Source organism: Puma concolor, chromosome B1 (assembly GCF_028749965.1).
Source record: "Puma concolor isolate L17-30 chromosome B1, mPumCon1.1.hap2, whole genome shotgun sequence".
NCBI lineage: Eukaryota > Metazoa > Chordata > Mammalia > Carnivora > Felidae > Puma > Puma concolor.
Window position 1 is genome coordinate 181,096,320 of NC_141670.1, and position 72,089 is coordinate 181,168,408.

Sequence of the window (72,089 nt, forward strand, 5' to 3'; positions counted from 1 at the left end):
ATGATTTTTCCCATCCTCCTAAAATACTGAGGATAAGAGAATTGGAAAAAATAATAATTAAATATAATTTTTTAATAAATGCCTTTTCAATAAAGATAGTTTAATACAGTAGGTAGTTAACAAAATACAATGTTCATATGTCTGTTTTTATACTTTATAGCTCATAATAACTTGATTTATAATTATTTTATGGAAAAGAAAGCCTAGGTTGATGAACATTTAAGCAAATGCTTAGTTTGTAAAGCAGTTGATAGTTGTACCCTCAAATCTCTCTCCCGGGCCTTATATACCTCTAGCTACCCTTTGCGATTTATTTATTCAACTTGGGATGAGTGAAAAAACAATTGTTTTTCTTATAAAAATGAATGATGATTTCTATAGTTTTCCAAGTGTGTTTTTCACATGTGTTGTAGATAATGTATCAGAAATATCTTTAAAACTTTATTGGTTCGGGGAAGTTGTGTAATACCAAATTTATCCTGGCACCTGTAATGAATTTTTGATGTACCAAATGTTCTTTTGAAGACTCATCTTATGTTTTGCATGCAGCATTTCCATTTTTCCTCTGCGAGTTTGAAGGAAAGGAAGTGAAATCACTAAACAGCTTTTCAGAGGTTAAATTTGCTCACTTATAAAAATAAGCCTAATTACTGCTTAAACACAAAATGTACAGAGTTAACAAGAAACTTCATATAAGTACGCCAATTTGTGAAATACAAAACATTGAAAGTTTTATTGGGAAGATTATATAATTAGGGATGTGTACTCTGAATAATCACTCTGTATAAAAAATAGAATTATTCTAGTATGTAAGATTTTACCCATGTTTTAAATAGCCATAGAGCACACAATTATCTTTAGATTAGTAAATAAAGTTTTACATTAACTGTGACAAAAGATAAGAATAAAGCATGAGGGTGGCAATCTTAAAAGTCGATTGAAAAAAATATCTTTACCTGCTGTTTTTCTTGTTAAGGTTTTCTGATAAAAGTTGGCAAAGTAAATTAACCTCATACATATTATATGTGCATGTAATAAGCATATATAATGTAGATAATACCATGAGCTATTAAGCTTTTATTTTTCCACTCCTGCAGCAGATAAATCAGATCCCTCTAAAGCCATTGAAGCGTTATATTCAGCTTAGCTCATGATCCCATGGTTCATGAGATGGAGCCCTGCATCAGGACCTGAGCAGAGTCTGCTTAGGATTCTCTCTCTGTCTCCCTCTCTCTTTCTACCCCTCCCAGGACCAAGCGTGCTCTCTCTCTCTCTCTCTCTCCATCAAAAATAAATAAATAAATATTCAAAAAAAAAAAAAAAACAAAAGGAAAACACTTTATAGATAGGCAGCTCCAGAACACAGAAAGAGAAGGGAATAAAGAGGTCAGACATGAATGTTCTAGTTCACTGTACTTCCCTGTACACACACACACACACACACACACACACACACACACAGGAACACAGGATTGGGAACTTATAAAAGAAAAAGGAAGTGAAAAAAGTTCAAGGTAGACCCAATTGCATTTTGGTGCTCTTGAAAAAGAGCCATAGACCATCCCTTTCTAAAACCAGCATGAAGTGATGAGGGTAGAAGCAACACAACCGTTGCTCACCATCCCCCTTCAGCTATTACACTGTATAGTTAAAGTCTAGAAACTGCAAATGTGTTGTGGGAGACAGAGAAAGTGCTCATCTGAGAGTCATTGTCTGGCAGCCTCCTTCAGGTTGGCTTCTTTTTTTGCTCCTGCTGCTTTCCGCCTTTGAGCAGAGCAGCCGGGAGAGGGGCATGAAGGAAGGGCTCAGGAATGAGCGAGCCCAGAGTGGATGGCTGTCATGCTCTTTTCATAGTCTAGATTCCAATTTTTTGAACGTCACAGTTAAACTTGGAATAACCCTAAAGGAAAGCATTTGACAATATTTAGTGTAATATAATTTGATATAAAAATACTTAATTTTCTCTGGATAACCAAACCTCCCAGATGTCAACCCTGAGGAAGGCTACCAGGTAGAGAAAAGCTACTCTACATAGCATTCAAGGAGCCCAAGGCTTTACCCAGGACTTTCTGGGCTCTGTACCCCAGGAGGCCTTTAAAGTGTCTTCTCTACCCCTTCACACCACCCCCAAGTCCTGGGAGAAACGCAGGCAGCACTGAGATGGTAAAAACCCACATACGCTTGACAGGATGGCTGGGAGTGGTGTTGAGGCCCAGTTCACTTTCAAAAATTGTAACTTTAGCAAAATTGCGACGTTGGTGTTTAGAAATTTAAAAAGAAAAAAAAAACATTAAAAAAACAAAAACAAAAAAAACTTGACTTGGGAAGGAGCCAACAAGATTACCAGTAACCTGAACAGCTTAAGTGAAGGACCAGTTGGAGAATGAAGGTGGGAATCAGAAGAGTGTGCAGTGCCATGCAGAGCCAAGGATTCACTGAGCCAACAAATCTACTTGGCTTTAATGAAGAGTTATGCCTCCACCCTTCAAGAGTGAACTGAGGCAGAGCAATCCATAGTCAGTTAGATTGGAGGCATCTCCCAGAGAGAAGGCTTGCAATACATAGCCACTCTCACCCTTGATGACAGAAAGATGGTCTATCTCTCCATGCCTGCAAACATAAAGGCTCACCTCTCCTTGGGCATGACATCTCATATGTACTTCTACGTATTGTTCATCTGTCTGTGTTCATGTAATACTACAGTAGTGAGTTATCTGGACTAATGAGGAAGATTTATTCTAGAAGGTGATTCAGGAGTCCTGTTGTCTTGTGGCTCTTCTTTCCCCTGAGCACTAGGGTACTTCTATCATCTATATATTTGAAACTAGGTCCAAACCATTTTTAGCTCAAAGGAAGAGAAAATGAGGATTTTGAGATCAAACAATGTCCTTTAAAGACAGTGATTCAGAGAGTGATACCCATCAGTTTATGCACGACAAACTGGGAAACCCAGACTTCAAGGAGGCTATGAAATCTTGTCTTACCCTTAGTTTTCATGTCCCCACTAAAACTCTATTACATGGAAGAAGAAAAAAATGAGGAGATTTGCTCATTTGCAGCACATTTTTCAAAAACACATTGAGTTTGAAGGAAATTAACTTGGACCACCCCCCCCCCCCCCACATCCTACAATTCTTCGCTGTCTAGCAAGATGGGGATAATACAGTAGATAGGCTTATCTATACAGAATTAAAAAAAAAAAAAGATAAATTTTATTTTCTGATTTAATTGGAATAGTGAAAATATGTGGGTCTATTATGTATATATTCTGTTGACTTACACGTTTAATTATAACTGGGAATCTTGGTGCATAATACTTCTTTTGTGACTCTAATACCACCTCCAAATCATAGTCTGAGATTTCTGAGTGATTATGGTTCTGTAAGTTTCTCCAGTATCATCTCAGTCACTCTCCACATTGCTCACTGTGGTCCAGGCTCATTGAACTCCCCCTCTAGTTCCAGAACATGCTAATCTCTTTTCTTCCTCAGAAGTTCTGCATTCTTTCCCTCCTCTAGCTTTATCATACTGCCAGTTCCTGACCTGCCTGGTTCTTTCTTCTCCTTTAGATATTTCCATAGCTTCTCCCGAAAGAGTTGCATCTACCATGACCATTTTGTCTAAATCCTTTCCTTCCCTATTACCCAGTTATATCAACCTATGTTTTCATTTCCTTGACGGGAATTTTCACAATCTGTGATCATCTTGTTTATTGATTTATTCAATAATGCACTGTTTTTATGCCATACACAAATGTAAGTCCCATGTGTGTAAGGATCTTCTTTCCATGTCTGTCACCCCACTATCTCTTCTGCCTATTGAAGTAAGTGGCACAAAATGGGACTTAAAAATGTTTGTTGACTGGGACGCCTGGGTAGCTCAGTTGCTTAAGCATCTGACTTCGGCTCAGGTCATGATCTCGCGGTCCGTGGGTTCGAGCCCTGCGTCAGGCTCTGTGCTGACAGGTCAGAGCCTGGAGCCTGCTTCAGATACTGTGTCTCTCTCTCTGCTCCTTCTCCGTTCACACTCTGTCTCTGTCTCTCTCTCTCAAAAATAAATAAACATTAAAAAAATGTTTGTTGACTGAGTGAATAATCAGGAAAAACTCTTTGAAAAAGAAATATATAGATGTGCATATACATGTGCATGTGTATGTGTACTCTGAGCTAAATCTTGCTATTCCTCAAAGGATGGGCTAAGAGAATCTTGTTTACAGAAATCTCAGACAAGTTTTTCATAACACGTACTGATAATATATGGCTACAAAACACAATGTTGTTACCCTCAAGGCATTATGAAATCCATCCAAGAAATGGTTGTTGATAACTAAACCAACACGGTTTCACATTCTGCTCCATACTAAGAATAGAACATATGCCTCTGTAGCCCCTGCTTTATGCAAATTTGTGTTGCTTTATATTAGTTTTTTGATTTTATTTTTATGTTTGGGTAAAGGGGTTTTAAGAAGAAAATTTCCATAAAGATGGGGCTTAAATTACTCTAACATCAGTAATTACTCTTTAGAACACGTGATCAACAGCGTGATGGAGTAGAATTTTATCATACTGTTGTATGGAATATATAGTATAGGTTGTTCTAATGACCCCTAGAGTCAGACTTTGTGCACGTTTAATGATCTCGGGCAAGTGATGAAAACTCTTCAAACTTCCATTTCTTCATCTACAATAATGGAGATAATATCCACTCCAATATCTTAACACCGCTGTGAAGAACAAAGATGTATTTGTAGATATTACATACCAGGGGGACTGCCCCAGAGAAAGGACTCAATGGATCTTAGCGTGTTACTCATGCCTGCCTAGGTATTCTCTGCTAAACTTTGCCACTATTAATGTTGCCTTGCTTAAACCTACCAAAAGCTATGCAAGTTAGAAATTATGCTCTCTATCCTACAGATGAGAAAATTGTAGCTGAGAAATATACATTCCCTACTGTCACACAGGTTGTGGGCAGCAAAGCCAATTTATTTTCAATTTACTTGCATTATCTTGTTCTTAGTTAATAACCTACCTTCAGAGTCCTTTCATTTCAGATAACCTGGCAACCAGCACCAGAAAATAAATCTTAAAATTATTGTTTCTCTTTTTTGAAACTGTTGGTGTGTCGATAGTCAAGGAAGAGATGATGAAGATAAGAGAAAGTAAGAAAGCAAAGGAAGAAAATAGGAAAGAAGCCAGAAAAGAACATCTAAAGTGCTAATGATAGTATATGCTTTAACAAAAATAGACAAGTAAGTCATCTGTCTCTCTCTCTCTCTCTCTCTCCTCCTCTCTTTTTCCATAAAAAGGCCCCAGTAATATAATCTAATTATTTGATAAATATTTTTAATATAGGAAGAACTCAGGGAATTATGTGAGAGAATATGTGCCTTATTATATTTATTCTCTTTTAAAAGTTTAAATTGGTTTTTAATTCCAAAGTTGGGGGAGGGGCAAATATTTGACTATTCCATTTTCACTTCAGAAAATGTATTCTGGAGCACAATTTAAAAAGTTATATGCTGACCTTTCTATGTATCTCTCTATAGCAGCTTTTCTCTCTTTCTATCTCACTCAAAGGCAAAAGTAGTTGGTAGGAGAGGGTGTGAAGTTTCGAGGGCATCGAAGGAGGAACAAATTCCAATTATTGTGCTGCTCTGACATACTTTCAATTATGAATCAGTCTGTAAGTTCATATTGTTATTTAAAATCTACTATTTCAGAAAAACAATCAACATATTTTAGAAATTGTGAACCCAAGATACACTAGACATTTGAAACAAATGGAAATTTGATCAATGAAAGAAAAAAAAAGTTGAGATTTTCCTCTGTATTAGTACTCTCTCCTTTGGCAATACAACAGCGCTCTGTTTTGCTTCTATATCATCCTTTAAGATTTAATAGTAACCATCCTTTCTTGGTCTCTGATCTCTCACATTAGTATGGAGATGAATTACTCATGTCTTGTCCTGAAATCTTGGTAGTCTAGGCTCTTTGACATTATTGTACTGTACACATTTCCTTCTTCCAACTTTGGCTGCTTCTGCTTTGTCTGCCTCTCACCTCCAAAAGGGCATCTGCAGCAAAAGGCATCTTGAATTATCAAAGATAAATAATTTATTTTTCAAATAGTTCTCTGTGGGCGCAGAGCAGTCTGCCTCTCACATTCATTTGACAGGCTTAAGGCTGTGTGACTCTTTCAACACTCCCCACAGAGCAGCCCTGAGCACCAGCAGACCCTTCAGGCCCTTCCCAGCAGCACGCGGGCAAAGGGATCCGAAAGAAAACTACTCACATCCTGTTAGGTTTCTTTATGTCATGAGAACATGGTCCTTGCTTACATTAGTTGACCTTTTTCTTGAATAATTTTTCTAAGTTCTTTACCATGTTTTGTCTTTTCTTGTACTCTCAAAATTAAATGAAGATTGTTGACTCCTGTTTATCATATATACTGTAAATCAAAGCTTTTAAGGAATTGGTGGATGTGTTTTAAAAAAATAATAATTGGGGTGCCTGGGTGGCTCAGTTGGTTAAGCCTCTGGCTTCAGCTCAGGTCATGATCTCTCAGCTCATGTGCTGGAGCCCCGCGTCAGGCTCTGTGCTGACAGCTCAGAGCCTGGAGCCTGTTTCAGATTCTGTGTCTCCCTCTCTCTTCCCTTCCCCTAGTCATTCTCTCCCTGTCTCTCTCTCAAAAATAAATAAAAAAAAACATTAAAAATTTTAAATAAAAAAATAAAAAAATTAAATAAATGCAAGTAATGCAACAGAGAAATATATATTTTTGAAAACTGAAGATCTTAAGAAAACAACAATGATGCTACAAAATCCAATCTCTGTTCTATTCCTGTTGTCTGCATGTGACCTAGTTACAGAAAAATAATTCTGGGTATCATTTTTGTAAACGAGAAAGGAGCCATGGGAAAGATTTACTTCAGTGTGTTGCCATAGAACACAGGCATAACCATCTACAAAGAAACTTCAGCAGTTAAGATTCCCCATACAACAATAAGTTGCAATGTGATTGTACAACTCACCAAAGATGTCCAAACAACAGCACTAATAGCTGCTCTAGGCAATCAACTGGAGAGAGGAATAGTCAGTTATGTTTGTGTTTTTGCAGGATGCATCCTTAAGGCTACACTCATGAAAACTTTTCTATCATACTCTGCCTATCAGAAATATGGTAGAACATGTGTCAATGAGAAGCCAAGAGTTTGCTGTGATGTTGGAGGTACTGGGGTTGGATATCCCTGATTAGCTTGCCTCCTTGGGCTAGTTATCTAATCTTCCTAAGTCTTAATTTTCACACTTATAACTTAAAAAATGGATTTACCTTATGAAATTGGCATATTCTAGTGAAATTAAATAATGTCTCCACGTAGAAAATGCTAAATAATTTATAACTATTATTATGAAGTGAGTTTCAAATTCTGAACCATTGTTCTTGTTTTCTTGAATCTTATTCATGGGAAATGTGTTGAATTCTCTTTTTTAATTTGGATATATCAGATTTATCAATTAAGATTAGGTTAAATTGAGAGAAAGAAAAAAATAAATTCAACTATGAGTGGCTGGGAATAGTTGTTTTGTTTTTTTTTTTTTAATTGAAGTATTTTTTTCTCTCATTCATAGAAATTAAGTACAGGAGAAGAAACTCTAGGGCTAATATCACGGCTTACTCTCCCAGCTTAAAGATGTAATTTCAATAATAGTAATAATGAATATGCTTTTAGCGCTTCCTAAGCAACAGGCACATAGCGAACAGTTCTATTTGTATCTCATTTAATACCAATGACAATCATAACATCATCCCAATATTACACATGAAGTAATGGAGGCACAGAGATAATACATATGTTGTCCAAGATTTCACAATTCCAAAGTTTGTTGTGGCTAAAGCCACTACATCTGCCTTCAAACAAACAAGAAAGAGGAAGGAAACAAAGAAAGGCATGGTTTTCAGGAAATTTCTTGGGTATTACACATGCAGGTCCACCTTTATCTTACTGACCTCAACTTAGTAACAAATATCTACTTGCAAAGGATGCTGGGAAAGGAAGTCTTTATTTTTAGAGACAACCTACTTAAATACTTGGAAGTGCATCTGTGAGAGAAGAGTGGATACTGAGGGACTGACCACAGGCTGTTTCTCTTACAAGGATGCCTGCAATTCTGTTGGATTTTGAACTCATGGTTTAGACCTTTGGCTTTAGAACAAAGACACACTTTATTCAAATCTATTGTTTTGTTTTGTTTTGTTTCTCCTGGAAGTATCTTTTTTAAAATTTTTACATTTATTTATTTTTGAGAGACAGGGTGAGACAAAGTGAGAGTGGGGGAGAGGCAGAGAGCGAGGAAGACACAGAACCCCAGGCAGGCTCCAGGCTCTGAGCTGTCAGCACAGAGCCGGAAGCGGGGCTCGAACCCACAAACCGTGAGATCATGACCTGAGCCAAAGTCGGATGCCTAACCGACTGAGCCACCCAGGCGTCCCTCTCCTGGAAATATCTTACTGCTAACAACTGATCTTAGATCTAGATCTTAGATCACGCACCCCCAGAAAGTGAAACCATTGTGTATTCCATGCCAGACAGGTTAACCCTCAAATCAAGTCTCCTTCAAAACCTTTGCTACAGATGATCTCATATACATTTTTTAAAATGTTGTATGATAAAATTTGTCTTTTACAGACAAGTTCAGAAATTCGGAATTCATGATCATTCATTAATTATGTATACTTACAGCATATACTGTTTTCCAGGTACTTTTTTAGCACAGGCTTGAAGAGATAAGTGAGTCTCTATTTTCACAGGGTTATACTCAGGTGAGGGGAAATAAATGAGACACTAAGATAATTTAAATTCCTATATTATTTACTGGATGATTGATATATAAGCTACATTTTGTAATTTGGGGTAAATTTTTTGAAATCATGTGATAGGTAAGTATAACCATAGAATTACAAACATAATCCTTTGTTCTCACTAGTGGCATAAGTGATACTGATTACAGATAACATCAAGAACTGAGAAGGGTCTAGAGTTTTACCCAACTTGCAAACCCATAAGTCAGCCTGCTGTGATTTCATAAATGCTGGTTGAAGACATAAGGCTTGGTTCCATAGTGTAATGGTGAGCAGTTTGGACTCTGAAGACATAAGGCTCCTGTGTCGGAGATGAAGACCACTACCGTTCAGAGCACAACACACACAACATGAGGTGTATCTTCACATCAATCTTCCTTGTTTTCCAAGTCCCGTGGGGGTGATGTAGACTGGCCCAGGTCATTGCTGCGTGTATAGCCGATCTGCGTCACATTGAGTAACCCTGAGCTTAGCAAGCCCCAATTCTTTAACAAGGGCCTGCTAGCAAAGCTGGTTGGCCCTTTCCTTGAAAGAGGACATTATGTTTGTTATACCAGTTAGGAAACAGATTTTCCTTCTGCTCTGAAGAGAAACACTATCTTTTTCTTGAATGGCAATTTGCTATACAAACATCCATTAAAGGATAATCCAGAGCAGGAGCTGATCCAAAACGTTAAGAGACATCATGGAGCATTGTGTCCCAACAAATACATACGACCACAAAGTTAGTCATTGAGCTGGGTTTCCACAAAGTGAGAAGTGCAGCTATTTAAATAACCCAAACAAAAGGCCACTACTTCAGTCCAGATGCATAAAGTGGAGAAGATATTTTATGCTAGATTATAAGAGCTGGTGAGGATTAAGAGCAAAATAAGGAAATTATTAAGTGCATTTGAGAAATCAGACTATTCTGGGAAATGCAGAAAGCCAGCTAAACAAGGAAAATCCAAATTGTGGGAAGATTTTATGATAGACTTTCTGGAAGGAAATAATTACCATGAATCGTGGTGAGAGACACAGGGACAGAGAGCATCCATTGATGGGATAAGAAGGACAAAACAAAGGAATACATCCAATGCATTTCCAGTAGTTTGAGACTGACTAACCATGAGAAGTATGACACCACACGGAGAAACAAATAACTCAGGAAAAGAAGTTGTTTTACAGCTGGGAGAATCAGGCCGATTTGAATTATGTTTAATTTGATCTAGTCTGAAAATATCTGTAAATAGAAAATATCCAATAGGATATGGGGGAATTGAGATTAGAAGACGCGTTGAAAACAAGTCTTTGATGGCTGTGAAACTGGAAGACTCACTTGTGAGCTTGTAAGCAAAATACAACCTCAGAACCTTCTCAGTTCCTGACAATCTTGTCCATCGTGGATGGGAAGGCATACAGATTGCCTCAGTAATGCTAAGAGCAAGAATATTCGGTACAAATTGAGGTCGCTTTCTGACATAAATTTTTTTTTATTCTAAATGTTAATAAGTTACCATATTTCAGAGACCTGAACTTTAGTTTCAACCTGAAAAAAAAAAGAAAAGAAAAAAGAAAAAGAAAATTACGCTTGAAGCAATCTGGGAAGTATGGGGCTCAGTTTCTTGTGGCCCAAGAGCATGTAAATACACTGGATTCAGCTAATTAGTAAACTAAATCTTCCCTGTCTAAAAAGTCCCTGAATATTTCTTCATTGCTTTATATACTCTGTGGAGTTATATCAGAATTTGAGGACGATTTAACAGTAATTTGAGTTAGCTGAATGGCACAGAATACTCTTCAGCTTTTCCCTCTGGCAGTTGATTTATTCATTCCTTCACTCACACATTTAATTATACAACAAATTCTTTTTTTTTTAACTTTATTTATTTATTTTCAGACAGACAGAGAATTGTGAGTGGGAGAGGGGCAGAGAGAGAGGGAGACAGAGAATCCCAAACAGGCTCTGCACCGTCAGTGTGGAGCCCTATGTGGGGCTCGAACTCACAAAACCATGAGATCATGACCTGAGCTAAAGCAAGAGTTGGACGCTTAACTGACTGAGCCATCCAGGCACCCCAAAAAACTCTTTTTTATCAAGAAGTTTGTTGCAATGCATTTTTCTACGTACTGTATATTAAACAGCAATAAATCAACACATTTCATATTTCATTTCTTTAAAAAAAAAAAAAAACCCTACATCAAACCCTAGGTCTAGCAACTGAAATAGTCTGGTTGTACCTAAAAACCTGTCATCATGTCTACCTGAGTTAAGACTCTTATCCACAAGCATCATAACCAAATGTAGTTGATTTAAGTAGAGAAGACATGTTTTAAAAGGAAGACAAGAACTGCCATCACTCTGGGAATGCTGCAAAGTCAAGGTCACAACATGATCAGCAATAAGGGAGCACATGTGGCCAGAACAAAAGCCAAATGTGAAGGATATGTTTCCAGTCTGTATCTTGAGTCCTACACACCCCAGTCAGAAGCCAGGCACATAATACCAATCGCCAGGCTCTATGGATATGTGTGACTATCCTGATACAAATAATTTCTTGTGCTCTAGCCTTTTACTTAGACACCCATGACAGCGTCCTCCAGTCACACATCCTGCTCATTTGTTCTCATTCATCCTTTCATTGATTGACTCTCCTCCAATACTCCACCATTGGGATCACTCAAAAAATTAGCAGAAATAGTTAACTAACCATGAACAAATCCAATGATTAGACATTTTATCTTAAAGTCCTAAATTAAAAATATTTTAAGTGGCAGTTGACGTTTGCAAATATTTTGGAGTGTCCAACACACTCTTGGGCAGTGATATGAATTTTGGGCATGCAAATACACTCTCTTTGTCTTCAGGATGGTCACGGTCTAGGTGAAGAAGTCATAAGAAAGCTAAGTATCCATTATATGAACTATAACAGAATAAGTATTCTCATGGAGCTTTGTGTAAAGACTTATAAAAATATAGATGATAGACTAATTCTGCTTGCAAGTAGTCAAGAGAAGCTGCAAAAAGAAGGAGAGAGAGAGAGAGAGAGAGAGAGAGAGAGAGATGCACACAGTTATTAAAATACCATTTAGGCATGAATATGATTTCTCTGCTTGTTCAGGAGGGGTAGATCTCCCACTGTACTTTCGGTCAAATAGGCACATTCAATTTTCTGTACTTCCCAGGGTTGAGGTAGTAAACTCTACCTCGATGAACATAATTTGGCTAGACTCAAACAGCATCCCCCAATCTACAGTCATATAGCATTTTGGTCCCATCCTCCCAAAGCCCTGGGCTACACAATAAATTTCCTTAATATTACAGTTGTTGGATGATAAGGGGAAAATAACATGTAACCAGAAAATAGAATTTTAAAAGCTGTTTTTAATGTACCAAGGAAACGTATTCTGGAAATGAATTCTTTATCTTTGAGATTTAATCTGCCAGGGGTACATTCTTGGGATGAGAGGAAGACAAGGCAAAGGTAGACATAAATGGAAAAGTATTCAAAAGTTTACATTTTAAGCTTTCCATTTGATATTTTAAGGTGTTGTAGATATTTTTGTGAGCTCTCTCTGTGTGAGCTGAATATATCAGCCTGCTTGCCTGTGGGATGCAGCAAACAGCTCAGCAGTGCCCTCAGCAAGTATCATGCATTTCTACATCACTCAGAATTTGGTGCCACCATTCCAAAAAGGTCACTAAATTTTGGCATTTACATTAATAGGAGACATTTTACTTTTTTTTTTTCTAATTTCACCAAGTGGGATTCCTGAATAATGGCTTTATCAGCTTGTAAACAGACTCCTACAGGGACCAGGCCACCTGCTTCAAACTGTCTCACTTTTCCAGGGAGTCTTCTCTCTCTAAGAGGGTAGTGGCATTGTTCTTCTTTCAGGGATATGAAGTAGATGACTGTTATGGAATATTTTATGTCATTCTTTCCTTTCCCTCAAAGAGAAATCCTGGTTTCGCTTCTGTTGAAAATAATAACTTTGGATTACAGAATTATCTCTGAGATAAGACCTTTAAAAATATAAATATATAAGAAAAGTTCAATATTTTAAGAAATAGTACTTTTCTAGAAACATTTTACTCACCAATAAATTACATGATACATACCATTAGAATAATCCAGGAATGGACATATGGATACGTGAATGGATGGAGATTAGGTTGGAGTAAGTGCAGACTGGGACTCAGGATACATCAGATTTCTACATTGTAAAGATTGGTAAATCCCTAAGGCAAGGGGAATTTCCCAGAAATATTAGGCACAGAGGATGCATCAAAATTGGAAGCAAGCCAAAATATAGATAAAGACATATATTTAAAACACTTATCTACAGAAAATGAATTAAAAGACAAAAAAAGCAGGTCTCCTGATTTGACAAATACATGTTGAAGGATTTATAGTGTACTCTGTGAGTGTGCACGAGCATGTGTGCTTGTGTTTAGCAATAAATAGTATCAAAGCATTTTGACTGCAGACATTAGTCCCAAAAGGCTATGACCAGATCCCTGCAATTTCCAGCTAATACTCCATTAATATCTTCAACAAATACTTTGTTCCCTTGATTTTCCTAAAATGAATTTTACAAAAACACCATCAGGATGTTAAGGATTATCTCGCAATGCAGATGAGTGTGTACACTGATCGTTGGTTGTTTGATTAGATTTTTTAGCCTGATTTCCCTTGCCATAGAGAGAAGATGCCGAACAAGCCCAGGAGTGAAAATTGATTGTACAAATTAAGGATTCATAGAAGATGTGAAACAAGTGTCTGATCTACATTGTGTGGACTACCTTTGTTGGGTATCGTGTTACTTATCTATTGCTTTAAAAATATGACCCTCGGGGCGCCTGGGTGGCGCAGTCGGTTAAGCGTCCGACTTCAGCCAGGTCACGATCTCGCGGTCCGTGAGTTCGAGCCCCGCATCAGGCTCTGGGCTGATGGCTCAGAGCCTGGAGCCTGTTTCCGATTCTGTGTCTCCCTCTCTCTCTGCTCCTCCCCCGTTCATGCTCTGTCTCTCTCTGTCCCAAAAATAAATAAACGTTGAAAAAAAAAAATTTAAATAAAAAAAAAATATGACCCTCAAAACTTAGCAGATAAATATAACATGCCAATTATTGTCTCATGGTTTTTGTGGGTCAGAAATTGAGGAGAAACTTCACTGGGTGACAGTGAATCAAGGTGTATCACGAGATTACAGTCAAGATGTGTCACCAGAAGCTTCAACTGAAGGATAATCCACTTCCAAGTTCACTCCATATAGTTTGTGGCAGTTCTCACTATCTATTGGCGTGAAACCTAAGTTCCTCACCATACAAACTTTTCCTTAGCTGACCTGGGTCCCTTCGTTACATGGTAGGTAGCCCCTACCACGAGGTGAGTGATGAGTGATGGCATGTAAATATAGATGTTGATACAGATACAGACGTGGACGAGAGGATTAAATTCAAGAAAAAGGCTTCTTTCCTTTGTAACTTAATTTCAAAAGTTGACATACCATCACTTCTCCTATATTTTGTTGGTTCTCTAAACTAACCTGGGTACAATATGGGAAGGGACTACAAAAGGATGTATTCGAGGAGGCATGTGTAATTAGAGATCATTGTATGGTGATCAAAAATAATGTTTTTTAATCTGGCATCTGAAAATTTGTAGTTGTTTGTTAATTGTTAAGACAACAATAATGAAAGAATATAAGCAAAGACATAGAAGACATAATAAGTCTTGGCCTTTCAAGTACAATAAAATTCTAATAGTCTCATTTTCAGAAATAAGTTGAGGCCCAGAGTCTTACTTGGTGTGAAAAAATAAGCAGTGTTAATCAATATGTACCTTCCCTGTGATATTTCACTGCATAACCAACTACCCCAAAATAAGTGTCTGAAGCAACACTTGTTATTTTTCACAATTTTCTGGTGAGGCTACACAATGATTGTGGTTTGAACCAATTTTGCTCATTTCCTTGGGCAACGGTGGCTCAGATGAACCTTAATGGTATAGAATAGCCTCACTCAGAGGTCAGGTTGTAGGCTCATGTTGTCTGGGGTGACAAGGGTGACTTGGCCAGGTGTCTCTTTTTATCTAGACAGTTAGTCTACACTCATTGCCATGGGTATAGTCAAAACATTCCCAGGATTAGCAAGAGATAAGAAGACTTACTTTTTCCCAAGATTCTTTTCCAATTTGTTCTGGCATTATATTTGTTACTGTCTGTTCTCAAAGTCAGTCTTATACACTCTGCCTCTTGATTCAAAGGGCTGCAAAGTCCTATTGCAAATGGGCCTGAATATAGAGATGGGGAAAATTGGTTACTAATTTTGTTGTCAATGAACTTTCCAATTCTTGTCAACACCAATCTATGATTTCTAGAAACAATCTAAGAATGTTGATAATGTTGCCTCGGTGGGAGCACACTCCCACCCAGAAAAGGGAAGAATGAAACTAGGGTTTCCATGGAGTAATTTAATTTCAAAAGTCATGCTGAAGAGCAGGAGAGGGACTGGCAACAGAGACACAAAGATAAAAAGATAAAGCCAGTACGATGGTAAACTCCTTAATTGATTTACTGTGGGCAACTGAGGTTGGGTCCAATCAGGACCTTCCAAGGACATATGCACTGAGTCTCTGAGGTATTAAATCATGGAATAGAAGACGGGAGCTTTTTCTACCAACAATCACACTCCCACTGGTCAAGGTGTCAAGGGCAGCCCCATGGCATAAATGCCCTCACACTCTCAGGTGGTTCTAACATTAATATGTGGTAATATGTGGGTTTCCTCATGTGTGAACCTCAATATAGTTAAGAAATTCCCATGAAAGAAAACAAGATATTCACAGTGCAGCTTAGAGGTTGGTTACCACACCAGTGCCTAGGGGAAAATGTGGACCAAGTATTATGTGGAGCATAAAATATTTCTAAACAGCATTTGAGCATAGTTGTCACATTTTGTGTAAAGGAACTATGCAAAACTTGTTATATGTGTTACCTCATCTAATCCCCACTACCACAGTCAGAGAAATTAAATAACTTCGCAAAGCCACAGAATTAGTTAGTGGAAGAACTGAGATTTGAAGGTAGGTTTTCTAATACCAAAGTCTGTGCTTTTTCAATGTACTTTACTTCCTAAAATTCTTGTATGTATATGTGTGGGGTGGGGTGTGTTCCTTTTTTGTGGGGGATATAGATGGAGTGGAGGTTATCAGGCATGGATAGAGACTATGGGTTCTATCTCATTGCTTTATAATGCGATGTAGTGAATCTTTTATAATTTAGTCATTGAAAAAAGAAAACCAACAAACAGGTTTATTTAGAGAACTTCCATGATAGCAATTAGGGGGATATGCAGCCAGACACATACAAATTGATAGTAACTGGGTTGGAACTATTTTTTCTCATCAGAATGAAGTTGTCTGATAATTTTTTCTATCAGGCCACATAATTCCTGGTTCCTCAAGTAAGCGAATAGGCAGGCAGGGAAATAAGGAAATGAGAGATATTTTAAGATATTGTGGGGATATCGCATTTGAATGGAAATTGTATTTCCATGATTGTACAGGTTCTAAAAAAGCTGGTTTACTCACCAGTGCTTCAGCCAGAACTCCCCATTAATGATCATTTCTTCACATCTTTCAGTGAAATGAAAACTGATGGACATAATGATGGCCCTAATATATTTTGAGACCATCAAAATGTCTTCTGGGTTATCATGGCATGAAATAACTCTCAGCATAGTTTTCTCATTGATTTTATTTTAAGGTTTGAATATTACTGGTTCATTTATCATACATATAACTTCATTAACCCTAAGATTAGATTAAAAAGAAAACTTGATTCTCTAGCTGCGCAATGAAATAGAGAATTACTACAGAAGCAGTTAAGTGTATATGTGTTGCTTTCATGAATGAACAAAAGAGGTCAAATAGAGAAACCTACTGAATTTTATTGCTGTCTCATAAAGAGTGTATATAGCACCCATAAAGAAAATGGTGGGAAAGTAAATTATTTACTGTGAGAACCTTGGCTGTGAAATCATTTATATATCACTAAGGGATTTGCATACAGTGGGTGAAGGAGAGCCTGAGAATCATATTTCTATGCCTTCCTTTACTTTTCCACCTGAGTATAAGCTTCTTAGATTTTAGACACACGATGAAAACGTCTATCACGAATTTTCTCAGGGATAATTGCTGAATGGATTTCTGATATTTTTAAATTTTAATTATAGTTTTCTTTATTCTTTAAGCAATATAATGGACTTTCTAGCATTTTGAGTGTGCTTAAAACTGTATTAGCAGGCACTTCAAGTGTATTTTATGTAAATGGAAACATTTATTAAATACCAACCATGGTATGCCTTAGAAAATACACATACATTAGAAGCAGAAGAGTCATGTCACCTGGAAATAGACTATGGGTGATGTGAGTTTTCCTTACCATTTAATGATACTCGATGAAGAGTTCTGCATTCTTGGAGAGTGTTCAGAGGAAAGAGAAAAATCATTTTGCAAACTAGATTGCTTCTTCTCTGAAAAGTAGAATGGCAATCTATGATTCATGCTTTTTAAAGCCACTAAATGTTCATATCTTGGCACAGTTGAGGAAGAACAACAAAGAAACATCTTTAGAAGTGTGAAATCCCATCTTTGTGGCATAGCACGTTAGAGTTTACGAAATGAGTTCGCCTACATCCTTTCAAACTTGAAGGAGATGCTGGTATTAGAAATAAACGTTGTCATGCTCACTTTACAAATGGAAAAGTGGAGACTGGGGGAGCAGACATTTCCAAAGTCACAGAGAGAGGCAGGGCAAAACTGGAGCTGGAATTGATTTATTTTGTTTTGTACAGTATTTACTTAAGGGCAACCTCCCTCCATCCAGTCTGTTTCGAGTACACAGTGATGAGCCCTCTTCCTCTCTCTCTCTCTCTCTCTCTCTCTCTCTCTCTTTCTACTCCAACTTTTCTTCCCAAACCTGTAAATCCAGTGGTTATTATAATACAAAAATTAATGAAAATTATGGAAACATGAAATATATTTGAAATGAAGATGATTTTTGTTTATATGAAATGAATTTGAATGTTTTTGGAGTACCTAATTAAGGGTTTCCAACGAATTTTTGTGTAGGATAACAGTAAAGGTTAGAATACATACTAATTTGAAAATTACTTTCAGATTGTTTTATAATGTCTCACCCTGCTGAAATGATAAAAATGTATTAGGTTCCGAATTTTCAACAAATTTCTTAATACAAAAGTGTTACCAGGAGATTAAAATAAGGAAGAAGGGAGCCTTGGTTCTAATCCAAAGATTGGCGAATAAATACAGTATGTGTTTTATGTGAAATTAAAGTATTTAAAATACTGTAAAAGGCAATGTTAACGCTTGATTTTTGTTTAAATCTTGATATTCTCATATCAACTTAAGCTTAGTTCTCTTCAAAATTACAATAAAGTAGGTCACCCACATTTATTCTTGCAGACATGTGCTATTTCCATGATTCTTGTGCATTCTACACATGCCTTGAACACAAGGAAAAACTCATGTACACCTGGAGAATGGATGTATGTTTATTGAACCCTAATTTCTTTAAACCTAGAATGGAAATTAATAATACAGATATAAGCTATTTATTTCTTAAAGAAAAAAGAAATACATTTATTTAGCATAAAATTCCTTTCTTTCAAATTTGGAAAATATTTTAAAATAAAGAACATTGCCTATCGAGGACAAGAACTCATAAATTATTCTTCTGTGACTCCTTGGGAACTAGAAATGTGCTAATACATATTGCGCACACATTATGTGCTTAGTGTCTACCAGACTGTAGACTTTTAATTTTAAATTCTGTTTATATTTGATTGATGTGTCCCCGTTCCATATATGTACATGTATAGGGATATGTGATAAATGAGATGTGTGTGCATGTGTCTGATGCACACGTTTATGTAATTTTACTAACCTACTGACAGAACTGCTCTGTATTTTCTTCCACATTGTAAAATTAGGCTAATAGGTTTTTGTGACTATTGAGAAGCTTAATATATGTAAAACGCTAACAAAGAGAAAATACTAAGTTCTAGCATTTTTAATTATCATCAAATAGTTTTAACCAAATGATGCAGAAAGCTGTATATTTAAATTTATTTCATTATCAACTGATTTTTATTAATCTCCCCTTCAATGTAGAAAAGGAATTTCTGAATTCTTAAAGTTGCTTTCTGAATTCTTAAAGTTGATATTTTTAATATTCTCGGTAAATGAACTCACAAAATAAATCACCAAAACACTTGGAATCATAAATTCATTCTCTGACCATTTATTTTCACATGAAATACTGACAAGGAATTGTAATAGATGAACACATAAAAATTATTTTTGAGAAATAAATACAGATCGTTTGCCAAACAGAAATTGAGATCACTCTGGGAAATGATGACATGAGTTAGATGGAATATCTTCCATGAAACTATTAAGTTAGCTTTGTTCTCATTTTTTTGTTCTTATTAAGAGACCATATGAACCAATTCAATACACACTAGGTTATCAAGCTCTCAATTTTTTTTAAAAAGTTATTTAAGTTTACTTATTTTGAGAGAGAGAATGAGTAAGCACGAGTGGGATACGGGGAGAGAGAGAGTGAGAGAGAATTTCAAGCTGACTCTGTGCTGTCAGCACGGAGCACGACATGGGGCTTGAACCCACGAACTGTGAGATCATGACCTGAGCCAAGATCAAGAGTCAGACGCTTAACCAACCAAACCATCCAAGTGCCCCCAAGCTCTCAATTTTAATTTCTTCTTAATTTCCCTTTTTGACTAATGTGAAGATACTAATTTGTACACTAAACAGTAGATATATTTTTGCAATTTGTGTTTTGCAATTAGTGTTTTTGTCTGCTGAGAAAACTAATTGAAAGTTTCTTATTCATACCCTTTACCCTCCTATATTTTCCTGTTTTTATAGATGCACCATGTAAATGAAAGGGAAGACACACATATCACACATTGAAGAAGTGTAAATACTAAGATAATTGTCAGATATTGTCAAAAAATAGGTTACTCAGCACATTTCAATTTCATATATTAAGAGAGCTATGAGGAGATATTTGGTTTAAATGAGATATACTGATATAAATGCCAATTTTTCCTTCTTTTTTTCCTATACTTTTATCAAAATACAAGATACCATGCAATATTTTAGAAAGTTAATCCTTGGTTGAGCTTACTCTTTTAAGATAAAAGATACTGTGACCATTCAAAAACAAAGATGTTAAGAAAGATATTAACTAGAGAAACTATAGACATTTCAAATTTGAAATTGTGATGGAAAAATATTTCAAATGTCTCTTCATGTGTCATGTGTTTGTAGACGTGATGGTCACAGAATTGTCGACAACTACCTTTTCATAAGATTGGGCCATAACAAGAATTTCCACCAGCTATTTCTCTAGAGAGGTGACTAGGGGAGTTATCCACTTCCCAGTTAAATCACCAAACATTTGCTCCCAAAGCTCACACCTTACTATTAAATCAGTTACAGTGCATTTAATGCAAGTGATGTTTGCGATAGAATCAATGACATATTTAATTAGGGTATCAAACGTTTCTTCAGTTCTTTCTTATTTTTCATAGCACATTGGTAAATGGATTTCAAGTAAATTTGATTTTAACTTTGTTCTAATTTATTTTTAGGACTTCTTATAATTGTTCAGGTTCTTGAAAAATCTATTGAACAATTTCCAGTGGTTGATTGGCTCCAGTGGAACGATGTTCCGGTGACTATGGATTTTTCTAGTGATGTTAATATTTATAGATCATTACATAAATTTTACAACGTGCTCTCCTCCTGTAATTTTGTAACTTTCTTTTCAAAATGACCATGTGACTTACAGAAACTGTGATACAAGAAAGTGAACAAACTGGTCCTCAACCACAGATGAAAAAGATCAGAATTAAAATACACATCCTTATCTTCCAATGCTACATCTTGGGCCTTATTCCCATAGCGTGGTTGCTTGGAGTCATTCTTTTGGCATGTATCTCTATATAGATAGACAGAGGTATACACATGTAGATATATAAATATATATGCCAGCAATCGCCATTTCAAAATCATAAGAAGTAAGTGTTGATATCACAACTTTATGTGAAACTTTTGGAAAAGGAGTTTTAGTTCCACCATAGATATGGTCCATTCTCAAACTTTTATCTTACAACAACACAGTACTACTCTGAATTTCATACAATTTGACCGTGTTGTGAAAAATCAAATATACTCATGCCAGGACATACGGAGAGCTATGGCAGGATCTGGACTTAAGTCTAACACATTTTGAAATCTACTAGTTTATCAAATACATTCTTCTAAAAGAATCATCACTCTTCATCTTTAAACCTGCAAGCTAAGGACGCCCCCTTAAAAAAATGTTTAGTTATATTTCTAAGTCAACCAACAATTTTTCCGGGAGTGAGTTAGTTACTGTACTTTACTTGGTTTGCTGAAGCTCCCTGCCCCGTATTAAATGTGATTTGTTGGTTTTTCTGGGACATCCGGCAAGACGATGGCTAGGGTCTTTCTTTAAACCACAAAATCTCTACTTTAGGTAAATATAAAAATACATTTTTTAGGGATTTTTTTATGCTTCAAAAGTGGTATTTTTTAGGGTTTATGCTATTATGCAAAAGTTCTGTGTCCAAAATTTTCCTAAGCACAAAAGACTCGGGGAACTTTGAAACCAGGAATGAATAATATCACTAGTAGAATTAATTCAGTTCACCAAATATATACAAGTATTCACCAAGTAAAGAAGTCTGCCTACACTTAACATAATTGCTCAGTTCCAATGTTTTACAAAGATGAAGGGTTAAAGTATTCTTCTATTTCAAATAACAGAATGAGTGTTCACTAACTTAAGGGTAAAAAGAGAAAAGAATATCGTTCATTTTTGGTTTCTGTTTTTGCTTCAAAAGTGATGGTTTAAAGAGATCATTTGCTTATTATTAACTTTTAAAGGATTGAGCAGGGAATTGAGTCCTAAATATGCAATAAATGCAAATTGATGAAAATCTCTTGGGTGGTCAGAGTCAATATTTGAGTGTATATCTCTTGAGACAGGCCAAGAGTCTCTATCCCCAGAGCCTGAGTGACTAAACCATAGTCTAGTGTGTGACCATCACTGTTTCAGGACAAGACGAGTCTATTTGTCAAGGGTGGACTTGCACTGATAAAATTCATCAGACTAGGAAGAAAATTAAACAGAAAATTGATTCATTTATAATGAGAAATAGAGCCTCTAAGGAAGCACTCTTGGATACAACAAATTCATTCAATATGTGCAAGATGAATTTGCATAGTTCTCTTATGATTCATTATGTATTGATATGAAAATGTCAGTTTTAAGGACATTTTTCTCATTTCCATATTCTTTGGGAAATCTTCACTGAAGTCTCTCCCCTCATTTCCCATAATGTGATATCCTCTTTCTCCACCTCCCCAAAGGGGAAACAAAATAAAATATTGTTGACAAGTGTAAGCTCTATTGTGCCAATTTTTAAACCTGCATCTATTGTGAGAACATTCAGACAAATTTCCACCTAAAAATAATTTAATTCTGTGCTTGCATCTATCTTATTGCATTTTGCCTGACAGTTCATTATGTGTGGTTTTTGTTTCTTTTGGATTTTAGCTGCATTAACCCTTGTAGGTGCCTTTATTCCAGTGCACAGAATGGTTGCTGTATCTCTGTTATGCCCATTCACAGTCTGTGGCAATCGCTTCTCTTCTAGGGTTGATGTTTCTCACCTAGGGCCGTGTCAGCTCCCCGTACGTAAGTACACATGATCCCCCTTCTCGCACACACTAAAAATCTCATAGAAAATTTATTACCTTTGTTGATGAAGCATGAGATTCTGTTTTATTTTAAATAATGCATATACACAAAGAAGAGTCTAGTGTATTTTATTATTCTTATTCTAATGTTTCAACAGCCTTCAAATTTAACGAGTCTTTATTTTTGTTTTAATTTATTTAACGTTTATTTATTTTTGAGAAGGAGAGAGAGACAGAAAGAGAGAGTGAACAGGGGAGGGACAGAGAGAGGGAGACAGAGGATCCAAAGGAGGCTCCTCACTGTGAGCACAGAGCTCCATGCAGGGCTCAAACTCAGAACAGTGAGATCATGACCTGAGCCAAAATCAAAAGTTGGCTGCTTAACTGACTGAGCCACACAGGCATCCCTAATGAATGTCTTTAATAAAATGTTTTGGTTTGATAGGCAACAACCATTTTAGCATAATCCTAAAATTTTGGCTTGTCCATTTATGGGCACTAAGAAATCCAACTATTTATTGTTTCTCATGAAAAAATCTTGGCTAAGACTGTTTCCGTGTTTCTTTTTTTTTTAAGTTGATTTATTTATTTTTGAGAGAGAGAGAGAGAGAGAGAGAGAGAGAGAGAGAGAGAGAATCCCAAGCAGGATCTGCACTGTCAGCGTAGAGCCAGATGTGGGTCTTGAACTTATGAACCATGAGATCATGACTTGAGTGGAACTTGGATGCTTAACTGACTGAGTCACCCAGTTGCCCCTCTTTTCATGTTTCTATGTTAGTTGTCAACGTGTGAGAAAAATGTTGAAGATTATCAATAACTTTTCTTTGTTGGCAGGGTACGGTTAGTAGTAGTTGGAAAACAGAACTTGCAAACACTTTGTATTCTCTAATCCAAATATTTTTTTTCATTTATACCTGGGGTGGAAATAGAGATTCTAACAATAGATTCAGTAAAGTATCTAACACAGAAATTAATTTCCACTTTTAACTCAGTTGTTAACAATGAAATTTTAGAGTCTAAAATGCAGTTTCGTTCTTTTATAATATGCTAAATGTGTTCAAGATGATATAAGCACAGTATCAATATAATAACCTACACTAATCTCATGATCAATCCTGCTTCAGCTGATAGAGACATAGTTAATATTATCTCAATGAAAGTTTTTGTATAACTGATCAAAAAAACATTAAAATTGCAGTTGTACATTCTATGAGTTATCTAATGGAAACTTTAGCATTGCAATTAGGATGAAGTTATTCCAGTGACCTTGGAAGCTCTAACTACATAATTCTCCATAAATACCCTTTCCTTGTGAGTTCACCCAAGGGAATTATATGCAAAATAATAACAAACTGTACTTTATTATGAGGTGAAATTACTGCTCCGATCACACCATAGAATCCTATTAATTTTGACTGGATCATGTGAAAGATACTTTTGGCTAACCTTAGACTAATTAGCCCAGTATCAGAGCAAGCTATTTTCCCAAGTCAGTGCTGGATGATTTCCTGAGAACATTTTAACATTTTTCTCAGGGGAACTCTCAACAGGCATGCCGTTCCTTTTGCACTTCCTCAAGGACATAGGTATGTTCCTGTCTGAAGACCTTTGCAGTTGTTGCCCTTTCCTCTATCTGTCCCCTAGCTTTCTGTTTGTCTTAATCTCGCACTTTCGTCGGGTTCTGATTAAAATTGCATCAACTTCGAGAACTTTCCTAGACACTCAACTTAAATTCACCACTGTTGAATCCACCTACCTCTTTAAATTTCCTATTTCCCTTCTCTTACTTTTCTGATTGTTAGTTATAGGTGCAAATTCCTAAGACATCATATATTTCATTTATTTGTCTTATGTATTAATTCTTCTAAGAGAATATCCCCTAGACAAGGACGGGGAGTCCAATGTATTATCTCCAGATAATGCAATATACTAAATGTTACTAGGTCTCACCTGAGAGTCACTGGCTTTCAACCAACCCTATGGACCTTGGTAGCTCGATCTTCATAGCCCACGACACATAATAGTTATTCAATAAATAATTTGTTATGGGTGGATAAATTGCTTTCATTTATTTTTTGTCTTCTATTGGAATAGTAATGCATGCATCTTTATGAAAATCCTCCCTTTCCAAAAGTAATCATATATTTTTCCACAAATAACATGTCTTTGTAAATGTTTATGCATAAATACAAGTATTTATATATACAGAAATATATATTATACACAAATGGGAGCATAGCATAATAAGGTGGCAATATATCTTGGAAATTATGCTTTAATATATGGACATCTATCATGTTTTTTTTTAACAACATTATATGTCATCATTTGTGTGGATGTATCATGAATTGTTTAATCTCTCTAGGGCTTTTTTATGAATATTTGATATAGTGTTATTAATAATTAATGATTGACTCAGATTATTTTAAATAGAATAGCCTTCTGTATGGAGGTAGAAAACAGAGACAATTTTGGTTAGGATGATAAGAAGATACTAAATTGGAGACACCTGAGTCAAGATCTGAAGGAAGAAAGGGAACAAGACAGAAAGGAATCTAGAACACAGATTTCTAGCAGTGGAAATAACAAGCACAAAGACCTGGAGACAGGAAGATATTTCTGATGTGTTTGGAAAAGTTTGACAAGAACGAGTTGGTTTTTGCAAGTTTTCCTGAGGAAAAAGTTGGAACAATCCTAGGAAATTGTAAGCTGTGCTTTCTGGAGAATGATACCTGGAAACAAAACAAAATGAAAAAGATGACTAGGCTTAGAAAAATGTTATTTAAAAAAAATACTTGCACAGGGTCACCTGGGTGTTTCAGTCAGTTAAGTGTCTGACTTCTGCTCAGGTCATGATCTCATTGTTCATGAGTTTGAGCCCCCATCAGGGGGCTTTATACTGACAGTGCAGAGCCTGCCTGGGTTTCTCTCTTTCCCTCTCTCTCTACCAGTACCCTACTTGCTCTCACTCTCTCTCTCAAAATAAATAAAAAAATAAAAGTGTGCACTATGTTCTGCTTCTCTGCCTCAGGCTCATTACCTTAAAAACATATGTAATAGTTTGGGCTAACATGGTCTCTGGAGCCTTCTCCATAGCTGATATTGTATACATTAATAAACATATTTTTAAATATTGTAAATTTCTAAATTCTCATGAAAAGAAAGTGAAAAAACAAGCTATCAAAATTTATCATGGGAGTTGGTAGCAAAGAAGAGACTCAAACTTGAAAGTTTCTAAGAGAAGAATCTATGGATTATATCACAGCTATATTACAGGAGCATTTAAGTCTTTGATCATAATTAGGCGCATCCATTTTTGCAAGAAGGAAGACATCAATCAGCCTTTCGCCTGGATGGACACTGTCATATTTCTGATTTCCAAGTACCTGAGGTTAACACATTGTCTCCTAATGAACACGGTTTTCCTACCTTTTTAGTTAACAGATGTCTGGTCACTGTGATGTACATAACATGCACCTAGAACAAGACAACTAAACCAGTATCCGCCCAGGAGTTTTCTATCAGGTGTCTAAGAAAGAAAGTGCTCTTTGTGAGGTAGATAAAGTGGTGAGATGTGACTGTTGGGAGACTCTCATGACTACCATATACAGAGAGAGTCTGTCCAAAGAATGGAAAGAGACAAAGAGGTGTTGTTAGAATCATTAGGCCCAGCCAACCCTCAAGTCTACTATATGTACTTTTCCATTACAAGGGTCAGTAAAAAACTACTTCATTGCATCATTCCCTTCCTTCCTGCTTTCCTTTCATTCTCTCTCTTTATTTTGGCTTATTTGATGTTATTTTATTTTAAGTTTATTTATTTTCAGAGAGAGAGAGAGAGAGAGAGAGAGAGAAAGCATGAGCAGGGGAGGGGCAGAGAGAGAGAGAGAGAAAGAGAATCCCAAGAAGGTTCTGTGCTGTCAGCATAGAGTCTTTTGGCTTATTTTAAACTGGGTCTTTGTTACTTTGTTATTTTAGGAGACAACTAAAGTCTCCTAAATACTAATTTATTAATCTATCTAATGTTTAATCTAGTTTCACACCTGTTTTATAGCCTGTGCCTAGAATACTATCTAGGAAATAAATACTGCTGTACAATAAATGAATTTGCTCAGGATACAATCAAGTCTTAGTCACTTGGATGTATTTCTTTCCCTGTAATATCATTTCATACATTTCTGTTTTGATCTTAACCTCAGAAGCCCATCTTACCCCTCTTATCACCAGGTCCTTGATAGATAAATCACTGTAACTGATTTGATAACATTAGTTAAATAATTCTTATATACCTAAATTTAATATTTATTGCAAAGTTTGAAACACAAAGCCCTGTGTTTGGTACTGAAGACAAGAACTTTTAGATTTAACCTAAATGTTTGCCAATGCGTGAGAGATTTTTATGAAACTGTTAGAAAGTAGAATAACATAGATTGACAGCTCTAGCTAAAGAAGAAAAGGATGAAAGTTTGTTTAATGTTTAATAAATATTATTAAATAACCTCTAATTTATTAAACAACCTCTAAGATGGCTAACGTGCTAATTCCTCTAACGCCTGGTAGTACAACCATAGGACATGCATGGGATAAAGGCTCTGAAAGAGAAATGAAAGCAAGAACAGTTTGAAACAAAGAACTTTCTAGAAACAATATTTCCTGTGTCCACTGCATTCCATATGACCTGTCTGCAATTCATATTATAGGCATAGAGGTCACCAGTAAGAGGTTATAGGAGGTCTTTTTGCCTCGGTTCACCTAGGCATTTCTCATATTGCAATTATAATAATATTCCTAAAAAACACACGTTGACTTATTGCTCCCAGTCTTAAGCCTTTCAAAAACTGACCTCAGTACAAATTCCCACTCCTCTCCCCTGCCTCTTTACACTCTCTCTCACCACCTATCCCCTGTCACTAAGCCATCTCAAATACTGTTGGGGCTATAAACACATGTTGTTTAGTTTGTAATATTTTTCATGCTCCTCTCCTCCTGGTCAAAGACCTTTTTATCATTCAGGACTGTGTTTACCATTTTTCTCCCCATCTCATCCCCTGCAGATTTCTCGATGGCAAGAATTTAGAATAATGACCCTGCATCCCTGGTACCCAGCACTTGGAAAACATTCAGTTAGTTTTTGTTGAGTGGATAAATCAATGAATGAGTGAATGAATGATTACTGACAAAGATTAACTTGCATTTCATCTCAGACCTTGATGCATCTCTCTTGGCTATTTTTAGGTTCACCCCTAGTTAGAGAAAGAGTGCAAGATTCAGTGGTTTTCCGAGGTTTCATTTAGCTTTTGCCTTGAAAAGTAAATTATGCTTTTTTTTTTTTTTTTTTTTTTTTTTTTTTGCCTTGCTAGATATCAAAATGGTTCTAATCACACCTGGAAAAAGCAGAATGATATCTATAACCTCAAAATAAAATTGTAAAAAAATTCTGCCTGTTTCCTCATCTGTGTTTTCAGCTCAGCAGCAGAAAATGCAAGCCTTTTGTCCTCTCCACTTTCTGTCACTGAAGATGATAGCAATGCTTGGTTAATGGTTCAAGGAAAAGAAAATGAACCCACCGAGTTCTCTGTTTTATTTATTCTATTATGATATTTTATAGCATGCAATTTCACTTATGGCACTATTTATCATTAAGTACTATACTATAAGTGATGTGACAGAACTTGAAATAATGAGAAAATATAACCATAATATTTTATCTGTTTTAACCTCAAATTTGGACTGGAAAGAGTGCTAAGGCATCTGAAGGTGGAATTTTTAGGGGATACTGACAATTAATGTATTGAAAGAGTCTAGAGAAAATACTCATTCTCAGGTCATTTAAACAGGTAAACTAGTAGCCATTCGTCCCCTCTGATTAATCTTAGAGGTCATACATATATTTGTTAAAATCACATGAGATATTATACTACTTCCTGCCAAAAATATCTTTCAAAATATTCCTGTGCCTGTAAGTATTTCGATATTAAGCGTATTTCCGCATATTTTAAGTAGTTTATATCTGTGTTTATTTTTTTTTTCCATTTGTTGTCATTCACATGAGCTAGTGGAATCATAACTCTTTTACAATTAGCAGCCTGTCTCTCCATTCACGATCATTCTCAAATTGTCTAGTTAATTTCTTTATGTTGAATTCACAGTGTAAAATATTATTTCTCCTGTTGGCCCCTCATTTTCTTTTGACAGCCAGCAAGCTCCACAAGCATCAATTAAGTGACTCTCACTTGTAAATCTCCTCAAACATATTAAGTGAAAATAAATTTATTGGCTCACACTTATGGGCTTAAGTTAGTTTAGCTGGATTCAGTGACTCAATTTTTTTTTTATTTCTTTCTCCAAGGTATTCTGCTCTTTGTTTGGGTTTCAGATGGTAGCTTCTCATAAAGCTAGGTTCCAGATTCAGACCCAGCAGGAAAAGATTCACTCTATTTCAACAATCCCAACAAAAATCTTACTGTATGTTCCTAATGCTTGCTGGATCACATGTCTCCCCCTGAAGCAAAGATGTTATCCAGAATAATCAAATATTCAGTAGTCAGACTTCAGTTATTAAAAAGACCGTGGAAGTAATGTATGAGTACTTCAAATGATGATGATGATAATAATAATAATAATAATAATAATAATGTTCAAAAGAGATAAAGTATAATACTTCAACGCAATTTTGTGCCAATGATTTAAATATACATATGTCAAGAAATATATTCTTAGAAATGTAGAATGAGTTGTGTTTTTCTTACTAAGGCAGATATGTGCTAATCACACTGTCCCAAATTACACTAAATATGTTATATAGTAGCTTTTTTCTTTTAATCACAAAGTTATTTTTTCACCATTTACCAATACAAACAAGACAAAGTTTCTAAATAAATTATTGACAAAATAAATAAAACAAAACAAAAGTCTTGGAGACACTGATATATAGCAAATTGGGCACGTTGCTATTATCTAAACCTGTATTTCATCCTGGTGACCTATGCAAAAATAACTGTATTGAAACCTACAAAAATGATGTTATTGATATTCATGCAAATTTCTAATTTATACTCTGCTAGAAAATATATTTTAAAAACAATACTAGATTAGCATTTGAGTTTTTAAACCCGACTTTAATAAGAAGGTGGATATGTTTCCAAATGTCTAATTAATGATGTATTCTGAAACATAGCAACTAAATTATTCCTCTGCCGTGTTATATGCAGTTATAAAATATTATAAAAGGCTTATTTGAAGAAAATAATCTAGTATATTAATTAAGAAAATGTATGTCCATCCAACAAATTGCAAAAGTTTTGGTCATTCCAGTGTTTTCCATGTAAATTTTGTTTCTTACAACCCTATAATTGTAGCAAAATTTTAAATTTCCTTCCTATATTTTTTGTAATGGATTTTATTTTATTTTTTTAAATTTTTTTTAACGTTTATTTATTTTTGAGACAGAGAGAGACAGAGCATAAACGGGGGAGGGTCAGAAAGAGGGAGACACAGAATCTGAAACAGGCTCCAGGCTCTGAGCTGTCAGGACAGGGCCGGACGCGGGACTCAGACTCACTGACCGTGAGATCATGACCTGAGCCGAAGTCGGACGCTCAACAGACTGAGCCACCCGGGCGCCCCTGTAATGGATTTTAAGGACAAGTGTCAGTTGGCATAGTTGATTTAGAATGCTCAGAATTAATAATAATGATCATTTTTATGCACTCAAAAAAACCCAGAAATTGTTGCAAAGTTTAAATGGTTCTATCATTACAATATCCTTATTTACTTAAAGGATATGAAATGATACATCGGAATAAAAAACAAAAAGGGATGGCAGGTTATAGAAATGAATAAATGACGTGCTTCAGTAGAACTTTGACAATACGTGAAGTGTTGGTAAAAATGCCAACTTAACCCAAGGACGTTTTCATCTACTCAATGGCCAGACAGATATTTGAGCAAGATTTCACATGTTTTAAAAGTGTGGTAACCAACAAATAATTAGTGATATAACAACAACGCACATGGTAGTTCACAGAACAATTCAGGGCTCTGGAAGTACAATGAATATTACCACAAGCATTGGAGAACATTAGCCTTTACAAGTGATCAACCGATAATTAGTAACGAGCACTCAAATGAGCATTAGGTTTAAGATTAAAAGCAGATGACTTAATAATGAAGGCATAATAAAAAAATATTGATTTATTTGACAAAGGTTGTGGCGTGTTGACAAGTTATTCACTCATTTCCAAAAGGAAATAATAATAATAAGAAGAAGAATGATCACTTTCAGTGTCAATTTAACTCATGGGTATTTTTCTTTTAACTTAAATGAGATGTAATAGAATGTTGTTATTGCCACAATTGTCAAAGTGGTAAAAAAAAAAATCTATCTCTGTCTCTTTCTCTCACCTGTATATATAATATATATATTTTTTTCATATACTAATAGAAGTTTAAGAGAAGAGACCCTTTACAAGTTTTTTTTTTAATTTATCAGTATATGCAAAATAATGCCAGATTTTCAAAATAAAAAGAATGCTTCATTTGTCAACCAAAGGAAAGGACAGCTGATGCAATCAGCAGCTGTTGGTTGATCATCTGGAAGAATAAAAAGATATATTTATAGGAGAAAAAAAGTAGCGTATTATTTATCCAACCCATCACGTTATCTCATACTCTTAGGATTGATGTCTATAACCTGCTGAGCAATTTCACAAATGGTTATGATTCCAAATAAAATGGCATTTAAAAATTGATTTTATAAAGTTTAACTTATTATTTTGCAGGCATATTGAAGTGGTATGATCTTTTTAATATGGCTATGGTCATAATTATTAATCCAGTTAAAGAAATGATACTTGATATATTTTAAGATGTACTATTTAAAAATACATCTACACTGACTATTATGCTAGTTCTTATCCAAATATAAACTTTAATCTATAGATGTGAGTACCACAAACGATTTGTTCCTTATATCATTTTATATGCATTTATTATTCATGTATACATCCTTGCATATAGAATCTTCATTCACAATGGAAAAAATTAAACTAAACATAAACCAAAGATAGCCACAGCCACAAAGAAGGGATCAAAATTAATCTTTTGAGTAAATATTTAAATATGCATACTTTTATTCATCATCAAATCATTTTTATTTTAATAATTTTCAGGGTGATCATGACAGTTTAATTTTTCATTCCTTATAAAATCTGTTCATTCAGATTAATGTCAAATTTCTGTATTAAAATAATCAAATTCCTGTTAAGAATCGACAGACAAGGCAGAACGTCTGTGGTAACATTTCCACAGAATTAAAATTGTACAATTTTTAATGTTTGTTCCGTGTTTAGAAAAACTCCTCATCAATATCGCAGGACTAAGAGAAGCTGAAGTTGGTTAGCTATTGTAAGCAGGTAACAAAAATGAGGTGTCCTAGTCAGTGATACAAAATATGCTGTGAGATTTTACTTTAGTTTATTTTAGTTTTATTTGTTTTTTCATTCATTCATTCATTCATTCATTCATTCATTCATTTTTGAGAGAGAAAGAGAAAGAGCATGAGCGGGTAAGGAACAGAGAGAGAGGGAGAGAGGATCTGAAGCAGGCTCCAGGCACTGAGCTGTCATCACAGATCCTGATATGGGGCTCGAATCCATGAACCTTGAGATCATGACCTGAGCTGAAGTCTGATGCTTAACCAGCTGACCCACCCAGGTGCCCCTTTGATTTTAAATTCACATATGGAAATGTGCTTCTATCCATTGATATTTTAGTGGAAAACCAAGGAATTATCTCTTAGAACAGGCAAAAACTTGAACTAAAAACCACAGTGAAGAATGCCTTGTGATTTTATTTCATTTTCATTCCAGTTGTTTTCAGTGTCTTCCTAAAGGTTAACTCCAGAATATTTTAATAATTTGTCTTTTTCAAATCTTTCCAAGCATCCACTTCCCCCTTAAATTGTCATTAATTATGTAAATTTTTTCATTGCCACTGAAAGAATTTTATTAACATCTTAGACTAATTTTACAGTCATTGTTTTTATAACATACTATGCTCCCATAATCATTGCTTTTAATTTTAATTATTTAATATCTAATTTATAGCACATTTTTTTTTAAATATTTTTTTTTCAACGTTTTTTATTTATTTTTGGGACAGAGAGAGACAGAGCATGAACAGGGGAGGGGCAGAGAGAGAGGGAGACACAGATTCGGAAACAGGCTCCAGGCTCCGAGCCATCAGCCCAGAGCCCGACACGGGGCTCGAACTCACGGACCGCGAGATCGTGACCTGGCTGAAGTCGGACGCCCAACCGACTGCGCCACCCAGGAGCCCCTATAGCACATTTTTAACACTTCCACCTTCTACCCCCATAAATGAGGCACTGCTACTTTGTTTTGGAGGGGTTGGCTCACTTTTTATACATCCCTTTTTCCTTATTCATGCCTCCTATGAGCTTCATTTTATCATGGAGAAAAAATAGGCAACATATTTTGTCTGACTAATATATCATCAGTGTCTAGAAGATGACTTGACATATTAAATAGTCAATAAATATTTATTTAATTAATTAAATAAGTAAAGCAACAGACTTCCAATTTTATCATAATCCTTATGGAATAGCAATATAGTTCCTTATGGACATATAGTTGCTTAATAAATATTCCACTGATTAAAATGATTCTTCTTACTCCCTAAGACATGAACACTTTAGACAGCATATTATTATTTTCCCCCTCATTTAGTTTTTTCAGCATTACTAGAATTATAATAGATGACATATTATTTCTTTTATTATTTATTTTTGAGAAAGGAAGAGAGACAGAGTACAAGTGGGTTAGGGGCAGAGAGAGACGGAGACACAGAATCCAAAGCAGGCTCCAGGCTTTTGAGCTATCAGCACAGAGTCTCAAGCAGGGCTCAAACTCGTGATCTATGAGATCACGACCTGCACTGAAGTCTGGATGCTTAACCTACTGAGCTACCCAGGCACCTCATAATAGAGGACATTTTAATGGATGATAAAAACTAGGGTTTTGTGTGTGTGTGTGTGTGTGTGTGTGTGTGTGTGTGTGTTAGTAGAAACAAAAGGCTTATACCACCAACAGGATTATTGTAGTATTAGGATTGTGATAAACAATACAGTCAATAAATACACCAAATCTTTTTTCAGGTTTTATTGAAACCTGATTAAACAGAATTTTTCTTTATATATTTGAATAATTAAATTTACAGCATTTTCCTTTGTGTTAATTAAGTAGTTACAGCATAAAGATTGTTGTAAACTGAATATATGCATAATAAATTCACAACAAATAAACACTTTTACTCCTTTAATTCATTTCTGTTGGGATGCAAATGAAAGTAACACATTTAATAAAGTCTTGACTTCTTAGAAGTGCATTAGAATAGTGTTGGAGCTTATAATCACATTCTCTTCAAAATATTTCACAGGCACTGAAAACAAAGTCACCCTTATTTACCAATATTGGCCTACAAGCATGAAAGAAAACAATGTGATAAAGGTTAGGCTTTGAAGTAAATGGAAACATATGAGCAAAATAAAAATCTCATCGTGACAAAGCAGTGAGACAATAAAACTCATTAGTATGACTGCATTGTGATTTTTTTTTTAACAACAGCAAAGACAGGGTAACAAAATAATAGTGGTAATACAATTAGACAACTGAAAATTTCAGAATAATTAAAAGAAAAAGACTAACATACTATTTAAGTACATGATAACATTTATAAACTTTTTGCCATATCAGTATGATTTCTCAAAACAATATATTTTGGAACACATACTAAGTCATGCCCATTTTTTAAGTCTGAATACTAAATACAATCTATAAGTGACTATAAAAGTAAATACAATGGCAGATAAGTAACTTTAGTAAGGATGCCAAAATTGGTTAGTGACATATTTTCTACATTCTTCTGGTATTATTGCACAAATGTCTTTATACTTGTATATAGGTAACTAGATATACATTATCTATTAATAGATATTTGTATTTTAATGAAATAACTCATTTTGTTATGAAAAATATCTCTAGAGATACAGTTCTATAAAATTACAAGAATTTGATTAATAAACTGACCTATATTCTACAAAGCCATAGACAAACCACTGAAGGGTTTATCTGCAGGGTCCATATTCATCAGGGTCAAGTGGCAGGGATATTCCAGGTAATATTGAGAATGATGCTAAGAAGTATATTTAAACTCAAAATAAAATAATTTATTTGATATCTGCATTGGCTTCATACCAAGGATCTAATAAAGAATTAGTGATTTTAGCAAAAATCTTATTTTTGTTTAAAGAAAGATATGAAAAAAGAAAACTTTTCACGATCATCATATGTATATTTTTGCAGTATATACCACACAGTTAAAACACCTGCAGAGTCACTACATCTGTGACTTCTTATTCTTATTATTTATATATGTATTTTAACTCAGCAAACTGTTCCAAAGACTATATATTCAAGCTTATACAAATAAATCTAAGGGACTTGACAAAAAAAACAAACAAAAACACAGAAAAAACTCTAACAAATCTTATTACACTAACTTTATATGTGGATGAGGAAACTGATACTCAAGTGGTTAGACACACAAGGTATCAATCAAAGCAAGGTTAGATTTCTGATGATAAATAATTGTACTTGACACTGTTTTTGTCTGTGATGATTGAGAATCATGTCACAATAGCCATCGTTTTAGAGTCTATCACATAACTGAAATTTAGAGAACTAAAACAAAAGTGAAATCAATGAAACAACCTTTGTCTCTAGACACAAAGGGAAGAACTCTGATTTCCTAGAAAATAACACAAAGAATCAACATACCATGATGTTCCACGATATATCTCTATATTACTTATGAATAAAATCCATGCACATTTTGATAATATTTAATATACTATAATAACATAAATTGTAATAATTTTTCAATGAAGCCTATGACATTGAATGACTCCACACATAAATGTTGCTATAGAGGATGCAGATAGAAACGTATAACATTTTATTGTTTTTCTTATCTGTTTACTTTTGGGAGACAGAGAGACAGAGTACGAGCTGGAAAGGACAAGAGAGAGAGGGAGATACAGAATCCAAAGTGGGCTCCAGGCCCTGACCTGACAGCACAGAGCCCCATGCAGGGCTCAAACTCACGAACAGTGAGATCATGACCTGAGCCAAAGTCGGGCACTCAACCAACTGAGCCACCCAGGCACCCCTAAACATTTAGCATTTTAAAAAGGGAAATCAGAATAAGCAGTTTTTAAAATATATCTTTTGAGAAAGCATATTATCCAAAAGGCTTTTCTTATCTCCTTTTTGTAGTCAAATCAGTGTAATACAGAAATAAATGTATAAATTTAAGGCAAGACAGTGGGTCCATCAATGAGGAGGTGTTTCAAGAAATGCTGGACTTTTGGGGCACCTGGGTGGCTCAGTTGGTTAAGCATCCAACTTCGGCTAAGGTCATGATCTCACAGTTCATGAATTCCAGCCCCGCGTCAGGCTCTGTGCTCACAGCTCAGAGCCTGGAGCCTGATTCTTATTCTGTGTCTCCCCCTGTCTCTGACCCTCCCCGGTTCATGTTCTGTCTCTCTCTCTCTGTCAAAAACAAATAAACATTAGAATTTAAAAAAAAAAAAAGATTTTTTTTCTCCTCCACTCATGCTCTGTCTTTTTTTCTCTCTCTCTCTCAAAAATAAATAAACATTGAAAAAAAATTTTAAACAAAAAAAAGAAATGTTGGACTTTTGCTTTATACTACTGCTATGGTGAATATTTTCAGTAAGACTTTCAGTAATAAGAATTTTACAGGGGCTCCTGTGTGGCTCGGTCAGTTGAGCGTCTGACTTTGGCTGGGGTCATGATCTCGCTTTTTGTGAGTTCGAGCCCCGCGTAGGACTCTGTGCTGACAGCTCAGAGCCTGGAGCCTGTTTCAGATTCTGTGTCTCCCTCTCTGTCTGACCCTCCCCCATTCATGCTCTGTCTCTCTCTCTCTGTCAAAAATAAATAAACATTAAAAAAAATTAAAAAAAAGAATTTTATAACTGTTAGTTAAATTACATTAACAGACTAAAAATCGAATGTTTGATTCAAAATTAATAAAAAAAAAATGAAAAAAAGGAACTAGTGACCTAATACAAAAGAAGCTACAAAAGAAAACATAGGAAGATCATAAAAGTAAGTTGAAAATACAATTAACCAAAATAAATGTTAATGTACAAGATTAGAAGCCAGAGACTGTCAGATTGTGTAAAGAATAAAGAAAAAGAATCATCTAAGGGTTTTCTAGAAATAAATAGTTTTACAAAAAAAAAAAAAAAAAGCTAAAAATACTAAGGCTAGAAAGACGTTTTACTGCTAACCAAAAAAACAAACAAACAGATGCTGGCAAAGATGTGATCAGCAGGAACTCTCGCTCATTCTTGGTGAGAACGCAAAGATAGTACCATCACTTTTAGCCACTTGTGAAGATAACTTAGCTGTTTCTCACAAAGCTAAGCATAGTTTTACTTATATAATCCAACAACTGTAGTCCTAGGAATTTACCCGAATAAGTTAAGAACTTATGCCCATGAAGAAGTAGGAGAAGGAGGAGGAGGAGGAAGAAGAAGATGAGAAGGAGGAAGAAGAGGAAGGAGGAGGACCTGTAGGAGGAGGAGAAGGAGAAAGAGAAGAAGAAAGTGAAAGAGAAGGAACAAGAAGATGGGGAGGAAGTAGGAGCAGAAGGAGGAGGAAGAGGAGGAGAAGGAGGAAGGAGCAGGAGAGGGAAACGGGGAGGGAGAAGGAGAAAGAGAGAGAAAGGGAAGGGGAAGGAGGAGGAGAAGAAGGAAATCTTGCATATGAATGCTTATGGTAGGTTTTAATTATAGTCTCCAGAATTGAAGTGACAAAGATTTCCTTCAGTTGTTAATGAATAAGCAAACTGAAGCAATTCAACAATTAAACAAATGACCCATCAAGCTACAAATGGAGGAAGATTTCATGCATATTATTAAGTAAAAGAAGCAAGTATGAAAGGCTGCATACAGCAGGATCCCGACTATATGATATTCTGGAAAAGACAAAACTATAAATGTAGGGGAAAGCCAGCGTTTGCCAAGATTTTGGGGGACAAGGGGCGAGGGATGAACTCATATAATGTGGACGATTTTTAGGGCAGTACTACTATTTCGTAGAGTATCATAATAGTGAAAACATGACTTTATGCATTTGGCAAAACTCATAGAACTACACAATATCAGAAATGAACTTAATGTAAACTAAGGACTTTAGTTAATAATTACGTATCAATATTAGTTCAGTTATAACCAATGCACCAAACCAATGTAAGATGTGAACACATTGAGTATTAATTCAGTTAATACTGAGTGCAGTAGGGGAGAGGAAGTATACAGGAACTTTCTCTACTTTCTGCTCGATTGTTTGGTAAACCCAACATACTCCAAAAAAATAGTCTCTTAATAAACACATAAGTAAATGTATAACTAAATAAAGCAAAAATTTTAAATAGTCGTAAAATTAGAACAATGATATTTCCTTGGATCAAAAAATCCACACTGGCAAAAACTTTCCATTGATTGGACTGCAGCAGCATTGCATTCAGGGAACATAAAACATTTCCTCATACTAGAAATAACCTGTTTATTTCATCATCTTCTCATAATTTTCCATCATCACTTCTATAATTCTCTGAGTAGCACTTTTTTTTCTTAGCCAAACTGGCTGGCACTTTAAGTCAGTTTTTTTTTCCTTCTGCCTGTTAAATTTTATTCAGAGAACACTAGACAGTTTCCACCTTACAGTGGTTTGACTTACTATCTTTCAACTTTACGGGGGTGTGAAAGCAATACACATTCCGTAGAGCACATACTTTGAGCTTTGAATTTTGATCTTTTCCTGGGCTGGCAATAGGCTGTGTGTTACCGCCTCATTTGCTGGGCGTGTTCGGCCACAGCTTCCAGCCAGTCACGTGATCACAAGGCTAATTAACCATTCCATACCCATTGCAACTGTCCTTTGTTTTCACTTCCAGTACAATATTCAGTAAATTACATGAGATATGCGATAGCTTACTATAAAATAGATTCTGTGTTAGTTGATTTTGTTCCACTGTAGCTAATGTAAGTATTCTGAGCACACATAAGATAGGCTAGGCTAGGTGTATTAGTTCCATTTTTGACTTACTACATTTTCAATTTACAGTGGGTTTATTGAGATATAAACCCTCATTGTTTATGCTAAACTTAATTGAATCCAAATTCTTATCAAATCTTTTGTTGTTGTTATTGTTGTTATTGACTCCTGGACAATTCTCATTTGAAGCTTCCACTGCTTTGTGTAACAGCCCTTTCTGGAGCAGAAGCTCCTTAAAAAGAGGCTGCTTTATTTGTATTGGCTGTTTATTAACAGTCTACAAGATATCAGTCATTTATTTCCTTTGTCTTGCTTTCTCTCATTTTACCTTTTCTAACGTGTTTTCTTATGTCCAAAGATGAAGAAAATGACAGTACAGGGGCTAGAAAAATCATACTGCTTTTTATTATTTATTTATTTATTTATTTATTTATTTATTTATTTTAGAGAAAAAGAAAACAGAAATGGGGAAGAGGGGCAGAAGGAGAGAAAGAGTCCTAAGCAGGCTCGACACTCAGTGCGGAGCCCAGCATGGGGCTTGATCCTGTGATCCTGGGATCAAATGTAAGCTGAAATCAAGGGTCCGATGCTCAACTGACTGAGCCACCCAGAGGCCCCTACATTGCTTTCTAATAAACTTTGGCATTTATGTTCCGCGTATAACACTTAATTCTTGCAATGTATTAACTCCTTAATTTTACATTTCCTGAGAACGTGAGGCTTAGATATTTTAATATATACCTCTAACTCACAGAACTAGTAAAGGTGAAGCTGGTTTTTGAATTCTGCTCTTCCTGAACCTAAAGTTCAGATTATATCTTCTAAATTTCATTGTTACTATCTACGATGTTAATTATGTTCTTTTTTTAATTTTTTAAAATGTTTTGTATTTATTTTTGAGAAAGAGAGAGAGAGAGAGGCAGAGAGAGAGAGAGAGTGAATGCAAGCAGGGGAGGGGCCAAGAGAGAGGGAGACACAGAATCCGAAGCAGGCTCCAGGCTTCCAGCTATCAGCACAGGGCCTGACACGGGGCTCGAACTCACTAAAGGTCAGATCATGATCTGAGCCGAAGTCAGATGCTTAACCGACTAAGACACCCAGGCGCCCCAAGTTCTTTCTGCCTCCAATATCCAACACTTACAATATATTCAATAAACAATGGAAGAAATATCAGACATGACCCATCTACTAAAAGTTTATAACAAATCATCTACTGCTTTAAATATTTGTGGATCAGAATAAATAAGATACACAAGAAGTTTTAAAATCTCAAAAAACTTTACATAAACAGGACAAAAAAATCAGATAAAGTGAAACATCGTGTGTTGGGACGAGAATTTCTCCCATTAAACAGGCTAGCCATAGAGACCCGGGGATTTCCTCAGAGACAATTTTGCAGTGTCCTATGATTCTGTACTTGAATACAATTTATAAATATAAAAATAAGAGAAAAATATACACACAGATTATGTATGCAGTATTTAGTTAAATGTTAGTCATTACTAACTTTGAAGGTGACTAAAAAGTACGAGCTTGCAGTTATAAGATAAATAAGTCTTGGGGATGTAATGTACGAGCACGGTGACTATACTTAGCCATACCATGTTGCATATGTGCAAATAGCTGAGAGTAGATCGTAAAAGTTCTCATCACAAGAAAAAAAAGTTGGAACTATATCTAAACTTCGTGTGGAAGATATTTTTCAGTCTATACATATGTCAAATCATTATGTTTTACATATAAACTAAAGCAATGTCTTACGTCCATTGTATCTCAACAACAACAACAAAAAATAAAGATCTATGAATGGCTCATGGAACATAAGGGTGGCAAAAAATAAAAAAAATATAAATGTCTTGGGGCGGCGGGGTGGCTCAGTCGGTGGAGCATCTGACTAAGGCTCAGGTCATGATCTCACAGTTCATGGGTTCGAGCCCCGTGTTGTGCTGACAGCTCAACAGCTCAGAGCCTGCTTCGGATTCTGTGCCTCCCTCTCTCTCTGCTGCTCTCCCGCTGATGCTCTCTCTCTCTTTCTCTCTCTCTCAAAAATGAATGAACATTATTATTTCTTTTTTAAAAAAAACATGTTTAAAAAAAATGTTAGTCAAGGGGTGCCTAGGTGGATCACTCAGTTATGTGCCCAATTCTTGATCTCGACTCAGATCATGATCTCATGGTTCATTAGTTCGAGCCCTGTGTTGGGATCTGCGGTGATGGTTCAGAGCCTGCTTGGAATATTCTCTCCCTCTCTCTCTGCCCCTACCCACTTGTGTTTTCTTCCTCTCCCTCAAACTATATAAATAAACTTAAAAAATAAAAGTGAAATAAAAATTCTTTATGAAAATATTAGTCATTACTGGATATTCAAAGTATCATGGAATATCACTCAGACTCTGCACTGAGTGTAGAGCCTGCTTAGGATTCTCTCTTTCTCAAAAATGAGTAGTATCTAATAAGCTGAGAAAGAGGGAAGGAGGTCTAGGAACAAGAAGCAAAATAAAAGAAAAAAAAAATCACAGAGACGATATGAAATATAACAAAATAAGAGTAAGAAATTTAAACAAGTAAAAGTACCAACACAAAGATTCATTAGCAGAAACAGGAAAGGAAAATACATAAATATCATAATATTCTGGCATGATTCAGGACAGCTTAGAAATCCCCTATTCCCTTCTCTCACTTCCTCCCAGAAAAGAATAAGAAAGGGGCTGCTTATATCCATGCTGCACAGAGTAGCTATTTAATTTATACTCCATAGAAAGTAATTTCCAGTTTTCAGTCATTTCTAAAAGTCATTGGACAGAAAGCAAGTATATTTTAGTTTTACATAATTAAAATTTCTGAATACTGTTGTTTCCCTACAGTGCCCTATATATTCTGGTACGATTTGGAGAATAAAAGCAGCGATCAAGAATAAAGGTAGGTATTATTTTCTTAACCTGTGAAGCTAATTTTCAACTGAAGTTTGCTAAAGGGATTCCACCCTTTTATTTCTTTTCCTTTTTTTTTAATGTTTATTTATTTGTGAGACAGAGAGAGACAGAGCATGAGTGGGGGAGGGGCAGAGAGAGAGGGAGACACAGAATCCGAAACAGGCTCCAGGCTCTGAGCTGTCAGCACAGAGCCCCACGCAGAGCTCGAACTCACGAACGGAACGGTGAGATCATGACCTCAGCTGAAGTGGGTGGCTCAACCAACTGAGCTACCCAGGAGCCCCCACCCTTTTATTTCTTTAAAAAAAATGGTTTTAAATATTTGAATTGTTTTTGAGAGAGAGACAGACAGAGCGTGAGTGGGGGAAGGGCAGAGAAGGAGGGAGATGCAGAATCCGACGCAGGCTCCAGGCTCTGAGCTGTCAGCACAGAGCCCGATGCGGGGCCTGAACGCACGAACTGTGAGATCATGACCTCAGCTGAAGTCGGACGCTTAAATGACTGAGCCGCCCAGGCGCTCCACACTCTTTTATTTCTGTTAAAAATGTTCCAGTATTTCCCCTGCGTGAATCTTCTTACATATTTTGGAGGAGTTTTTCTCTCTCTCTTTTCTTTTAGTACCAATTAAGTTCTAACGAGGGGAACTTACTGTCATATCCTATTCCATCTGTTCTTAAATCAGACATTTTTCAAATAAATTAACCATACAAAACCAAAAACACTGTCCTGTTAATTATTTATTAATTTTTTTAAATTTTATTTAGTTATTTTAAGAGAGACAGAGAAGTGTGAGAAGGGGAAGGAGACAAGGAGAGGGGGAGATAGAATCCCAAGCAGGCTCCACACCTGCCAGTGCAGAGTCTGGTATGGGCCTTGAAGACGGAAACCATGAGATCAGGACCTGAGCTGAAATCAAGAGTCGGAGACTTAAATAATAAGCCACCCAGGTTCCCCATGATACCGTTTCGTTTTTAATTTTTAATGTTCATCTCTATTTTTGAGACAGAGAGAGAGACAGAGCGTGAGTGGGGGAAGGGCAGAGAAGGAGGGAGACACAGAATCCGACGCAGGCCCCAGGCCCCGAGCCATCAGCACAGAGCCCAACTTGGGGCTGGAACCCATCAACTGCGAGATCATGACCTGAGCTGAAGTCGGATGCTCAACCGACTGAGCCTCCCAGGCTCCCCTGTCTTGTTTTTAAAATAAATACAATATGGGGTGCCTGGGTGGCTCACTCGGTTAAGCGTCCGACTTCGGCTCACGTCATGATCTCACGGCTTGTGAGTTCGAGCCCCGCATCAGGATCTGTGCTGACAGCACAGAGCCTGGAGCCTGCTTCTGGTTCTGTGTCTCCCTGTCTCTCTCTGCCTCTGCCCCCTCATGCTCTGTCTCTGTCTCTGAAAAATGAATAAACCTTAAAAACATTTGAAAATAAGATAATTAAAATAAAATAAAATAAAATAAATAATATGGTTATTGAAAATCCAGATTAACTAAATTTGAATTGATTATGTTTATTATTTTTTCTTAAGTATATTATGGGGATACTAGTACTTAAAATAACTTCTTTAGGAAGCTTTCATTTAACGCATGCAAACGAAGACAACTGTTTCAAATATTTTTACAGAATATTTTTAATATTTTAACAGAATATTCTACAAATTATTCAGCTGTGTATACTTAGAATAAGCTAAGCACATGGCAAAGCTGACTAGAACTCATGCTTTGCACTTTGCTATGGTTTCCAGCAAGTTCTTCATCCTTGCTATGGGCTAATTTGCAGGTCTACACAGTATGATAACATTCATTTACAAATGTCTCTATTAAGAAGTCTATGGCATGGATGTTGCTCAGCTGCAGGTAAAAACGAAGCTCAGGGAATCATCATCACATTTTTGTATGAATAAACCATAGCTAAGTTGATTGATTATAGAGGTCATTGGATAAGTTACGTGTTGATTATAAAATACTCTAAAACATATCGCTGAAGAATTTTATTTTCCTGCTCTGTTAAAAATGTATCCATAAATGTTTCTTCAGAGGACCAAAGAAAACTAATTTTAGAAAGTTATAACAAGAGATTCAAATAGGTTTTTTTTTCTGCCAAATCATATGAGAATTATACTTCTATATTCAGCTAAAATGACTGAGAGAGTCTTTTATGTAGATCAGTCTACTTTGATTTGGTTTTTTTATGTTTTCCATCTGATTTTGCACATTTCATCTTTAATATAACTTTGCTGAATTTATTACAAATATTTATACAGAACCGGAGTGCTTATTCTTTAAGTGACATGATTTCCTCATCCTTGCCCTTTGCTCCAAGTTTTATGATGAAATTCTACCCATGCTTGCACCAGCCAAACATCAACTCTTCTATAATATTGTACTGCTGTCTGCTGACATATCATTGTGCTTCATATGCTGATTTTTCACACAAATATTTCCACATTATGTCCTCTAGCATGCATCTGTTTATATGTCTTATAAGCTTTGTTGAGGACAGACTTAAGTGTTTTGTCTTTGGAGACACAACCCACTTTATAAAATATTCTGCACGCAGTAGGTGCATCAATTTATGTGTCAAATTAAAGTTGTCAACATGTGCAAATGCTTAGCTCTTCATTTTTGAACTATGCTATGTAAGAAACATAGGACAGAACAGGAATGTTCTCTTAGAATTATAAAAGATCACTTTAAAAGAATCACTTGAGGGGCGCCTGGGTGGCGCAGTCGGTTAAGCGTCCAACTTCAGCCAGGTCACGATCTCGCGGTCCGCGAGTTCGAGCCCCGTGTCGGGCTCTGGCCTGATGGCTCGGAGCCTGGAGCCTGTTTCCGATTCTGTGTCTCCCTCTCTCTCTGACCCTCCCCCGTTCATGCTCTGTCTCTCTCTGTCCCAAAAATAAATAAACGTTGAAAAAAAAATTAAAAAAAAAAAAAATCACTTGATATAAAAGCTGGATCTGTTTTTCACAATGAATGCATTTAATTTAGAAATTACTAATAAAAATATTGAAACAAGCTCAATTTCTATATGTTCACACTGATTTAACCTAAATTTTTTATGACTTCATTGAAACTAAAGATATTAATCAAAGGGAAATATTTTTGAAATACTGACTAAAGATTAAGAAGTTTCATTTTAAATGTCACAACTGTAAATGGAAAATGATTACACATAATATTCCATATTTAGGGTAATGTGTGCCCATGTTTTATTTGTCAATATACAGATGAACAGAGAACAGTTTAGAAGATGCAATAAAGAAAAAAATGTTTAGGCTTCGAAATTAAATTCCAGGTTTCCTACATGAAAGCTTTGTAAATTTGAGCAAGTTACTAAAGCCTTCTGGTTTTTTGACACCTACTTAGGAAACTGACAAACATTACTTAAAGTTGTTTTAATATTTTTATTGACATATAATTGACATATAGCATTGCAGAAGTTTCTTGTGTAAACCGTGGGGATTTGATACATTCATATGTTACAATATGTATACATATTCATATGGCTTTAGCCAATACCACCATCATGTCATATAATTATTTTTTTTCATTTTGTAGTGAAAACAGTTAAGCTCTAGTCTCTTAGGAACTCTGAAATACAGGCATACCTCATTTTATTGCACTTGGCTTGATTGTGCTTCATATATAATGTTTTTTTTTTTTTTTACAAATTGAAGATTTGTGACGGCAGTGCATGAGGAAGCCTATCAGTGCCATTTCTCTGAAAGCATGGCTCAGTTCATACCTCTGTCCCATTTTGACGATTCTAGCAATGTTTCAAACTTCTTCATTATAATTATTTGTTACGGTGACCTGTGATCGGTGATCTTTGATGTTACTATCGTAACTGTTTTGAGGTGCCGTGAACCACTCTTACATAAGAGAACAAATAATTCAGTTATAATATTGTGCGTGTTCTGACTGTCCCACCAACCTTCCACTCTCCTGTCTCTCTCCCTCTCCTCAGACCTCTCGCATCCCCAGTACAAAACAATATTAAAATTAGGTGAATTAATAACCCTACAATGGCCTTTAAGTGTTCGAGAGAAATGGAGTGTTGCACATCTCTTGCTTTAAGTCAAAAGGTAGAAATGATTAAGCTTAGCAAGGAAGTCATGTCAAAAGCTGAGATATCCTGAAAGCTGGGTCTTTTGCACCAGTCACGTTGCGAATGCAAAACAAAAGTTCTTGAAGGAAATTAAAAGTGCCACCCCAGTGAACACATGAATAAGAAAGTGAGGCAGCTTTATTGCCTATATGGAGAACATTTGATTGGTTTGGACAGAATACCAAGCGAGCCACCACCTTCCCTTGAGCCAAAGCCCAATGTCTTAATTCCTTTCGATTCTATGAACTCTGAGAGAGGTGAGGAAGTTGCGGAAGAAAAATTTGAACCCAGCAGAGGTTGGTTCACGAGATTTAAGGGAAAAAAGTCAACCGCACAACATAAAACGACAAGGCAAAACAGCAAGTGATGATGTTGAAGCTGCAGCAAGTTATCCAGAACACATAGCCAAGATAATTCACGAAGGTGGCTTCACTAAACAATAGGTTTTCAGCGTAGATGAAACAAGTTTCTACTGCAAGAAGATGTCATCTAGGACTTTTATAGCTAAGGAAAGTCAGTGCTTGGTTTCAAAGTGTCAAAGGACAGGCTGACAGTCTTGTTAAAGGCTAATGGGGCTGGTGACTTTAAGTTGAAGGCAGTGCTCATTTACCATGCAGAAAATTCTAAGGCCCTTAAGAATGATGCTAAACCTACTCTGCCTGTGCTCTGTAAATGGAATCACAAAGCCTGGATGACAGCACATCTGTTTATAACATGGTTTACTGAATATTTAAACTCACTGTTGAGACCTAATGCTCAGGAATAAAAAAAAAAAAAATCCCTTCAAAATTTCGCTGTTCCTTGGAAATGCACCTGGTCGCTCAAGAGCTCTGATGGTGATGTACAATGATATTAATGTTGTTTTCATGCCAGCTAACACATCATCCATTCTGCAGCCCATGGTTCAAGGAGTCATTTCAACTTTTAAGTCTTATTATTTAAAAAAAATACATATTGTAAAGCTATAGCTGCCATAGATAGTGATTTTTTTTTTTTTTTTTTTTTTTTTTTTTTTTTTATGAATCTGGGTAAATTCAGTTGAAAAGCTTCTGGAAATAATTCACTGTTCTTGATGCCATTAAGAACATTCATGATTCAGGGGCCCATGGCTGGCTCATACAATTGAGTGTCTGACTCGATTTCGGATCAGATCATAACCCCAGGCTCTTGGGATTGAGCCCTGTGTCGGGCTGCATGCTGAGCGTGAAACTGGCTTAAAACTCTCTCTCTCTCTCCTTCCCTCTCCCTCTAAAAAAATAAAAAAGAATATCCATGATTCATGGGTTTGGAGGAAGTTGGCCCCAACCTTCAACATGATTTTGAGGCATTCAAGACTTCGTTGGAAAAAGTAACTGCAGATGCTGTGAAAATAGAGCATCTAGAGAACTAGAATTAGAAGTGGAGCCTGAAGATGTGACTGAATTGCTGCAATCTTGTGATAAAACTTGAATGCATGAGGACCTGCTTCTTACGGATGAGCAAAGAAAGATTTTCTTGAGAGGAAATCTACTCCTGATGAAGATGTTGTGAAGATTGTTGAAATAACAACAAAGGATTTAAAATAATACATAAACTTAACTGATAAAGCAGCAGCAGGATTTGAGAGGATTGGCTCTCATTTTGAAAGGAGTTCTACTATAGGTAAAATACTATCAAGCAGCAAACCCTACTACAGAGAAATCCTTTGTGAAAGGAAGAGTCAATCATTGTGGTTGACCTCATTGTTATCTTGCTTTAAGAAATAGCCACAGGCACCCCACCTTTGGAAGCCACCACCCTGAGGAGTCAGCAGCTATTAACATTAGGGCAATACCCTCCACCAGCAAAACTATTACACCTTGCTGAAAGTTCAGATCATGGTTACCATTTTGTAGCAATAAAATTGTAATGAAGGTATACACATTTTTTAGCCATAAGGCTATCACATACTTCATAGACCACAGTATAGTGTGAACAGAACTTTTTTTTAATTTTATGTAAAAAAAAATTAATGTTTACTTATTTTGGGACAGAGAGCGACAGAGCATGAGTGGGGAAGGGGCAGAGAGAGAGGTAGACACAGAATCCAAGCCAGGCTGCAGGCTCCGAGCCATCAGCACAGAGCCCCATGCGGAGCTCAAACTCGTCAACCGCGAGATCATGACCTGAGCTGAAGTTGGACACTCAACAGGCTGAGCCACCCAGGTGTCCCTGAACATAACTTTTATATGCAGTGGGAAATGAAAAAAAAAAAATCATTTGACTCGCTTTATTATGATGTTCACTTTCTTTTGGTGGTCTGGAACAAAATCTACAATATATCTGAGGAATGCTGTATATAATGCAGTATTATCAACTATAATCACAATGTTGTGCATTAGATTTTTATAACTTATGCATCCTCTAGTTGCAGGAGTATACCACTTGTCCAACATCTCTCCAAGTCCCCTATCCCCAGGCCCTTGGTAACCACTATTTTACTTTGTGTTTCAAAGAATTGGGCTTTATTATATTTTACATATAAGTGATAACATACAGTATTTGTCTTTCTCTGTCTGACTTACCTCACTTAGCATAATGTCCTCCATTAGGTCCATCCATGTTGAAAATGGTAGGATTTTCTTCTTTTTCATGGCTGAATAATATTCCAATACACACACACACACACACACACACACACACACACATTCATTTGTTGACAGACACTTAGGTTGTTTCTGCATATTGGTTTTTGTGAGGAGTGTTGCAATGAACATGAGAGTAAAGATATATATATTTTTTAATATTGTGTTTTCATTTTCTTTGAATATATATTCAAAAAGTGGGGTTGCTGGATCATGTGGTAGTTCTACTTTTAATTTTTTGAGGAACCTCCATCCTGTATTCCATAGTGACAAAACTAAAGAACATTCCCACCAATAGTTCGAGTGCTCTCTTTTCTCCACATCCTTGGTAACACTTGTTATCTCTTGTCTTCTTGACAAGTGTGGGATAATATCTCATTGTGCTTTTGATTTCCATTTCCATGATGAACAGTAATGTTGAGAAACCTTTCAGATACTTCTAGTCATTTGTATGCCTCCTTTGAGGGAAAAAAATGTCTATCCAGTTCTTCTCATTTTTTATAATTGGATTGTTTGGGGTTTTTTATTGAGGTGTGTGAATTCTTTACAGACTTTGGATATTAACCCCTTATTTATCAGATATATGGTTTTCACATATTTTCTCCCACTCTTTAGGTTGACTTTCTGTTTTGTTGATTATTTTCTTGCTGTGAAGAGGCTTTCTTAGTTTGATGTAGTTTTTCTTGTCGAATTTTGTTTTTGTTGCTTGAGATTTTGGTGTCATATTAAAAAGATTATTGCCAAAGCCAATGCCAAACAGCATTCTCCCTATATATTCTTCTGGAAATTTTACAGCTTCTAGTCTCATCTTTAAATATTGAGTTAAAAAAATGCATACCTAACACAATCACGGTCACATATTAAACATTTGATTAACATTAGGACATATTCCCCTCTTCTTTCTCCTTCATTTCACATATCTGAAATGTCTGTATGTCTAATTATATTATGCCTAAAGAGCACAACTGTGGTTAATTTCCTTGAGAGAAGAAAAACATTTCAAATATATGTAATGCTTTGTATAAATAAAAACTTCTGGCTTGATTAAATGTCAACAGATAAAAATGTGTTTGCTTAACTGAGTTCCCTGGTAATAAATTCAGACTTGAAAATTCAAGGACATTCTTTGTATAGCTGGAAAAATTATTTAGACTTAGAAAGGTCCAACAGCAATACAATAATTTGCTAATTGCTTTTCCTGTTATGGCCATTAGCTGGACATAATTCAGTTATATTTAAAATATGTATATATGCATTTAATATAGTTAATACTACTCATGGCTCATAGACTATCTCTTTGTCTGCTTTTATATTTTAAGCATTAAAAATAAAAAAAAGACATAAAAACATTTATTTAAGTTTAATTCCGCTATAATTTCATTTAATAAAGATAGCTTAAATCAACACATAAAAATCTCTATATTCAATTAATTTTCATTTGTTAATGAAGTTAAGATAAAATGAGAGTATGCTATGAGATCAGGCAGCCCCAGCAAGGGGTACACAAACTTTAAAAGTGCAATTTTTAATAGATAACCACTTATCCTCACCAAAACCCACACAAAATGTACCACTGTCGGGGCGCCTGGGTGGCTCCGTCAGTTGAGCGTCCGACTTCAACTCAGGCCATGATCTTACCGTCTGTGAGTTCGAGCCCCGCGTCAGGCTCTGTGCTGACAGCCTGGAGCCTGCCTTGGATTCTGTGTGTGTCTCTCTCTCTGCCCCTTCCAAGCTCATGCTCTGTCTCAGAAATAAATAATAATAATAAAAAAAAATGTACCACTGCCAATTATCCTGACCATCTTGTGCTACCACGAAGGCTCTCTCAGGATTTAGATTCATCACACATAAAACAGGTGCAGCTAAATGTCTGAGCAAGAGAAAACCAAATATAGAAACATAGAGACAGTACTGCAGGATCACTGACAGAGGGACTAGCGTTTTTGCTCCACTCTAGTTGGGTAATATTGAGATAGTTCAAAGGAAAAAAAAAAAGTTGCATTGGCAAGTCTAAATTATTCTCGTTTTCCGGAGAAGATGGTTGGGGCAGGACTTGCATGAATAAATAATGTATATCCTTCTATATGACCACTCTTGAGAACTGAAAAAGATAATCACACCATTAGGACAAATTGCAAATGTTTGAGACCACCTTAAAATACAAAATATGTGAATGAAATATTGTTGACATCATTTTTAGAACTAAAAAACAAAAAGGAAAATCAGTACTCCTGCCCCAATCTTAAAGGAAGCTACACATACCCTGACGAATTATTCTGTCATTGATTATGTAAGTAGTGGTCATATGGCAGACAAATGTAGCCAAGCAAAATAATATTTTTGACACAAGAAACCTTTATGCACATAGGAAAACAACTCTTAATTTTATTAGATATTTGCCATTTTGGACTCTGTCCACCGCTTTCTTTTATTATGTGCCTAAGTCTTTTGTACATATACCTATTGAGTGGCTGTCTTTAAAAAAAAATCTGATTTCTGGTCCTTATGTTGCTTATATCTAATGCATACATCTTCTTCTACTCAGTGGTTTATCATTACACTGTCTTAATTTTGTCTTCTGATAAACAGAACTTTCTAAATCTATTGGAGACCATTAATCAATCTTTTAATTTATGGTTAGTGCTCTATGTGCTTTAGGAAATCTTTTCTACCCCCAAGTTTATAGTTATTCTCTTATGTACTCTTCCAGAAGATTTATTGTTTTGCCTTCCAAATTTATATCTATAAACTCCAGTAATTGATTTTTAACTGTTTAACAGGAAATAAGAAAAAAAAATGTCTTACTACATGATAGAATATTGGGCATAATGTTGAAAGCAAGTGTGATAAAGTATGTCCTTTATTTATTGACAATTCTGAGGAAAGTTTTCAATAATGGGCCATTAAGTAGAATGGCTACTGAAGATTTTGCAAATATTCTTTTTCATATTATTGAAGCTTTTTTTTTTTTTTTTTTTTTGAGAGAGAGAGAGAGTGAGCATGCATGAGTGGGGAAGGGGCAGTGAGGGAAGGAGAGAGAGAGAGCTTCAAGCAGGCTTCGCTCTCAGCTCCGAGCCTGAGGAAGGGCACTGAATCTCATTACTGTTACATCATGACCTGAGCCAGAATCAAGAGTCTGCCGCTTAACCAACTGAGCCACCCAGGCAACCCAGAAGCTCTCTTTTATCTCTAGTTTTCTAAGAGCTGTTTATTTTGAATGGATGTTAGATTCAGACAGGTATCAAAATGTTATAACTTCTGACAAAACATATGAACATCTGGGAAGGGGGTGGGGAGAGGATAGAGGGAAACAAACCACAAGAGACTCTTAACAGAGAACAAACTGAGGGTTGATGGAGGGAGGTGGGTGGGGGATGGGCTAGATGGGTGATGGGTATTAAGGAGGACACTTGTGATGAGCACTGGGTGTTGTATGTAAGTGATGAATCACTGAATTCTACTCCTAAAACCAAATATTGCCTTGTATGTTTACTAATTAAAATTTAAATTGAAAAAAAAAAAAGAATAAAGGAAGACCTACCAACAAATAATATTCTGAAAGTTCATTCTTTATTCCTGGTAGTGTTTGACTTTAAATTCTGCTTTGTGCCAGGGTGGCTGGGTGGCTCAGTTGGTTAAGCCTCTGACTCTTGATTTTGGCTCAGGTGTTGATCTCACAGTTTGTGAGCTCAAGCCCAGCTTGGCGTTCTGAGCCGACAGTACAGAGCCTGCTTGGGGTTCTCTCTCCCCTCTCTCTCTCTGCCCCTTCCTTCCTCTTTCTCCTTCTTAAAATAAGTAAGTAAACTTAATAAAATAAAATATATCTTATCTGGTACACATATAACTATACCAGCCTTCCTTTAGTGTTTATATGATAAAATTGTTCCATTGGTTATAGCTCATCCTTACTGTATTTTTAATTTAGGTGTATCTCTCAGTGACACCACATTATCCCCCTTACCTCCCAATCTGAAAATCTCATCATTCAACTGAAAAATCCAAGTTTATTTATAGTACACGCTGAAAAATGTTCAGCTCTCTTTAAGTCCTCTGTTTCTCTCATTCTTTTGGATTAAATCACTTTATATTCCTAGTTTTTTCATTCCATTAGTTTTTACTCTATTAATTTTACTATATAAACATCCTACATCTGTACTTTTTAAAATATGCTATTCTACCTGTGGATACCCTAGAACTTAGAAGATTCTAGACTAATTCAGGTGTATTTGTAATTATTATTTTACAGCCTCCATGATGAAGCAAAGCACATAGAACACTAAAACCCAATTTACTGTCTTCACTTTTATACTCTAGTTCTCTTGTGTTTAAATTGTGTTTAAGCTTTATGAGTTATTTGTTATTATTGCACATATTTATTCATATTTTTCCCATATCCTGCACTGTGCTGCCCTTTATTTATTCCTATATTTCCACACTTTCATCGAAACTCATTATAAACATTCTACTTGAAAAACTACCCTTATGATTTTAGTGTTTGTTAAAACTAATTTCTCTCAAAATTTGTGTGAACAAATCTTTATTTTGCTTTCAGTTTTAATGGATTTTTTTGGGGTGGCTATGGAATTCTAATTCAATGGATATTTTTCAGAACTACATAAAGTTTACTTACTTTGTCTTTTCCATTAATTCTGTTTTCCGTTAAAGCTGTCAGCATTATAGCTGATTTGTCAAAAATAGTGTATCGTTTTGTCACCCAAGTGGTTTATTTAAAAGTTCTCTTGGGGCTCCTGGGTGGCGCAGTCGGTTAAGCATCCGACTTCAGCCAGGTCACGATCTCGCGGTTCGTGAGTTCGAGCCCCGCGTCCGGCTCTGGGCTGATGGTTCAGAGCCTGGAGCCTGTTTCGGATTCTGTGTCTCCCTCTCTCTCTGCCCCTCCCCCGTTCATGCTCTGTCTCTTTCTGTCCCCCCAAAAAAATAAACGTTGAAAAAAAAAATAAATAAATAAAAGTTCTCTCTTTGTCTTTGATTTTCAGCAATTTTACTATTAATATCCTGGGCATACTTTTCTTTTTATTTTTATGCTTTGGGTTCATAACATTGTTTTAATCTGTGACTTAATCTATGTGATCAATTTTAATATTTTTGCACATTAGCTTTTAAAATATTGCTTCTCTCTCTCTCACTCTTATTACCTCTTCATCGCTCCTTATACAAAACACTCAAATTCCCATAAATTTCTTCACCATGTACCATATACTATATGCTAATGTTTGGATTTTTTTCATTATTTTTTTGATATGTTTCAATCATTTTTTTTCTGATTTATCATTCAGTTTACTAATCATCTTTTCAGCTATGACTAATTCGTTATTAAGCCTATTTATTAAATTCTTAATATGCTAAGGTATTTGTTTTACAATAGTCATCATTTGATTCTTTTTTTTTTTTTTTTTTAATTTTTTTTTCAACGTTTATTTATTTTTGGGACAGAGAGAGACAGAGCATGAACGGGGGAGGAGCAGAGAGAGAGGGAGATACAGAATCGGAAACAGGCTCCAGGCTCTGAGCCATCAGCCCAGAGCCTGATGCGGGGCTCGAACTCACGGACCGCGAGATCGTGACCTGGCTGAAGTCGGACGCTTAACCGACTGCGCCACCCAGGCGCCCCCATCATTTGATTCTTTATGTATACCTTTTTTTATCTTGTGCTCAATTCCACATACATATTAAATCTGCATGAAATCTCTAGTCACTTGTGGATTTGTCTTTATTTTCTGCTTTTGTCTCTTGGTGACCAATCATGGGTTTATTTTCCCCTGCAAGATTTGGTAAATTTTTAATAGACGCCACATTATGTATGAAAATGCTATGGAAAATTTGAGATCTAGATGGCATTGTTCCTCCAAAGAGGATTTCCTGTTGCTCTGGACAAATAAATAAATACAGTGTATGTAAAATACTTATGTATTTTATATTTATTTAATACATGATACATTTATATATTGAATATATAAAACATTTATATCCACAGTGTAAATTATATTATTCATTCTTCCATATTAGACCATCTAGGCTTATATATTTTTTTAAATTTATGTATTTATTTTGAGAGAGACAGAGACAGCATGAGTGGGGGAGGGGCAGAGAGAGAGAGAGAGAGACAGACAGACAGAGAGTCAGAGAATCTCAAGCAGGCTCTGCGCTGTCAGTACAGAGCCCAACTTGGGGCTGAAACCCATGAATCCATGATATCATGACCGGAGACTAAACCAAGAGTCAGACGCTTAACCAACTAACTCACCCAGGTGACCCTAGACATATAATTTTTTTTATTTCACATTATTATAAACTTACATGTTACAAAATTAGCACAAGGAGTTTTTGCATACACTTTTACCCACCTTTCCCCAATGATAGCATCTTACAAAACCAATATCTGAACACGTATGTTATCAAAAGCAAAAAATCACTATTATTGCAGTGGTAATAACTAGACTACTATTCAGACCATACATACACATAACTCCTTCTTTTTAATGGGTGCATTTTACATTATTTTATGAGTCTACCATAGTTTAATTAACTATGTTAATTGTTATGATAGACAGTCATGTTACTTCTTGTTGTTTTGCTATTACAGTGTTAAGTTAAATTTATCTATATAGTACACACCTTTGTTAATTTATGTGAGATTATCTATGAAATTCATTCATACACAGGCATTGCTTACTGGGGCACCTGGGTGGATCAGTCATTTGAATGTCCAGCTCTTGATTTCAGCTCCGGTCATTATCACAACGTTGTAGGACTGAGCCTCACATCAGGCTCCTTGCTGAGCATGAAGCCTGCTTAAGATTCTCTCTCTCCCTCTCTCTCTCTGCTCCCCTACCCCACTCATGCTCTCAAATGAAAAAAGAAAAGAAAAGAAAGGGATTGCTTAATATGCATGTTTATTTTGATAAATATGTCCAAATATTTTATTAAAATGCTGTAGATACAACGCCAACTGTCAGATTCTCTGCAAAATATCGTAGTATCAAATTGCACCAATTTAAGTAAAAATAACAATTTGTTATTGTGTTACTTGTATTTTCTTGAGTAATTAATGTCAAATATTGTTTCATACGTATAGTGAGTATTAGTGTATTATATTTTATGAACCGTCTGCTCATATGCTTTCCTACTTTTTCTATTGACTTATTAATCTTAAAGCATTTTGTGAATTCATGAAATTAGCAATTTGCCATATGAACTGAAAATATATTACCAGTTTATATTTCACTTTTTGCAATATCTTATCTACTTTCTATGAAGATTGTATTTTATGTAGTCAGATTTATTAATCTTGCTGTTGAATTCTAAATTCAAGTCTTTTTCCTGTCCAGTAGAGTTGTAAATTCATCTCCTTTCATGCCCCACACTTATTTTAGTAAATTTATTCCTGGATATTTTATATTTTTCTAGAAAAAAATGGTAATTTTATCCTTTTCAGTTTTTACAAAGCTTTAAAAATTTTGGAAGTCAATTGATATTACATTAGAAGTCAATTGATATTTTTACTCAAATACTTACTGAATTTTCATATTTTATAATGTTTCTCATTGATTCTTTTTATATTTTTTAGATATTCAATCTTATCATGTGAAAGTAATAATTTTGCCTTTTCCTGTATAATATTTGTATCATATTTACTTTTCATATCAATATATCTTGACTAGTACTTTCAGTAAAATGGTAAATAATAAAGATCAGCATAGATATCCTTATACTGCCCTAGACTTTGAAGGAAAAAGCTTAGTAGTTCTCCATTTAGAATGCAGCTGACTTTTGAATATTTATATATCTATATCCATATAATATATCTATGTATATCCATGTACTAAATAGGAATCCATCTGTTCTTGTTTCATTAAATGAAAGTCAGCATTGATTTGTAATTAAACATCAGAAAACTTTTTATCATTTATGGAGTTCATTGATTTTTTTTTTTCTTTTTTGATTTACTGAGAAGGTGAATTATATACAGAATTCCCAGTAAAAATCCTTTGAATTATGAGACTTTATACATATAATCATTGAATTCAAATCGCCATCTTTTTAGTAAGGCTTTTGTGTTGTATTTATTAGTAAACTGAGTATATAGTAGCAGGTTTTTGTGTTTTGATTGTGCTACTTTTTCCAAATTTGGTATTTATATAAAAGCTTGAATCCAAAGACTTACCAAAACTTTTTTGATGTTTTTGTCCTCTGGAATATTTTCTTTTTCTTTTCTTTTTTTCTTTTCTTTTCTTTTCCTTTCTTTTCTTTTCTTTTCTTTTCTTTTCTTTTCTTTTCTTTTCTTTTCTTTTCTTTCTTTTCTTTCCTTTTCTTTTCTTTTTTTTTCTTTTTTTTAATGTTTATTTATTTTTGAAAGAATGAGAGAGGCAGAGAAAAAGGGAGGCAGAGGATCCGAAGTGGGCTCCATGCTGACACCAGAGAGCCCAATGTTTGGCTCAAGCTCATAAACCATGAGATTATCACCTGAGCCAAAGTGAGATGCTTACCTGGCTGAGCCACCCAGATGCCCCTGGGATATTTTCGATAGGATCTGAATTATTTCTTCTTTGGAATCTGGGAAAATGTACCTAGAAAACCAGCAAGTTTTTCTGGTAATTTTCTGGTAGGTTGTTATATGTTTTTTCTCACAATCTGCCTAAGTTTTCTATATGTTCTTTATTTATTTGCTTTTATTGCATGGACAAATCCATGTTTCAAATGAGAGTGAGTAGAGGCTATTTCACTTTTCATGTATACCTTAAACTCTGGCATATCTCATGTATTTTCAGGGAGAAAATATTACATATTCCTTTATAAGATAAATAATTATTTTATAAGAGAAATTCTTTATAGAAGATATAACATATTCTTTTATAAAATCTGTGATGTCCTTTGAATGTCTAATACACTTGGATGACTTAATATGTTCAAAATGAAATTCTTGATATTTCTCAAACTAATTTACCTCAGCTAGCAAATAGTAATTCTAAATACCCAGGTTCTTAAGGTAGTAAAAATCCTTTGTTGTCACCTTTGACTGGTTCCTTCCTTCCATCAGCTAATCCTACTGGCTCAACCTTAAAAATATATCAAGAAACCAGCCCCTGAAAACTTTCTTTATATTTACACTATCTAAGGTACCATCATGCTTCTTCCAGAGAGCAGAATTCAACTTCTGACTGGTATCCTCCCTTTGGTCTTGGGGTCTCTGTTCTATGCCCAATGCCATCTTTTAAAATGTGTGATCATGTCCCAACATTGCTCCAAACCCTGATGTGGCTATTCTTTTCCCCCCGCCCTTCTTTTTCATTTGCTCTTTTACTTTTTCCTTTCCTTCTAGAAAATGGAAATGAAAAAATCTTATGTATCACAAGTTTTAGCAGTTTCATTTCCCACCAAATTATAGGAGGGGATACTGTGGGGCCCCTGACCATGGTGGTAGAGGCTAACTGGGAATCCTCTACACAAGGACAAACAGACTAACTGATGGGGAATATACTCTGAGGAGGGTATGGAGGCACAGGCTGGGGGGTAGGTTTAGAGAAAAAAGAATTTGGGATGGAGAGTGAGCAAGGCAGAGTATTGGAACTCTGGCTGAGTGAGAAGGGTGTGCAAAGTGGGGTGGGGTAAGGAGTCTGGTGCAAGCAGAGGTCGGGCTTATGTGTCAGAGCCTGAGTTAAGTAAAAAGGTGCTCTGTTTAGGGGAGGAGGGGTTATGACAAAAACAATCACCCAACCACATTTAAGGCATCCACTAAAGTCACATCTGCAAGCATTTCAATAATTAAAGCAAGTCTCACGGCCAAAGTGCAAGTCCTTTGGAGGTGTCGATATATACTCTGTCTATATATACTCTGTCCACTTTATTGGAAATCCCCTAGAAAAAATATATTTAATTCTATTATAGATTCAAATTGAATAATTTGGAATACTAAGGCATTCTTCGCATCCACCCCTGCCATAAATTTTCCTCCATTAATAGTTTGTGATTTTTGTCAAGAACACATTATTTATCTTTGCAGAGGTATATGCATTGTGTAAAATTTAAAAAAGTAGGGGTGGAATCTAAATATCCCCCATTGTACATGAACTCTGTATGTTGTAATATATAGTTCACAATCTGGGGTTTGGGTTTGTTTTATACCTACTTTTATGAGAAATAAATTTGTCCCTGTTATTCAATGTTTTTGTTACTTTTGTAGGTTTTTGGAAAACATAATAAAAATCTCTTCCCTATGTCACAGTTTACCTAAATGTTTATTTTTATTTTAAAAAAAAGTTCAAATGTTTATTTATTTATATTGAAAGAGAGAGAGAGGGAGAAAGAGAGAGAGAAAGAGAGAGAGAGAGCAGGGGAGGGGCAAAGAGAGAGGGAGAGGGAGAATCCCAAGGAGGCTCCGCGTTGTCATCATGGGGTCCAACATGCGGGACTTGATCTCGTAACTGTGATATCACAACCTGAGCCGAAATCGAGTCGGACACTTAAACGACTGAGACACCAACGACTGAGACACCCAGGCGCCCCTGCCTACATTTTTATTTTTAAACATCGCTTTATTACTAGTAAACAAAAGAGGAAAAAATACATCAAATCCTTATTTATGTTATCAGATCAAAATAGTTCAGTCTTTCAGACCATGTTACAACAAACTACTAACCTCTTTTACACCATGTGTCAACAAAGTTGATTTATGTATCTCTTTGATATTGGGGGGGGGGGGATTTTTGTTCTAATTAGCTCCAGAATCTATTGCATCTTCTTACTTCCTCTGGACTTCCTCTACTTAACATAGTTCTTTTAATTAGTCTATTTGTATTACTATTTTAAACTGAGGTTTGAGTGACATGCTCACTGACAGAAAAAAGAAAGTAACAATGTTGTGGCAATTGTCTACGGAATGAATACCTTTCAGTGACTCTGTGGCTATATCCATAAAGTCTCAAACAAGGCCAGACCAACAATTGAGGTGGGCTATTGAGCATTTTACCAACTTTTTAAAAAAATATTTTTTAATATGAAATTTATGGTCAAATGGGTTTCCATAAAACACCCAGTGCTCATCCCAACAGGTGCCCTCCTCAATACCCATCACCCACTAAAACATATTGTTTCCTGGGGCGCCTGGGTGGTTCAGTCGGTTAAGCGTCCGACTTTGGCTCAGGTCATGATCTTGCGGTCTGTGAGTTCGAGCCCCGCGTCGGGCTCTGTGCTGGCAGCTCAGAGCCTGGAACCTGCTTCGGATTCTGTGTCTTCCTCTCTCTCTGAACCTCCCCCGTTCATGCTCTGTCTCTCTCTGTGTCAAAAATAAATAAACAGTTAAAAAAAAAACATATTGTTTCCTGTTTATTTATTTTTGAGAGAGAGGGAGAGTGCAAACTTGGGGGATGGGGGAAGGTGCAAAGAGAGGGAGACAGAGGATCCAAAGCAGGCTCTACCCTGACAGCAGAGAGCCCAGTGTGGGGCTTGAACTCACAAACCATGAGATCATGGCCTGAGCTGAAGTCAGATACTTAACTGACTGAGCCACATGGGTACCCCAGCATTTTATCAACTGTTTTAGGGGTTCTCAATTGGGTAGGGGCCGGTGTAGTGAAATAATTCACCCATGGCAGAACAAAAGGGATAGAAGTTTATTGAATACACTGCAAGGAGGCCTCAGGCAGGACAGCAAAGGAGAAACTGTCTGCCACAAGGCCACAAGCGATTGTGAGAGGCCACAGTTATAGGGTGGAGTGAGGGAGTATGGAGATGTATGGTAGTTTCTCTTTTTTTGTAGTTGTACCTCCTTGCGAGTAGCCCATTTGTTAGTTAGGGTCCATGGCTTTTGAGGAGGGTCACTTAATGAGCTTGTTTGCATGGAGCTGGGTGGTCCCTGTGGGCCCATCTGCCTTGTTCAAGTTTCCATTGCTCGAGCCTATCGCCTAAAAGCGGCCTCTGCATAATTCACATTGGTTCATAAGATTTATTTACTTGTGTTAGTGCCACCAAAAGATAATAAACTTGGAATCAAGAAACTGAATTCAATTCTGGATACTGACCAGAAAGTAACTTATGACTTTGGGCAAGTCACTTAACCTGTGTTACTCTGTTTGTTTTTTCTTTTTTTTTGCACATCAGAAGAGTGTTCTGGAGTCTATATAAAGTCCATCCCTAACACTCTGAATATTTTTTTGCTTTTGCCAACTGAAAATAAAATCATTTAGCATGGTGAATAAAATGACAGTTATAGTCATGGTTATATTCATGATTTTATATTTAACGAGAAAAAAAAAAACAAAAAAAAGCACGAAGTTTGGCGAAAATACCAAATGGAATGAAATAGCTGACTTCTTCAAAAATTATGAGCCTTGCAATTGCACTAATGGGAACAGTGATCTTAATACAATGTTTTAGGATTGACTTGAAATATCCTCTAATAATCACATGGCAAAATTTGGACCGTTACTTGAAAATCCTCACTAATGACTTTAGTCAATAAGGCCATTTCAGAAAACCATAATGGTATGGACCGCATGTGTGTGTCCCTTCCCAAATTCATATGATTAAAAACCTAATCTCCAATGTTTTGGTATTTAGAGGTGAAGCCTTTAGGAGGTAACTGGGTCATGAAGGTGGAACCCTCATCAGGAGACTAGTGCCTGTGTAAGAAGAGACACGAGAGCTTGCTTTCTCTCTCTCTCAAGCACGTGAGGACATACCAGAAAAAGTTGCTCTAGGAACCAAATCAGCCAGCGCCTTGGTCTTGGATGTCAAAGCCTCCAGAACAGTGAGAAATAAATTTCTGTTGTTTAAACCACCCATTCTGTGGTATCTTCTAATGGCAGCCCATGCAGTTCTCCCAAACTTGAGTCTTCTTTTTAAAAGCTGGGGCCATAAGTTACTTTAAGTTCTTTGACTCTGTCTGGGATAAAAATCACTTGATAAGATAAAAAGAAAAAAAAATTATGATCCTGAAGATACTTTATGCATAGTCAATAGAGAAATGAATTTCATAAAACTTTTTAGAGGTGTGCAGCCGAAAAATATACCTTTGAGTCCTTATATTCTCAAATATTTCACACACTGAAGACATTTGGAAATACTGAAATATTTAGTGGGTCTGTTGAAACATAGGGCTCTAAGCATTAAGAAGTATCCATTTACTAATACTTTCTGCACAGAACACTAATTCATGGAATGGTAGTGCCACATGGATCCAGACAACTCTAAGTGCGTTGTTATAGTGATAGGACAGATCTGAAGGACTTGCATTAAACAAACTCTTGTACCAAAATATTTAGTGGACATAGCGGCATATTAGCAAAATTGTTCCCAAGTAGCTGTGGGCCAGAGACATTTTAATAGTTCTTGAAAAAATGGAAGGAAAAATGAAAATTTAAACATTTTATTATTTTAGGAAAAGCACACAGTCTAGAATGTGTCCAGAGTTACTACATAGGTTAAAAATTAATTAAAATTCATCATAATGCTGTAATAAAAAATCATGTTATTTACCTGGAAAAGAGATTATTTATGGAATGTGTTAGATTCTCCAATGAAACAGAACCAAAAAAAATTATCTCTAATTTACATATCAATTTACCTAAATTTTAGCAAATCTTTTAACTTAAATTTTATTTTACTTAATTTTTTACTAACATTTTTAAATGCATTACATATTTTAGATTAATGAAGCATTTTATAATTTTACAAAACTATTTCTCAAACAATCCTAAGAGATAGGTCTTTTTTGTAGTTTTTTTTTTTTTTAATCTTTATTTATTTTTGAGAGAGAGACATAGTGTGAGCAGGGGAGGAGCAGAGAGAGAGGGAGACACAGAATCTGAAGCAGGCTCCAGGCCCTGAGCTGTCAGCACAGAGCCGGACGTGGGGCTCAAACTCAAGAACCGTGAGATCATGACCTGAGCCGAAGTCGGATGCTCAATCGACTGAGCCACCCAGGCGCCCCATTCTTTATGGTTTTAATTGGAGAAACGTAGACTGAAAGCAAAGTACCCAAGGTCAAAAAGCAAAGATGGAGTATAGAGACTCATACTAAGATCTTCGGACTCCCAGACATTCCCTTTCCAATTCCCTTTGAGTGAGACAAAGTTTCATATTGCTTCTCCAGGATTACCAGAAGAATTACCTTGAATGAGATCCAACATCTCTGACCTCAGCATCATCATATCATACTAAGGAGAATTAAATGTTCAGACTTTTGGTCTAGAATAAACCTTTACATGTTAAGTAATTCTATCATCATTGTTAATATCATTTAATAACAAGAAACAACTCCAGTGAAATGCTGATATATGTTGACCAAATGACATTTTGGAAGAAATTTAAAAAAGCCCTCATTTTCTCATTTCCAGTGTCTGCTACCCCCTCCCCCTTACACATGCACTGATTTAAAGCTACCAAAGTAGGGGTTCCTGGGTGGCTCCATCAGTTGAGCGTCAGACTCTTGATTTTGGCTCAGGTCATGGTTCCAGGGTTGTGGGATTGAGCCTCTTGTTGGGCTCTGCACTGAGTGTGCACTCTGCTTGGGGTTCTCTCTCTCCCTCTCTCTCTGCCCCTCCCCTGCTCCTGCTCACATATTTAATCTAAGCCTGTTTTTCCAAATGATTTCGTGCAAAATATTTAAACTCTTCATAATTCACTCCAGTTAACCTTACGATTTACAACTCTTGGACTCATTTACTCTGTACCCTCAGATAAAACTTGTCTGAAACTCCTGAATATGGCTGTAATGTGTCATAGGTAATAGTGATAGTAAAGTTTCTATAGTAATAAAAATTTTAAGCCTTGTTTTTTACAACTGTTCAAAAATTTACAACTGCTCACATTATATTTGAACTCTATTTGTATGGCTACTTTTGAAGACTTCCCAGATGTAAACTATGGCTATTTTGGTAGCTTATCAATTTATTGGTAGGATGCCACCCTCAGAGAGCAGAAGTGCTCTAATAGCTTCCTTCAAATTTTCCCACTATATCCTATTTTCACTTTAGGCTGAATGTATTTGTCAACAGTAAATTCTTTGCTTAAAACTTTTAGCATTCCGTTTTCATTCCACTTAATTTGCAACTCTGTTTTATTGTAATTTGTCTTATTGAGAGCGAAGATATATCCACTTATTCTTTTTGTAATTAATAATAGTTGAAGTATTAAGTGTTCCTATATAAAAAAAATAAATCTTACTAATATTCTTAATTTTTCCTACTTTATTTTTTGGTTTTTGATTTCAATCAACTTAGTTTCTTTGGGCAAAACAAAACCATAATATTGATTTCTAAAATTAAATAATTGTTGAATGTAATTTTCAAATAAAGCCATGCATTCAAGGAAACAATTACTAGTACAATATCAAAACTAAAAATAAAAATGTGGACTCATTCTGATTTTAGATGATTTTACAAAATGTGAATATTTTTTATATTATCAAAATTTTACCCATCCTCAGAAATAATGTATCACATGATCAAGGAACTGTTCCTCAGCATTCACATTAACAGGACCTCCTTACGAAAATAAATGTCAGCTCCATAAGGCCTTGCTTGTCTGCCGGACCTGCCGTGACAAAATACAGACTTGATAGGCTGGAGGGCTTAAACAAAAAATACATATTTGCTACCAGTCCTGGAGGCTAGAAGTACAAGATCAAAATGCTGAAAGGATTAGTTTCTCCTGAGGCCTCTCTTTTTGGCCTGCAGATTGGCCACCTTCTTGCTGTATCCTCACATAGCCTTTCCCTGTGCATGCACACCCCTGGTGCCTTTTTCTCATCCTGTAATGTCATCAGTCATGAATTAAGTCCCCTTACAAATTCATCAAACCTTAACTACCTCCTTAAAGTCCCTATCTCCAAATACAGTCTCATTGGGGTTAGGCTTGAACCAATGAATCTTGAGGAACACAATTGAGTCCATGACAGGGACCCTCATCTATGCTTACAGATTTTAGTTATCTGAAGTTCCTTTCTTTCTTCTCTTAGGTGTAGGCATGATATCTTTCTGTTATCTAGTTAATATCTTTATACCTCATCAAAAGTGTTTATTAAATTACCTTTGAATAACTAGTGTGGATTCAAACTCTTGACTGAACTTGACATATACACCACCCTACTAAAATCAGTCTTCACCATGTGACTTGCCTCGGCCAGTATGATGGTGGTTCACCTAACAAAGGTGTAATTGTGCTTATCCCTTGAGCCTTCAACAATGACTATAAGAATCTATAGCTTACCTTATGTAGCTGCTGTCTCTTAAGATTGTTTTTTAAAATAAAGACTGTAGAGCCCTAGTCAGTGTGACTGAAAGCAGAGCTGGCCAGATGTGCCTACTATAGTTCTAGGAGAATAAGTCATTGTTAATAATAAGCAATGAGATTAGGAGTGGTGGTTAAACTAGATATAAGTTTGAAAATAGTTTGTTGATAATAATGCTTTTCTACATGTTCTTCCGTAATGTTTCTCTTGGGTAGTTCTTTTCCACAATAACTAATATACTCATTCCAAAAATACAAACGAGCTTAAAGCAGTGCCTGAATTCAAAGTCAATAGATTCATCAAAGTGTCATTTATTATAATTAGTCATTCAATCATGAGTTAGCTATTATTATTATTATTATGAATCTCTATTATGTGTTAAACATGCAGAATATTAAGTTCTATCTGCAGCATCAAAACTAGTTGGGCCTAGAAATATGTGTTTGAACAAGTTTCATAGTTAATTTCAAATGATCCTTATAACTGATCTTCTTTCTGTGAAAAATTTCTGTTGCTCACATATCATTTTGATAAATTTTATTATTCATTTTCCTAGTGTCCAAAAGCATTTAATACTTAAGAATTGATGACAGTTTTCATGCTGATAGATATCTTTCACGTTATTATATACCTTCTCCGTCATTATTTTTTAGGCAGGAGTTATGTTATATTTATCATTTTTATATGTAGAGACTACCCCCAGTGGGTTTTCAGTAAATGTTTGCAGAAAGACACAGATGAAGAGAAGGAGGTAAATAATAAGTTTAGGGAGATAGAATATTTAAGGTTGGCTTTAGGGTCCCTGACTTGGGAGAGTCTTAGAAGGTAGTAGTTTGAGAAGGATTAATCTTGCAAACGTGGTAAATTTGTCTAAAGCCACACCCACCTCATTAACATTGGCAACCTAGGCTCCCACAAGTATGCCATTCATTTCCACTCCCTACACTTAGAAAATAGGAAATCAACTACCCACGAGAATGGATTGGAACCCACGGACCTCAAAGACAGCATATCATTGAACATTATTTGATATTTCTTTTCAAGTAATCTTGTGTATCTTGTGTCTGTTCTAAGAATTTTGGATTATGGTTCTCCCTGAAATTTGAATTCATATATAGAGGCCATACACATATAAGATATGTGTACATATATTTTTTTAAAGACTGAGCAACATTTACACCTCATTTTTCACTGAACTCCCTAAAGACTGTTAAATCTTTCTATGCTTTTGCTCCTAGATTCATACCTGGATTAATAATATTATATCTCTCAACATTTACACAATGTCTTACGGTGTTCTGCCATCATAAGACAGCTGCGAAGCATTATTCAATGTGTAAAGATGTTATTAAGTCACATCTCAGTTGTATGAAGGCAGAAGGAGTTGTGCAAGCAGAGGGCTTGACCTAAGACTTTAGCATACAGCCTTCTTCCTTTTTGATAAATAGGCTTAAACCTAAAGAGATTAATTCAACCTATTCCACTGTGGCCTGCAGCCTTGAAAGTGTACAGAAGATGCCAAAGGCTTCACAATCAGATAAAAACATGCTCTTGTTATTTTCTATAGTGGAGCAATAGAGTGGCAATGCTATTTGTAAGGAAATCCCTGACCTACTTGAATGCTTACCTTTTTATCCCACTGAGAGCATTATTCAACCTAGAGGAATGGGTAGCAGAGGCCAGCAGGAAGTTATTTGATTTTACAGCTTTATATCATGTAACAGTCTTTGAAGGCTTAAAAAGTTAAGAAAGCTTCATTAGAATAGTATAATTAATCCCACAATGGAAATACTAAGAACAGAGAAAGGAAATCAGAGGATTTAAAACACAAAAAGAAAACTATGACAAGTATGTGGGACGTTGAAAGAATCTCTTGGCCAAGAAATGTGGTTAGGAACTTAATTGACTGGACTGCCTTCCCTCAGTGGGGATTAGGGGAAAAACAGCTAAATGTATGAAGGAGACGTCTTGGTTTTATTCAGTTTGGCTGTTATAACAAACTACCATAGAATGGGGGGGGGGGCGGTTTATAAACCACAGAAATGTGTTTCTCATGGTTCTTGAGGCTGGAGTCTCAGACCAGGGTGACAGCATGGTGGGTTCTGGTGAGGCCTCTCTTCAGAGCTACAGATGGCCAGCTTCCCCTTGTAACCTCCCATGGTGGAGAGCAGAGACAGGAAGCAAACTCTTTTGTCACTCTTATAAGGGACACTCACCCCATTCATGCTGGCTCCATCTTTCTGACCTCCTTTAATCCTATTTTCAGAAGGCCCCTTCTCCTAATATCGCATTAGGAGTAGAATTTCAACGCAATGGAGTTTGGAGAGACACAAACATTCAGTCCATAACAGGGAACAATAAACACAGGATGGTGAATAAGGAATAAAAATTATTTAAATGGTCACAAAAGACAGCTTGAGTATTTTCAATTGAAATAATTGTTTTTATCTTATAAATACATACTAAATGATGTGTTCTGAACTTAAAATTACAATTTATCTGTGTTATAATTTCAGAATCAACAATCAGCTGTGGACAATTTTATCTTCAATTTTCATCACAGAGCAATTCACTCCTTTTTAATTCTTGTCAACTTCAGAAACTTTCTTTTCTTCTTTTTTCTTCTTTCTCTCTTTTTAAAAATTGAGAGTTGTTTTGACAGATAATGAAACTTACAATGCAATTTTCTTATCGCGTGACAATAAAAGTTGCTGTTTCTTTCCACACTAATAAGCTGAAATGACAATTTCCTGTCTATATGTGTTTAATTGTATGTTAGAATTATACCTTAGAAGCCAATGTACTTTCGAACATAATTTTAAAACTTACAAAACAATGCCATCCTAATTTTTGTTAAAAATACATATTTATAATTATGTTTCTCCTGCCTCAGGGCAATTCCTTTATTTAGCCTCATCTATTATTGTGGCAATTACTAATTTTTCACCAGGTAAGACCTTATAAAGCTTTACTAAGCTCTGGCTGTTTCTACCTGTGAATGAGTTAATTGCTAATTTGATCTCTTCTAAAGGAAATGAAGCATCCACACCCAATCAATCTTCTGAAGTAAGCATGGGATGAATGCCTTTTTTCAGAAATCAAGAGAGCATATCCTCCTCCAGTATTTCTGATGAAGGATGTAAGACTCTATAATAGAATTGGAATGCTTGGTTAATTACCATTGCTTGCATAAGCGAGTGCCCTCATATGTCTGCTTAGTAGGACAAAGCTCTTTCAATGAGTTTGCAGATAATGTTCAAGAGTTTGTGCATGTTTCCTAATAGAATTTTGCATTAATTGTAATCACCTTTTTTCTAGGTTATTGATATAATAATAATAATGGCAAGTATTTATTAAAGAATTACTTCACTCTGGATTTTGTATGCACATTCATCCTTTATATTTTTATTGCTCAATCAATAACCCTTTCTCAATCAAGAAGGAAAGCTAAGTTTTCTTTTTTTTTTTTTTTTTTTTTTTTTTTAAATTTTTTAACGTTTATTTATTTTTGAGACAGAGAGAGACAGAGCATGAACGGGGGAGGGTCAGAGAGAGGGAGACACAGAATCAGAAACAGGCTCCAGGCTCTGAGCCATCAGCCCAGAGCCCGACGCGGGGCTCGAACTCACGGACCGCGAGATCGTGACCTGAGCCGAAGTCGGCCGCTTAACCGACTGAGCCACCCAGGCGCCCCGGAAAGCTAAGTTTTCTACAGGTGATACAGAATAATGTCACTCTGCAGACAAAGTCACACAGGACAGAGCTCAGAAATGACACCAAGCAGTCTATCTAAATCCATAACTGGTTCCTTGAGCACTTCGAATCATTTATCATAATATCTGCCCCCTACTTTAACACTACAGTACTTGTTTCCTTAGTCCAAAGATTTGAAAATGTGCATCAGTCTTTTTTTAAACATAGTTTGAGGCAAGAAGTTCTAACAATTTATTTCTCTTCTGCTTATACAAATCATTGTATTTTTAGTGGGTTGGTTACACGGAAAGAATGCATCTAAAAGATGGTTGAATTAGAGGAGTCTCTTACCACAAAAGAAAATATACTTCTTTTGCAAACAGATTTCTAAATTTCAGTTAAACAAAACTAAAGATCATCCTAGAAATATAAATAATCATAGACATTTAGTGAGAGCTAAGCACTTATTATGCATTTTTCATTAAAATTTAAAACTGACCTATAAAATATGATGTACACATTGGGGAAACAATGTTGACCTTAATTTATTCTAACAGCATTTTCCCACTCTAAAGAGCTTTGTCTTTCCCAGGCATTTACGTTTCTAAATATTTAGAGGCTTCTCTGAAAAGAAGAAAATAGGAAGCAATAAACAAGGCACGCACTTTTTGTTTTATATTTTCCACAGTTTCTATAAAGATATTTTGCACATTTATAATAGGCTCAAAAATATTTGTTTCAGTAAATTTAAATTTTCCAAACAATGTATTAGTAAAATACTTACATGCATACTTTTCATCTTAATAACAATCTATAAGAACTTGTTCTAGGACATATGCAAGCATACTGGAGTAAAGAATGTGTTCCATAACCTCAAAGAACATTGAGTGTAATCAAAGGCAGTTTTTGAATTTTACACTAAAGGACAATACCCATAATCCAGGGATTTGACACATACATGAATAAAGCATCTACAAGACATAAACACATTTGTCAATAAATGTGGTTTATTGCTTTTTGAATTTGAGAAGTATATGTTCTTCCCAATATATATTTTTTCTATTCTTATCTATCAATAGAATCTTTCATAATTCGCTTGAGCACATTCTCAGATTAAAAAGTGTGGTTCTCAAGTCATCTTTCATCTTGGTGGTGTAACATGATTAAAATTTTCCCAACAAGATATCATTAAAAGTTTTCTGTTCATCTTGTGGGAAATACCTTCAAGGGAGTGAGGACATGTTCTTTTCTGATTTTCTTCTGTCCTGATATAATTCAAAAGGGACAGTAAGAGCTTTATTTTCTGTTATGGGTAGAGTGATCAGATAATTTATTGTCCATACAGAATAATAGATAGTGAAAAGAGGTATTTTTAAAAATTAAACCCAAACAATAGATGTAAATGAAAATGTCCTAGGAAAAGCAATCCATATTGTCACTCTAAATTTGGACTTTTGGAAAGAATCTTAGTAACAAGGATTTTAAAGGAACAAATCATTGAAAAGCCCTACATACCTGATACCATGAAGCTTCAATACAAGATTTAAATGACTTGGCATCTCTTATGTGAAAACATAATACAATTCAATCTTTTTAGAACTATAATGTGATGGTTTTTGTCACATATGACAGACTCTAATTTTAAACATAACAGCATTTGAAACAAGTAGTTTATGCTACTTAAGACAAATTTTAAAATGTTCTTGTTTTTTCTCTAGAAGGGGGTCCGTGAAGATATAACTGTTATAGTTTGGAGGACTAGAAACTTTTTCAATGTCTTGGTAAAATATTTAGTTAAGTTTTTCCCCACTGTTTCAATAAGGATTAGCTAAATTATGCTACAAAACAAAAGCACCCAAATCTCAGTGCTTGAATACAATAAGTGTTTATCACTGTCGCAAAGTTCACACGTGGTTCTAAGCAGCCGCTATCTATATTCCACACCACGTAGATTTGGAAGTAATTCCATCTGAATGAAGGAAAGGAGAAATGGGTATTATTCATCAGCTCTTCTATCCATATGTGACTTAAGTTAAATTCACTTAATTTTCTTGAAATCATATGACGGTGTTTAATTTCTGGGGGTGGGATATGCAATGTTTACATATAAGCTGGAGGGAAGAAACTACAAATATTGCTAAACACTCATAAATTCTAACCAATTTGCTAGCCCAGGAAGGCAGACCAAATGCAAGCAAAGTTAGAGCACTAAAGCAAATGCTAGGAAAAATTCGGAATGTTGGAATTTGCTATTTTCTTTCTGCTTTTTAAAAGCAAATTCCTGAGAGAAAGAGGGAGAGAGAGAGAGAGAGAGAGAGAGAGAGAATTAGACTGGGATGTATCAGTGTACAGAAATAGAATGAACAAATTTAGATTTCCTAAAGAAGGTATTTTTACATCTTAAAGTGCAGATTTATTCCCATAATTTGGAATTAGACAATGTTGTTTAAAAAAAAAGAAAAAGTGTAAGAAAAGGAAATTTAAAAAAAAGCCAAAATCCTGATGAAAGAAATTGAGTGCTTAAGAGGTATTGTCTTCACAGTCAAACTTGCATTGCGTTGGGGGGGAGCAGATATTTCTAAGACAGAGTGTGGTAAGTAATAAACTTCAATTTTAATGCTTGTGACCATGATAAGGGAGGAACATTGACGGTGGTTATATTTATACATGGAATTTATCAAAAGCTAACTAAAGAAAGACCCTTACAACCTGAATCTGGTATTCTAAGGGGAGGTAAAGACAAAAAACTATAAATAAGTTACATAATATTTTAGAAAGTGACAAGTACTTTGGAAAATGGTGCAAAATGTAATCAATGATAAGGGACATTCGGCGCCTTGGGATGCAGGTAAATTTTTAAGCAGATTTAAAGATAAGTTATAAAAATTTGACATTTGACAAAAACTGAAAGCAGACAAGGGATTAGCTTACTGAACATAAGGGAGAAGAGTGTCTGGCAATTTGTAGCAGCAAAGGTGAAAGTAGACTTATTATTTTCAGTAAACATTAAAACAAGAAGGACAATGTGACAGGAGGTGTTAGTTGCTCATCAGATCTGACAGCAAATATTGAGGCATATCATATCGCAGATTGTTGGTCTTTGTAAGGACTTTGATTTTTCTCTAAGTGAAATAGGAGACCACGAGCAGGTTTTGAGCAGAGGGGGAACATGACCTGATTTTTCTTTCAAAAAATTACTCTGACTCCATTCTTGAGATTAGGCTATGCTTGGTCAAGGAAAGTACCAGTTGAAGTACTTACAGTATTTTCACAGTAATCAAGAAAAGGGATGATGAATTGGTAGCACTGAATGTAGTAAACTATCAGATCCTGAATATGTTTTGAGGGTAAAGTCTCCTCTGACAACTTTCACATAAAAGAAAATGCAGAGTTCAATATAATCTCATACTCCATATTTTTGACTGGAGTAACTCAAGTGTTGGCTTAACCATCCACTTAGTTGAGGAATATCATAGAAGAATAAGAAAAGATCATAGAAGAAATAAGAAATATGGGGGCCGACGTAGTTAGGAAAGAAGAGAGCAGATGTTCATATGATGTATTAAATTTCAAAATCTGTCAGATGTCTAGATGGATGTATTAATTAAGCTATGACATACCAGTATGGCTTTAAGGAAAGAGGACAGACTGA